Source organism: Sminthopsis crassicaudata, chromosome 3, assembly GCF_048593235.1.
Source record: "Sminthopsis crassicaudata isolate SCR6 chromosome 3, ASM4859323v1, whole genome shotgun sequence".
Lineage (NCBI taxonomy): Eukaryota > Metazoa > Chordata > Mammalia > Dasyuromorphia > Dasyuridae > Sminthopsis > Sminthopsis crassicaudata.
Genome location: NC_133619.1, coordinates 479,283,177 through 479,355,265, shown reverse-complemented (window position 1 = coordinate 479,355,265; position 72,089 = coordinate 479,283,177). Strand labels below are relative to the sequence as shown.

The window sequence follows — 72,089 nt, the reverse complement described above, 5'->3', positions numbered from 1 at the left end:
TTACTATCACCAAGTCTAGCTTTTGCCATCTTTTCAATAAAAATAGCATGGGAAACTAGGGATGAAGAGAAAAGGTTCTGTATTAGCATGAATTTCCCTATCTTAGAATTACCTCCATTTTAGTGCAAACTGAGCACCCATGTCTATTCCTCATTGAGTTTCCTTCACCCCATTAGGTGGTTTTTAAAGCTTGTTATAACATGTTTCTAGCTCAAGTATCCTTGTTATTACAGTCATTACAGTGAACAAGGTTGAAAGATATCACACAGCCATCTATATTTGAGAACTGCTTACTCTGTCCTGTCTTTACTTTTAAATAACATTATTTCTTGTACTTAGGAACGATGTGTGATTCAGAAAACTGTATTTGCTTTTCTTCTAATCTTAGATAATGTTTATTTTGGGGAAATGGCTTGTATTCAGCTCCTACTTGCCTTAAAGTGATTTTTCATATAAACCAAATGAACTAACCTAGTCATAGTTTGTAATATCGATAATTTTTTTTTTTTTACCAAGACAGACAGCAAATGCTTTGCTGAATCTAGGTAAACTATAGCTACATCATCTTCTTGATATATGCTAATGTTATTCTGCCCTCCAAAGTTGGGCTGTAAATTTATTACTGTAAGAAATTTCCAATGTGAAAATTCCTTCCTCTTATGAGAACTAGAGCTCACTTATAAGTTACAGTCTGAGAAAGGTGCCTGTAGTAGAGAAAAATTAAATGACTTGTCCATGGCCATGCAGTTATGACTTGAAAATGTTATTAACTCCCGAAGTCATCCCTTTATTCATAATGCTACATTGATTCTTGACTGTACTTGATGCAAATGTTTACTAACTCAGTGATTATTCCTTCTTTTTCTAGATGGTTATTAAACATCTCTTTAAAAATATGTTCTAGAATGTTTTCCAATAATCAAAGTCAAACGTGGGGGGATAGAGTTTGTAGGCGTTATTCTTTCCCCTTCTTGAAAATTAGGATAATGTTTGCTCTTATTTAATCCTGGAGGACTTTTTTCTCCAAAATTTTCAGAAAACAATGACATTGGTTCAGAAATCATTTGGTTCAGATGCCTTGACAGGTTGCAAATACTTTTTTTAAAAAAAATTTAATCATTCAGAACTGAGCATGAAAAGGGACTATACTATCTCCTTGAATCAATCCAGGTCATTGTATGAAAGTCTAAATGAGGCCCTAGCACTTTGACTAAAAGAGAAAAACTATCTCAGACTTCTGAAGAAGAGACTGTGACCCTTTGAATTACTGAAGTTAGAGCAAGGTTAGAAGGGAAAATCCCTGGTTATGTGGCCATAGAACAGAGGAGGATCTAGAATAAGAGAAGTCCTCCCAAAAGATAATGTAAGATTAGTCAGAGAGCCCAACTTCTGTCAAAGTATTGACAATTATTTCCTAATTGAAATTTAGAGTGATTGTGATTGAACTCAGAATTTTTCAATAAATTCCCTAAGACCAAAGAGAGGGAAACTATGTGGATTGTAAGAGCTATTTATTATATTATCTCCTGGGCTTAAAAGTATTACACAGAAATTAAGTTTTTCTGGATCTGATTACTTGAACTTTTCTTTTTTTTCTTTCTTTTCATAATATTTTATTTTTCCAAATATATGCAAATCTAGTTTTTGTAAAGGGCTAGAACTGAGCAATGCACTTGGATGATGAAGCACGTGAGACTAATTGCCAATTGGACGGTTCCCTATCAACTTGTTTGAAGGGTTGACCCTCCCCAGCTGTTCTGTGCTGACTCGATTGGTGGGACAAAGAGGGGGAAGTGACTTGTGTGGGAGGAGTAGGAGAAACTTGGGTGGTGGAACTCACGCTCACTTGCACTGGTGGCCTGGCGTTGGAGGCGACGGTAAAGATCTAGAATAAAGACGTTTAGTGATCCTGACTCCTGCTGATTTCTGGGAAGATAGAGTTCCAGCAAGTTTTCTGCACTTACCTTTGTAAAACCTTGTTTTTAAAATTTTTTCTCCCTTTCATCCTCTCTCCCTGTGTCCCAAGACTGCAAACAATCCTATATAGGCTAAACATATCCAGTTTTTCTAAACATTATTTCCATATTCATCATGTTGTACAAATAAAATGTGATCAAAAGAGGGGAAAAACATAAGAAAATAGGAAAAAAGAAAACAACAACAACAAAAAGGTTAAAATACCATGCTTTGATACACATTCAGTCTTCATAGTGCTTTCTGGATGTGGATAGTACTTTCCATTACAAGTCTATTAGAATTGCCTTGAATCACCTCATTGTTGAAAAAAGTCAAGTCCATCACAGTTAATCATCACATAATATTTTTGTTACTTCATACAATATTCTCTTGGTTCTGCTCACTTCATTAAGCATCAAATAATGCAATGACTTTAACTTTTCAAGAGTTACAAGTTGCTCTCTTATTATTACCCTATTAATCTTGGCAGAATCCTTGGCAGAAAAGAGAATAAAATCAAAAATAATAATATTAAAGGAATGGTTTGTGAGTATTTAGAAAGGTATATAATTATCTCTAGGAATCAAAATAGTTTCATCAAGAACATGTCATAATAACTTCCTATCCTTTTTTAATATGGTTGCTAAGCTGGTAGAGCAAAATTCCATATTAATAGGATACAGAGATTCCAGTAAAGTATTAAAGTATATTTCAATGTTTTTAGACAAGATAGAGAGATGCATAAGATAATAATATTATTAAGTGGATTAGGAACTGATTAATCATTAGACTCAAAAAGTAATGTTTATAGTACCAAGGTCAAACTGAAGGAAAATCTCTAGTGGAACTCTTCAGGATCTGTCCTTGCTCATGTTTTCTTATATATTTTTATCAATGCTTTGGACAAAGACATAAATAATATACTTTTCATATCTGTAGATGACAAAAAGATGAGAGGAATGAGTAACACATTACATTACTAAATTAGGATCTAAAAATATCTAGCTAGACTGATGAGTCAAATCTAAAAAAGATAAAATTTTAAGTGACAAATATAAAGTTTTTTTTTAGTTACATTCATGGACACAAGATTGTTGGAAATGAGATGAGAAGAATGACTAAACAATCAGGATGGGGGGAATTGGGGTTGATTTAATGCATTATATGTGAGGCAGCAGTATGATGTGACAGCCAATGAAGCTATTGTAATTTTGGGAGACATAAAGGAATACCTAAAATAAGAGTCATGTCTACTCTGAATCAAAATTGCATGCAGAGTATTAGATTCATTTCTAAGCAATACATTTTAAGGGGGGCAGTAACAAGTACAACACAGTCAGAGGAGGACCACCAGAATGATGGCCATGGGAAGTCATGGGAAGTCAAGTCATGGTAAGATCACTTGAAGAAAATAGGGATGTTTAGCTTGGGGAAAAGAATGTTTGGGAAGAGAAGGGATCCTTAAGTATCTGAAATACGTGTTGAAGGTTTGCTTTGCTTTGCTTGGTAAAGCTAGAAGAAATTAGTTAATGTTGTAGAGAGGCAGGTTTCAGTTCACTATGAAGACAAACTTCCTAGTAATTAAAACCATTTAAAAGTAGTTAACTGCCTCAAGAAGTACTAAATTTCCCATCGATGTAAATCTTCAAGTCTAGTCCTTTTTATTGGGATTGAAGGGGGATTTCTGTTCAGATGTGGGTGGAACTTATTGGCATCTGACATCCAGCTCTGACAATGTGATTCTGATGTTATGAATAATTCTCCTCTCAAAAAGATGTCTCATTTCTTTTCTTTCTCATCATCAAATTTCTTTAATTAGAACAATGTCTTCTAAATAAAAATAATCTCAATATTAATATGTAAGTAAAATCAATATTATATAATAATTGACAAAAATAAATTTGATAGGAAGTGGAATTTCCTTTTGTAGAACAATGTCTTGCATTTTTAGATTTAAACATTATTTTATCACATTTATTGTTACTACTATTTGGTATTTATATAGATACACACCCACCTACAGACACACACACACACACACACACACACACACACACACACACACATATTTGTTGTCCAATCATTTCAGTCATGTCCAACTTTTTGTGACCCGATTTTTGGGATGTTCTTGGCAAAAATATTGGAATAATTTGTCATTTCCTTCTATAGCTCATAAGGAATTGAAACAAACAGAATTAAATGACTTGCCCATTGGCACATAGCAAGTAATTGTCTGAAGGTGGATTTGAACTCATGAAGATGAGTCTTCCTAATTCCAAGCCTAGTACTGTATGCAGATTCAAGTCTGCATCCCTGGAAGGCACCATCCCTAAGAGTTATCAGGAATTTCTCCTTATTGAATTAGAACCTTTTCTTTGTCCTACTCACTGTCACAAACTGCTTTGTATTCTAATTCTTTTAGATACATCTTATTTCCATATTGCTAGATTTTTAAAGTTTTATTGATTATATTATTATAATTATATAATAAAATATAACATATAATTATATATTAATTAATAATGTAATATAATTATAGTATATTAATTATAATCCCATTTTAATTATATTCCCTTTAATACCTACCAAAATTGTTGTTCAGTCTTTTTCAGTTGTGTCTGACCATGATCCCATTTGGGGTTTTCTTGGGACACTGGGATGGTTTGCCATTTCCTTCTCCAGATCATTTTATAGATGAAGAAACTAAGGCAATTGGAGTTAAGTGACTTGCCTAGATCTGAGGCGAAATTTGAACTCAGGAAGGGGAATCTTAATCTAATAATTGATTTGTTGAATGAATAGTACAACTTGCATGTAAGCAGCTAAATGTCTTGCCTGCCCCTCCTTTTCCCATTATAATCACTGTTTCTATCACAGAACAAATGTTCCCGATGGCAACATTAGATAGTTCACTATGATCTGGATAAACTGTGTCCCTACAGTTGTCAGTATAAGCAAAAAAACAGATTGCTTTCCTATAAGCTGATAATTACAAACATTTCATTTCATTCGTCACTGTTGACATTTCTCAACAAGTGCAGAAGTTGATGCACACTGCAGGTTTCCTAATGAGAAGTCACATTCTAGTGCTTTGCAGGATGGAAAGAATAAGTTGCTGGGTTCCTCCTCACCCCTGGTTGATAAACTTGAGCCTGAAACAATCACAATTTTCAATTTGAAATGATAACAACTAAGACAAATTAGCAGCCACTCAACTCTAGCTTTCCCAGTTGTGCTAACTTAAACATTTTTTTTATGCTGAACCTCTGGAAAACTGACCAACTAACTGCACATAATGATGGTTCCCTAGCATGACCAGAAAAAAACAAAACAAAACAAAAAAAAACCTTGTGTTGCTCAGGTAATTTATTCTTTCCACAATTTACCAGCAAAATGGCAAAACACAGTAGGTTGGTTTCATCTAACACAATTCTGTGGGAGACACTGACAACCTGCAGAGAAAAGAAAGTAGACAAGCAGGAGAAATAGGGTCAACATTATACACAGAAAAGACATTAGTTATCAACAAGTTCATCACCCCCATTTTACAGAAGAGGCAATTGAGGCCCAGAGAAATGACGTGACCAACCCTAAGAGTACTTAGTTGGTGAGTGACAGGAATGAAATTATACTACATTTTCACAGAAATAAGGCTCTGCATACCATTGACTACAATAATCTGCAGAAGAGCACAATTTTTTTTCCTTTAGATTCCTTTCCTTTATCATTCCCTTTCCCCTCAACTCTTTTTCCCCTTACAGAGAAGAGTCAGACAGGTCAGGTAGAAATGATATTGAGCAACTGTTCAAGCATCTGTCAAAATTCCTATTTTTAGTGAATGAACATATTAGGCAAATTATTTTCTCCTCTCCAAATGAAGCTGAATCCCATTAGAGGATTATGTTGAAGTCCTTTCTATAGCCTAATTTTGGTGTACACCATCGAAAAAATTAGAACAGAAGTCATCCAATATGGATTTCATTCTATCTTTTTCAATAGCCATCCCAGGAATAGCTAACTACTTCTGAGGAATTGTGAGAAGAGAAAAAGACAAAATAGAATCCTTATTCTTTCTTCTTCTGGGGATAAAGATAATTTGTGTCTATGATGTCTAATGCCAAGCCAGCTAACGTCAGAGACAAACACTAGAGGAGAAAGGTATAAAAGTGAGAAGGATCAAATATTTTTGTCATCTCATTTTTGTGATTAAGCATAATAAGATAATAGGAAGATAAAATATCTAGTCTCAACAAATCAGCCTAGAGGCAAAGCACCTGACTAGTACCTTGAGCTCCATGACTTGTATCATTCTAACCATATATTCAATGCACCATTTCCCATGTTTTTTTAATAATTTCTTTAAAAAAAAATACAAGTTTTAATTTTTTTTTATGTGGTTCCTTTTCTGTTGATGGAGAGTGCTCTAGAGGAACATCTGAGCCATGAATACATAAATGATTACCCCCAAGCACCCCACACTGAACCTAATGATAGGAAAGAATCCTGGATCCATAGAGGATTCTATGGTACCTTATAAATATTTCAATGGAAAAATTAAGTGTGGTTTATATGAAATGTTATCTAGATCAATGAACACTGGACTGAAAAAAATATACTGGATAATGATGTCTTTGTAATTTCTGCCACTTAATGGTGGTTTATATAGTTTTTAAAAATTTTAGGGAGAAGTAAAGAATTTATAATTTAAGGTGATGCAATACATTATTTAAAAAATAAGGAAATCTCTAAAAACTGCCACAAACCTCTCCAATAACTCCATGAGGAGAGTTTTATTGTAAGAAATCACCAGGAATATAAAACTTTCCAGTTGTAGACAGAAATGCTATGCACATTTAAATCTCTGACCCTCTGGATAATCAGGCAGCAATTAGCACAAATCAGACACTGCTCACTAGATGGATTCTGGCTCTTCAAGACTAAAATGGACTTAAAGTGGATATGAGGTGATTAAACACAGTCCTGCAGCTTTACCCAGGGGAGGGATGTAACAACAGTAGGTAAAAATGTGATGATTCAATGAAGTGAGGAGGGCTAATTAGAAAAATGAAGTATAAACTGCTTGATGAGCTGACAACCAAGTGGGAAATGTTCTATTTTAAAAGAGTATAGGTCCCTTGTCCTAAGGGAGAGAGTGGGCCATACAAGTCAAATTCTGAATCTAAGGACATAGGTAAGAGAGAGGTTATAGTGCAAATATTATGGAACAAGGTATTTTAATTTTCAAAGATTTAATGATTACAAACCTTCATCTACTCTGTTATAGGTATAAATATATATATGTGTATATATATATATATACATATATATATATATATAAAACTACATACAAATATAGATAAATGTATGTATATATAAACTCTCCTGCACACATAGTCACTGTTAATAATTGTTGGTATAGACTAACCCTTGAGGAAGCAGAGGTACTCAGAAAGCATCTGGCTTCATCCTTTGTTTCAATACAAAGTTTTTAAAAGGGTGGTCAAAAACATTCCACTGGCATTAGTAGCCAGATCAAAAAGTCAGTTCATTAGTAAATAAACATTTATTAAGAACCTACTCTGAGCCAGACACTTTGCAAAGCTGTTGTTGTTTGCCCTTTAATCTTTTTAAAATTTATTTTTTATTTATTTTTATTTTTTATTATGGCTTTTTATTTACAAGATATATGCATGGGTAATTTTACAGCATTGACAATTGCCAAGCCTTTTGTTTCAATTTTTCCCCTCCTTCTCCCCACCCCTCTTCCCCAGATGGCAGGTTGACCAATACATGTTACATATGTTAAAGCATAAATTAAATACAATATATGTATACATGTCCAAACAGTTATTTTGCTGTACAAAAAGAATCAGACTTTGAAATAGTGTACAATTAGCCTGTGAAGGAAATAAAAAATTCAGGTGGACAAAAATAGAGGGATTGGGAATTCTATGTAGTGGTTCAGTCATCTCCCAGAGTTCTTTCGCTGGGTGTGGCTGGTTCAGTTCATTACTGCTCTATTGGAACTGATTTGGTTCATCTCATTGTTGGAGAGGGCCTTATCCATCAGAATTGATCATCATACAGTATTGTTGTTGAAGTATATGATGATCTCCTCCTGGTCCTGCTCATTTCACTCAGCATCAGTTCATGTAAGTCTCTCCAGGCCTTTCTGAAATCATCCTGTTGGTTATTTCTTACAGAACAATAATATTCCATAATATTCATATACCACAATTTATTCAGCCATTCTCCAATTAATGGGCATACACATAGTTTCCAGTTTTTGGCTACCACAAAAAAGAGCTGCCACAAACATTCTTGCACATGTGGGTCCCTTTCCCTTCTTTAAGATCTCTTATAAGCCCACTAGTAACACTGCTGGGTCAAAGGGTATGCACAGTTTGACAACTTTTTGAGCATAGTTCCAAATCATTTTCCAGAATGATTTGCCCTTTACTCTTGAAGAGGACCAAGATACCAGGGAGCTGATGCCATGACTTGCAGGTGAATTGGATTTAAATGGGGGGGGGGGCGGCTTGCAAGGTCACAAGCCTTACTTTTTTCTCTAGAGCCATCTGGGTCTAGTGGCAAGACATAGATCAATATGATGGGAGATGGTTTTGTATGCAGTGGGAGACCCTGGCATTTTTAAGTTAAGGTTTTTCCCAGGTTTCAGTTTCACTGAGGCAAAACCCATTCAATAATTAAGACAATTAAGAATTGAGGCAAAGAATGACCTCTTTTGCCTAGTCAAATTAAACAAAAACCCAATCTGTGAGGGGAAGTTTCTGGCCAAAATAGAAACAATTGCTATATACATTCACTTTGAGCCAGAGGGCCCAAATATAACATTACATAATTGCTAAGCACTAAGGATACAACCCTGCCCTCAAGAAGCTCACAATCTAACTGGGGAGATAACAACTATGTACAAACAAGCAACACAGGAGATAAAATGGAAATAACCCACCAAAGGGAAACTCTAGAAAAAAGAGGAACTGAGAAGGTTTCTTGTAGAAGATGTGACTTGGAGAAATTCAGGGAAGCCAGTAGGCAGAGATGAGGAAAAATACTCTAGGAATGGGGACAGTCAGTGAAAATGACTCCCCTAGAGTTTGGCTATATTATTGAAAAGTAAGCTCCATCAGATCCAAAACACCATGCTGGAAAGACTTTGAACATAGTTGTAGCAGAGTGTCTGCTTAGCCAACCTGGATAATCCTCAGAACACAAAGAAAAGAATATAATCCCAGAGTGGCAAAGCAAATTCTTGTCTCTCCTGAATCAACTCTGAATTCTTTTTGCTGCCATGCTGCCCCTCAAGTGAAACACATGATAAGTACTTATAAGCCATGATTAATTATTAATTATAATATAATATTGTTATTAGGCAGTGATTAAAATAATCACAGAATAGCATTATTTAAATTTGGTGAATAATACAATCGGGGTTTTAAAGAGGGCAGAGAGGTAACATAAGGCCAAAAAGTGGTGACAATGGATAAGCTGGAAGAATCTGGCTTCAAACAATTACTAGATGAATGACTTAATTTTATTTGATTCAGTTTCCTTATCTATAAAACAGTTTATATTATCTATAAAACAGTTCATATTATCTATAAAACACTGCAAACAGAAATGTTAAACACTCCAATATCTTTGCCAAGAAATCCCCAAATAGGGTTACAAAGAATCAAAATGAACAACATAATTAAAAGATAAGTGAACATTATTAATAATTATGGGTATAGTCTGTTGCTGGGTATATACTTGAGGCAATGGTCCTCAAACTTTTTAAATAGGGGCCAGTTCACTGTCTCTCAGACTGTGGGAGGGCCAGACTACAGTAAAAACAAAAACTCTCACTCTGTCTCCGCCCCTCAGCCCATTTGCCATAACCTGGCGGGCCGCATGTGGCCCACAGGCTGTAGTTTTGAGAACCCCTGCTTGAAGTCTTTCCAAACTGATAGAATCTTTTAGAATTTATGCAATAGGAATAAAGCATGTTGAAAAAAAGGACTGAATTTGGATTTAGGAAAGATTTAGATATGAATCGCACCTCTGATTTTAACTGATCTTGGGCTTTATGAGTTCAATGATTTGTTTGTGTACTCTAAAATAAGGAAAATAGCACTTTTTCCAATAAGGGCAATTTAATGAAATAATGTATTTAAAGTTTTTTGTAAAACTCAAAGCACTAAATGTCAACTATTATTGCACTGATGTTGAAAGTCCAAGGTCCCTTCAATGTCACAACAAAGAGTTGTGGTGGAGGTCAGTATTTTTTGTTTAATCACAATTATGAAGAAAGGTTCTACGCTTTGTTGATATTTTTGTATTTTATCTTCAAAACTAAAAGAGTCATTGAAGAACTTTAAATGGGGGGAATAAATCTGGGTCTTTAAAACTATGTACTTGGCAGTTGGATAGAGAGAACCAAAAAAAAATTTGATTAGATGAAATGGAATTTGTCTAAAGAAACCAATGTTGAAGCATAGAGAACTCACCAACCAATTTAGATTTTTTTAAAAATTGTATGTATGAGCATGATAAATATGGAATATTCCATATTGCACATGTTTAACCTGTATCAGATTGCTTGTTGTCTGGGATGAGGGAAGAGGAAGAAAAATTTGGAATAAAAGGTTTTGCAAAAATTAATGTTAAAAACTATCTTTGCATGTATTTGGAAAAATAAAATACTATTTTAAAAAACAGTTGTATGCATGGCCAGATTACAAAAGATGGGTTCATAAAAAGCAGTAAGGTATTATATGAATAATGAATAATGAGGAAAGTTAAAGACAAAACAAACAAAAAAGATGGGGGAGGCTGTTTGTTTAAATTAAAATTGAAAAAAGAGGAGGCCTAAAGAAAGGTACAGTACAACTGCTCAGACTTAATGGAATGATGATAACTGGGAACAGAGAGTAGGAAGTGCAATTCACATTTTACTTTGTTTCTCTACAAAGAAGAACGGCAAACATATTGGCTAATAATAAGTCAATTTCCTTTATAAAATGACCTTGATAGGGACTATAACTTCAATGAACAAACTTCTTTTGCATAAATTGTTAGAAAAAAAATCTGACAAATTATGAAGTCACAAGTGGATATGTTTCAAAAATATGTATAACTTAATATGCAGCAAAACAGACTACAATTAGCCATGTTTAATGCCAAAATTTCTTCCTCTTAGGAAAGGAGTCTCTCAGAATAAGAGTTGCATGTGCCGTTCCTGTATACAATATATAACAATGATAATGATAAAAATAATAATACTAATAGCTTGATCCTACATGTAGTCTCTTACTACTACAGATAAAAATTCAGTTGTCAGGTTTACTTTAAATAAGGAACCAAAGGCAATAGATAATGAATAAAGGCAACTCAGGATAATTATTAATAATTAAGAGCATAGATGATATACTTATTAACTTTGTAAATAGCAAAATGTTCATCTAGGTAACACAGTGGATAGAACACTCTGGAGTCAAGAAGACCGGAGTTCAAATACAGCCTCACAGTTGTGAGGGCTAATGTGGCTATGTGGGCAAATTATGTAACTCTGGTAGCCTCAGTTTCCTCATCTTTAAAATGAGCTGGAGAGGGAAATGGCAAACCACTCCAGTTCCTTTGCCAAGAAAATCTCCAGTGGGTTCACACAGAGTCGGATTTGACTGAAACAACTAAAGAATAATGAGATAATACAAATGTAGGAGAGATAAACAACTTTCTGGTGAGACCCAAGATCCAAAAAGATCATGAAAAGATAGAATATCATATTGAATCTAATAAAAAATTCAGCAGTAATAAATGTGATATCTTATAGGCAGGTAGAAACTTGTCTGCAAAAATTAGTGAGCATTGATTGGCACACTGAATGCTCAATATAAATCATCATTGTGACAAAGTCGACAAAACAATCTGTGGTTTTAGAAATGTATAGATGATAGTTCCACAGTGCTCTGGTTTTAGGAATGTATAGATGATAGTTCCACAGTGCTCTAGCTTGATCAAACCATACCTGGAGCAGTATGTTCAGTTTTAAGAACCAGAATGTGGAAAGGCCATGAGTTAGAGTGCCAGGCCTGGATCTTACTAGATATGTGGCCCTTGGCAAGTCACTTAATCTTGTTTGCCTCAGTTTTCTTATCTGTTAAAAAACAATGACATTGCAGTATCTTTGCCAAGAAAACTCCAAATGGAGTTAGAGTCAGACGAGAATAAAAGAACTGAGCAATAAATTGATAGATTGAGCTTTCAGAAGAGAACCACTAGAAAATGAAGGATTTTGAATCTATACATTATAAATATTGGCAGAAGGAATTAGGGAGTCATAATAGTTTCCTCTTTGAGTTTTTGAAGGACTAATACAAGAAAAAGGAATTATATTTGTCTTCCTTGACCCCAGAAGCCAGAATCAGGAGTCATAATAAGAAGTTGTAAAGAGGCAGACTTAAGCTTGATGCCAACAAAAACTTCCTTATAGTCAGAATTATCCTAAAAAGAAATGGGCTACCTGGGCCTCCTCAGTGTGTTTGTCCTAATTGAAGGTCTTCAAGGAGAAGCTGAAAGGATTCCTGTTGGACAAATAATTAGTATGACAAGACTGTGCTAGGGGATGGTATTTCTGCCTCAACTTATAGACCTTGGCCCCCTGACTTTACCAAAGCTTGGAACCCACGACAGTTATTCCCTAACAAAATACTGCTTATGAGATAAGGAAGGGCTGTTCTGAAAAGGCGCTCTTGAAGGAGATCAGCTTTCAACAAGCCTCCTGAGCCTTGGCTAGAGATGACTTTAAGTCACATTAATGAATCACTAACACTGGGACTCTGGTTCTCCTTTAGAAAAAAAAAAAAGAGTTAGACAAGATGGGGATTTTTTTTATGTCTTTTCTAGCTCTGATAGTTTGAGTTTATGAGATTCAGAGTCCATTGACTCCATTTCCTCTCAGTCTAAATTTCATTAAGAGTTGGATGAGCTTTTCTTTGTGGCCTTAGACAAGTCACTTTTTCAGATTAATTTGAAATCAATGATTCGTCCTTGTATGGAGGAAACCTAATCAGTGATCCGGAATCAACAACCTTTCATTTGTTACATTAGCTTTTTCCCCAGATTTTCCCCTTCTCTATCCTGCCCTCTCTTTTTCCTTTCCCTTTTCTTCTTCCTCCTCCTTCCCCCCTTTCCACTCAAGGGCAGAATCCAAGGCTAATAGGTACAGAAACTTTCATTTGCTCTGGCTTTCCAACTTGGGCTGGTTCCGCCTCCGCGGGCCACCAGATGGCCTTTCATCCTCGGGGGTTCACCATATTGGTCCAGACTTAGCCCTGTTATCTCTCAGACTCCTGAATTCCCTTAGTAATGAGGATTACCAGTGTGCCCAACAGGACACATTTATTTATCTATTTATTTATTTATCTATTTATTTATTTATTTATTTATTTTTAAAATTTTTATTTTATTTTATAATTATAACATTTTTTTGACAGTACATATGCATGGGTAATTTTTTACAACATTATCCCTTGCACTTACTTCTATTCAGATTTTTTCCCTTCCTCCCCCAACCCCCTCCCCCAGATGGCAAGCAGTCTTATATATGTTAAATATATTACAGTATATAGATACAATATATGTGTGTATATTCTAGATACAATATATGTGTGTAGAACCTGAATTTTTTGTTGCACAGGAAGAATTGGATTCAGAAGGTAAAAATAACAGTTTACATTCATTTCCCAGTGTTCCTTTTCTGGATGTAGCTGGTTCTGTCCATCATTAATCAATTGGAATTGGATTAGCTCTTCTCTATGTTGAAGAAATCCACTTCCATCAGCATACATCCTCGTACAGTATCATTGTTGAAGTGTATAATGATCTTCTGGTTCTGCTCGTTTCACTCAGCATCAGTTGATGTAAGTCTCTCCAAGCCTCTCTGTATTTCTCCTGTTGGTCATTTCTTATAGAACAATAATATTCCATAACATTCATATACCATAGTTTACCCAACCATTCTCCAATTGATGGACATCCATTCATCTTCCAGCTTCTAGCCACTATGAAAAGGGCTGCCACAAACATTTTGGCACATACAGGACCCTTTCCCTTCTCTAGTAGTTCCTTGGGGTATAAGCCCAGTAGTAGTATGGCTGGGTCAAAGGGTATGCACATTTTGATAACTTTTTGGGCATAATTCCAGATTGCTCTCCAGAATGGTTGGATTCTTTCACAACTCCACCAACAATGCATCAGTGTCCCAGTTTTCCCACAGCCCCTCCAACATTCATCATTATTTGTTCCTGTCATCTTAGCCAATCTGACAGGTGTGTAATGATACCTCAGAGTTGTCTTAATTTGCATTTCTCTGATCAATAGTGATTTGGAACACTCTTTCATATGAGTGGAAATAGTTTTAATTTCATCATCTGAAAATTGTCTGTTCATATCCTTTGACCATTTATCAATTGGAGAATGGCTTGATTTCTTATAAATTAAAGTCAATTCTCTGTATATTTTGGAGATGAGGCCTTTATCAGAACCTTTAACTGTAAAATTTTTTTCCCAATTTGTTACTTCCCTTCTAATCTTGTTTGCATTAGTTTTGTTTGTGCAGAAACTTTTTAATTTGGTGTAATCAAAATGTTCTATTTTGTGATCAATAATGGTCTCTAGTTCTCCCTTGGACACAAACTCCTTCCTCCTCCACAAGTCTGAGAGGTAAATCATCCCATGTTCCTCCAATTTATTTATGATTTCGTTCTTTATGCTTAAATCTTGGACCCATTTTGATCTAATCTTAGTATGTGGTGTTAAATGTGGGTCCATGCCTAGTTTCTGCCATACTAATTTCCAGTTTTCCCAGCAGTTTTTGTCAAATAATGAATTCTTATCCCAAAATTTGGGATCTTTGGGTTTGTCAAAGATTAGATTGCTATTTTTATTCACTATCTTGCCCTGTGAACCTAACCTATGCCACTGATCAACTAGTCTATTTCTTAGCCAATACCAAATGGTTTTGGTGACTGTTGCTTTATAATATAGCTTTAAATCAGGTACACTTAGACCACCTTCCTCTGACTTTTTTTTCATTAGTTCCCTTGCAATTCTCAACCTTTTATTCTTCCATATGAATTTTGTTGTTATTTTTTCTAGGTCATTAAAATAGTTTCTTGGGAGTCTGATTGGTATAGCACTAAATAAATAGATTAGTTTGGGGAGTATTGTCATCTTTATTATATTCGCTCGGCCTATCCAAGAACACTGAATGTCTTTCCAATTATTTAAATCTGACTTTATTTTTGTGGCAAGTGTTTTGTAATTTTGCTCATATAATTCCTGACTCTCCTTTGGTAGATATATTCCCAAATATTTTATACTATCGACTGTTATTTTGAATGGAATTTCTCTTTGTCTCTCTTGCTGTTGGATTGTGTTGGTAATGTATAAAAATCCTGAGGATTTATGTGGATTTATTTTGTATCCTGCGACTTTGCTAAAATTCTGAATTATTTCTAATAGCTTTTTAGCAGAGTCTTTGGGGTTCTCTAAGTATACCATCATGTCATCTGCAAAAAGTGACAATTTGATTTCTTCATTTCCTACTCTAATTCCTTGGATCTCTTTCTCGGCTCTTATTGCCAAGGCTAGAGTTTCTAGTACTATATTGAATAGTAATGGTGATAGTGGGCAACCTTGTTTCACTCCTGATCTTACAGGGAAAGGTTCTAGTTTATCACCATTACATATGATGTTTACTGAAGGTTTTAAATATATGCTCCTTATTATTTTAAGGAATAGTCCATTTATTCCTATACTCTCAAGCGTTTTTAGTAGGAATGGATGTTGGATTTTATCAAATGCCTTTTCTGCATCTATTGAGATGATCATATGGTTTTTATTAATTTGATTATTAATATGGTCAATTATACTAATAGTTTTCCTAATATTAAACCAGCCCTGCATTCCTGGTATAAATCCCACTTGGTCATTGTGTATTATCCTGGGATGATTTTCTGAAGTCTATTTGCTAATATCTTATTTAAGATTTTAGCATCAACAGGAACAAATAATGATAAATGTTGGAGGGGATGTGGGGAAATTGGGACACTAATACATTGCTGGTGGAGTTGCGAAAGAATCCAGCCATTCTGGAGAGCAATCTGGAATTATGCCCAAAAAGTTATCAAATTGTGCATACCCTTTGACCCAGCAGCGCTACTACTGGGATTATATCCCAAAGAAATACTAAAGAGCGGAAAGAGTCATATATGTGCCAAAATGTTTGTGGCAGCTCTTTTTGTTGTAGCTAGAAACTGGAAGATGAATGGATGTCCATCAGTTGGAGAATGGTTGGGTAAATTATGGTATATGAAGGTTATGGAATATTATTGCTCTGTAAGAAATGACCAGCAGGAGGAATACAGAGGCCTGGAGAGACTTAAATCAACTGATGCTGAGTGAAATGAGCAGAACCAGAAGATCACTGTACACTTCAACAACAATACTGTATGAGGATGTATTCTGATGGAAGTGGAAATCTTCAACATAAAGAAGATCCAACTCACTTCCAGTTGATCAATGATGGACAGAGGTAGCTACACCCAGAGAAGAAACACTGGGAAGTGAATGTAAATTGTTAGCACTAATATCTGTCTGCCCAGGTTGCATGTACCTTCGGATTCTAATGTTTATTGTGCAACAAGAAAATGATATTCACACACATGTATTGTACCTAGACTATATTGTAACACATGTAAAATGTATGGGATTGCCTGTCATCGGGGGGAGGGAATAGAGGGAGGGGGGGTAATTTGGAAAAATGAATACAAAAAAAAAAAAAAAAAAAAAAAAAAGAATACTTGCAAATCTAAAAAAAAAAAAAAAAAAAAAAAAAGATTTTAGCATCAATATTCATTAAGGAAATTGGTCTATAGTTTTCTTTCTCAGTTTTCGATCTACCTGGTTTAGGTATCAGTACCATGTCTGTGTCATAGAAGAAATTTGGTAGGACTCCTTCAATCCCTATTTTTTCAAATAGTTTACATAGCATTGGAGTTAGTTGTTCTTTAAATGTTTGGTAGAATTCAACTGTAAATCCATCTGGTCCTGGGGACTTTTTCTTAGGAAGTTGGTTAATAGCTTGGTCTATTTCTTTTTCTGAGATGGGACTATTTAGACTACTTACTTCTTCCTCTGTTAATCTGGGCAAGCTATATTTTTGAAGGTATTCTTCCATTTCATTTAAGTTATCGAATTTATCGGCATAAAGTTGAGCAAAGTAGCTCCTAACTATTGTTCTAATTTCCTCTTCATTAGTGGTGAGTTCACCCTTTTCATTTTCAAGACTATCAATTTGCTTTTTCTCTTTCCTTTTTTTAATCAGGTTTACTAAGGGTTTGTCTATTTTGTTGGTTTTTTCATAAAACCAACTCTTAGTTTTATTAATCAATTCAATAGTTTTTTTACTTTCAATTTTATTAATCTCACCTTTTATTTTTTGAATTTCAAGTTTTGTGTTTGTCTGGGGGTTTTTAATTTGTTCCTTTTCTAGCAATTTTAGTTGTAAGCCCAATTCGTTGGCCCTCTCTTTCTCTATTTTATGCAAATAGGCCTGTAGAGATATAAAACTTCCCCTTATTACTGCTTTGGCTGTATCCCACACATTTTGGTCTGATGTCTCATTATTGTCATTTTCTTGGGTGAAGTTATTAATTATGTCTATGATTTGCTGTTTTACCCAATCATTCTTTAGTATAAGATTATTTAGTTTCCAATTATTTTTTGGTCTATTTTCCCCTGGCTTTTTATTAAATGTTATTTTGATTGCATTATGGTCTGAAAAGGATGCATTTACTATTTCTGCCTTACTGCATTTGATTTTGAGGTTTTTATGCCCTAGTATGTGATCAATTTTTGTATAGGTTCCATGAACTGCTGAGAAGAAAGTATATTCCTTTCTGTCTCCATTTAGCTTTCGCCAAAGATCTATCATATCAAACTTTTCTAGTATTCTATTTACCTCTTTGACTTCTTTCTTATTTATTTTGTGGTTTGATTTATCTAATTCTGAGAGTGCAAGGTTGAAATCTCCCGCTATTATAGTTTTGCTATCTATTTCCTCTTGCAGCTCTCTTAATTTCTCTTTTAAGAATTTAGATGCTGCACCACTTGGTGCATACATGTTTAATATTGATACTGCTTCACTATTGATGCTTCCCTTTAGCAGGATATAATGCCCTTCCTTATCTCTTTTAATTAGATCAATTTTTGTTTTTGCTTGATCTGAGATGAGGATGGCTACTCCAGCTTTTTTGGTTTTGCCTGAAGCATAATAGATTCTGCTCCACCCTTTTACTTTTAGTTTGAATGTCTCACCCTGTTTCAGGTGTGTTTCCTGTAAACAACATATAGTAGGATTCTGACTTTTAATCCAGTCTGCTAACTGCTTCCTCTTTATGAGGCAGTTTGCCCCATTCACATTTATGGTTAGAAGGACTAATTCTATATTTCTTGCCATCCTATTAACCCCTGCTTATGCTTTTCCCCTTTCCTTCCCTTTTACCCTCCTATCCAGTATTCAACTGATAAACACCACTTGCTTTTCACAGCCCTCCCTTTTTAGGATCCCTCCCCCACCTTAAAGATCCTCCCCTTATTTTACCCCTTTTCCTCGAAATTACTGTATTCCCTTCCCCTTAGCTTACTCCTTCCCTTTCACTTTTCAATGAAGTGGAAGAAGTTTCACCATAAATCGAATATGTCTATTGATACACGCTATGTTCATCTCCCTCCTTTCTTTCTCTCAGATATAATAGGTTACCTTTGCCTCTTCATGAGATGTAGTACCACCACTTTATACTTTTTTATGATATAATCTCCTTTCCACCTCTAGTTTCTAAGACAAATTGTACATATGTTCTTTACATATTTTTTTGACAGAAGTATAGTTCTCAAGATTTCTTTTTACCTTTTTAGAAATCTCTTGAGTTCTGTATTTGAAGATCAAACCTTTTATGTAGGTCTGGTTTTTTCATCAAAAATAGATGGAATTCATTTATTTCATTAAATGTCCATCTTCTTCCCTGGAAAACGATGCTCATTCTTGCTGGGTAAGTTATTCTTGGCTGCATACCAAGTTCCTTAGCCTTTCGGAATATCATGTTCCAGGCCCTGCGTTCTTTTAATGTGGACGCTGCTAGATCCTGGGTTATCCTTATTGTGGATCCTCCATATCTGAATTGTTTTTTTCTAGCAGCTTCCAATATCTTTTCCTTTGTCTGATGGTTCTTGAACTTGGCCACTATATTTCTTGGCGTTTTGATTTTAGGGTCCCTTTCAGTAGGTGATCCATGAATTTTTTCAATGTTTATTTTACCCTCTGTTTCCAGAACGTCTGGGCAGTTCTCTTTGATAATTTCCTGGAAAATAGTGTCCACGCTCTTTTTTTCCTCCCATTTTTCAGGGAGTCCGATTATTCTCAAATTGTCTCTCCTGGATCTGTTTTCCAGGTCTGTTGTCTTTCTGGTAAGGTACTTGACAGTCTTTTCAATTGTTTCATTTCTCTGGTTTTGCTTGACTCCCTCTTGGTTTCTCCTTGAGTCATTCATTTCTACTTGTTCCAGTCTAATTTTCAATGATGTATTTTCTTCACTCACTTTTTTTATATCTCTTTGTAATTGTCCAATTGAGTTTTTATCTTCTATGGAATTTTTTTCCATTTTATCCATTTTATTTTTTAGAGAGCTGATTTCTTTTTCCAGCTCACTAATCCTGTTTTCCTTGGAGTTGTTTACCTTTTCCAGCTCACTAATCTTGTTTCTCAATGATTTGATTTCTTTATCCATTCTGTCTTTGAATGCATGGGATGACTTCTCCAGGCTCTCTTGTCAAGCTTCCCTTTCCTTTTCCCATTTCTCTTCCAGCTCTCTTGTGAGAGCCTTTTTGATTTCCTCTATGAGGTTCTTTTGTATTGAGGAGCAGCTTATATCCCTCCCAGGGGATACATCTGGGGACAGTCTGTTCCTAGTCTCCTCAGCATTTGAAGTCTGCTCCCTCTCCACACAGAAGTTGTCAATGGTTAGAGCCCTTTTGAATTTTTTGTTCATTTTGTCAGAGCAGGAATCAAAGAAAACAAACTGACAAGAGAAACAATTGGTCTGTTTGGGGGGGATGAGGGGGATGGGGCTGGATGGTATTAATGGGCTTCCTCTACAGACTGGGGGTAGGGCAGCAGAGAGCCACTAACAGAACAGCAATGACTGTACTGAGTCTGCGCTCTGAGGCTCTGAGAACACACCGAGTCAGTCCAGGTGGGGGTTGGGGGTGGCCGGGCTCTGAGAGACGCTGGCTTTCTGGGGTTTTAATCTTCACCTCCGGTGTTTACACCCTCTCTACTGCTCCTGGCTTGCTGCCAAGACGGAGCATCCACACTGGGCAAAAGCCTTTTCACAGAAACGGCAGAGATCACACCCCTCCCCCTCCGGTCTGAGCTGTGTGAGCTGCCTGTCTTGCTCTGGCTGCCTGCCCTCAGTCTGCGCCCAGTCTGATTGACCCTCCCCCGAGCAAACACAGACCTTTTCTGGCGACTTTCAAGGATGTCTTCTCTTGGTGATAATTTGTGGATTTCTTTCTGGTCAAGCATTAAGTCAGAGGCTTGTCATGAAGTAAGTTCTGAGAGAAAACGAGGAGCTCAAGCAGCTGTCTGCCTCCACGCCTGCCATCTTGGCCGGAAGTCCAACAGGACACATTTAAATAATATTTTTGCACAGTGACAGCAATCAGTACAACTAATGAAGTTTATACACCTGGCCTAATCTATGGCCAATAGGGAAATAGATCTTTTATAGAAGCTTTCATTTTATTGTTGACAGCACTGCAGAGTATGATAAAGTCGTCCTTTTCTTCATAGCTTTTGACGCCACTCTTATTAGCTCCACACTAAATATTTATTTTTTTTGAGAAAAATACAGAATGACTACTATGGGTTTCCGTATCTTTGAATCTTATTCCAAACAGTGTATTCACTAAAAAAATAGGGCTACAGAGTTTCTTCGTGGGTTTTCTTTACAACCGTCTTTACTCAGGAAGCTCACTCCATCCCTGGAGAAACCTAGGAGAAACCTTCCACCTCTTCCGTCTTATCCTTTGACTGGTTCTTCCCAGAACCTAGGACACTCAGGCCATGTCTAAATGCTTCTCCAGGCCGACCTCCTTACTTTCCTGTATTTCTCGATCCCTTACCCCTTCCTCTCTTCCCTACACTGCCACCCTCCATCAGAACACAAGCTCTTTGGGGGCAGGGGCTGCCTTTCTTTTTGCTTCTTTGTTTCCAGCTCTTAATTTGGTGCCTAGCACATAATAAAGCTTAACAAATGTTTTATTGTCGTCTGTGCTGAGCTTTGGAGGAGGATTCTGAAAGAGAGTAGGAGGAAGTTCGTTCTAGTAAGTTCTAGATATGGGAAGTACCCTGGGTCATTGCACAGAAAGCCGGGAGACATTCTGAGAAGTAGCTGATGTTTCAGATTGGTTGGAATGGGGGTTACAAGAGAGAGGTAGTGGGAAATAAGGCTGGAGAAAGGTTGGAGCCAAATTGTAGGCATCTCTAACGTTCAGCTAATGAATTTGTAGCCTTTCCTAATAGAGAAAAGAACCCACGGAGAGGTTTTAGGAGAGAAAAACAAGGTCGGAACTATACATTCGGGAGAAGATTTTGGCGGCCACGTGAAAGACTGCTTGGAAGTGAATCGCAGGCCCTACACATCAGTCTCCGGAGCTCGCAGTACGGGGAGATTGGAGCCTCGCGGGTGTTCAGGACTAATCCGCATTGGCCCGCGGTATTCCTGGCTTTAGGCGGGGAAGGAGACAGTCAATAATGAGACTAGTGTAAGGGTTGGGGTATCGCTGCACGAGGGTACCCTGTCAGCGCGGGAAGAGCGCTGATGGACGGGACTTCAGAGACGGAAGGAGGGGGACAGGTGGGGAAGGGCATCTCGGAGAACGGAAGATTTGTGACGTCTGTGACAGAAAGGGGAATGTCAGGAAGAACAGTTAGTTTGGAGACGGCAGGATGAGCATCCAAATGGAAGTGTTGACTGCTCAGCGGCACAAAGCCGGCATTCCTCTCAGGTGCAGGTGTGACTGTGCAAGGGGCGGTGCGCAGCCAGCGGAGTTAGACGGCCGGACCTCGCCCGCAGGCCGAAGGGACGTGATGTACTCATCTGCCCTGGGAGGCTGACACAGGGAGGGGGGGCTCACTGAAAGGGAAAGTATACTAGTAGGCCACTAGAAAGCTAAGACTGGGACTTGAGGGACCCCAAATGCTGGCAGGAGGCAGAGAGGAGAAAACCTGGGATGAGAAAGCACCACAAAAAGCGAGGGAGCTTAGTAGAAGCATGTGATTTGCCAAGAAAATAAAGATCTTTCTCTATAGGGTGAAATTAAGTAACGATTTTGCTTGGTATTAATAGAGTCCCAGCACTTAGTATTTACAGCTATTACCTCACGTTTCTCATAACCACCTCAGGAGGAGGCGCTATTGTTTCCCATGTTTCAGAGAACAGGAAACTGGAGCACAGCTAGTGTCTTAGACTTGATTTGAACTCGTTTCCTTTATTCTAGAAGGAAATGTACCCTTGTGCTCTCCTCACTGTTACCCCACCAAAGTGAGGAGACTTATCCCCCGGATTATGTTTGCAGACGCATAAATGAAATTCACACAATTACAAACGAACCGAAGAGTAGAGAAAATAAAGATGCAATTTACTTCCCACCCAGGTTCCCGAATCCCCTCAAATCTTCCTATAAATTCCTTGGGGTTTCGCGGGCTCGAGACCAGCAAAAGACAGGAGGCCAGAGCTTTCTCTGCGCCTGCGCATTTGAAAGGCGCTACACGGAGGAATTAAAAACTCGCTTTCCCAGCATGCTTGGGCCACTTAACGTCAGGTTACAAGTCAAACGGCAGTTCCCGGAACTTTCTGGGGCTGGCTCCGCAAGTCCGGACTTGTGCCTAGGCGTGGAGCGCTTAGGTTCCGCTGGGAAGCATGGCTGGGGACGAGGAAGGCGATGGGTCTCCGGCCGCTCCAGCTGCAGCCTCGTCGCCCTCTCCTCCCACCGTCCGTAAGAAGTATTTCTGCTCGTTTCCCGACTGTAGCGCCACCTACAACAAGGCCTGGAAGCTGGACGCGCACCTCTGCAAACACACGGGGGAGGTAAAAACACCGAGGGACCGCTACCTGGGCAGCCCAACAGGACTTGCCCCGCCCCCACGCTCGCGCGGGAGGCCGGGCGAGCTGAGTGGGTGTGGCGAATCTCGCCCGCGCGCGGGGATTGGAGCCTTCTGGCTAGCCTCCTTACGAGAGCGCCTTAGGGACTCGTCCACCCTCCACTTTGGTTACTTTGCGGGAAAAGGCCTTCTAGTTTGGATGTGGGGGTGGGAAAGTTAAAGACCGCTTTTCCTCTCGGAGGGTTGTCTTTCATTTAGCGCGATGTTGCGCATGTTAACGCTTAAGTAAAAGTTTAATTGTCTGTCACTGTCTTCCAAGTAGAAAACAAATACCGGCTGACTAAAGTCAGTTTAGCAAGCATTTATGAAGTGCCTGCTGCGTTTCAGAGGCAATAGACAGTGTATCTAGGAGCCAGACCAGATGGTCAGACCGAGACCGGGGAAATGCGTTAGCTTGAAAAGGCCAAGGTCTCTCATCGGATCCGGGACCATCTCCAGTCAATCAGGCTTCGGTTAGTGGTTGGTTGATTGTCAGGACTAAGGAAAGTGATAGAGAAAATATTAACAACGCAGATTAAATAGTGTGCGTCTATTTATTTTTGGAGAGCCATTTGTTAAACATTTACTCTGCCCCGTGTTTGATCTCTGGTTTCTTTTGCCCTGGTTCTGAGACTCAACAGTCAGTTGGGAAGCCATCATGTGCTAGGCTCTATGCTCACTCTTGAGGATACAGAAAAAAAAAAAAGGCAAAAGCCAGCCCCTTCCCTCAAGAAGCTCACAATTAATGGGGAGGGCTACATGCAAACAGCTGTGTCAAACGAGTCATAGAAGAGGAAATAAGCTGCAGAAGGACGGCCCTCAAACAAAGGGAGCTTAGAAATGGCTTCTTGGGGCTTGAGATGGGTCTTGAAGGAAGCTAGGAGCCAGAGAAGGAGTTTTCCGGGTGTGGGGAATAGTCAGAGAAAATTCATGGAACTAGGAGATACTGTCTTCTTCTAGAGCACATGCTTTTAATAAGAATGATAGTGTAGCATCTGTGTAGCGCTCGTTAACTTTTCACTAGGTTTTACATGCAGTGGACGGAGGGCTGAGCTGGAGTCAGAAAGACTGCTCCTCCTGAATCCGGCCCAGCCTCAGACATTTAGCTGAGTGGCTCTGGGCAAGTCATTTAATCCTATTTGCCTGCTCTTCATCTGTAAATGAGCTGGAAAGGAAAGGCAAAGCCACTCCAACGTCTCTGCCAAGAAAACCCCAAATGGGACAACGAAAGAGTTGGATGCCAACGAAAGAGTTGGATGCCAACGAAAGAGTTGGATGCCACCGAAACAACTGAACAACAAAAATTAGCTTTACATCTGTTGCATCATTTACTTCTTATAACCACCTCATTTTACAGATGAGAAAGCTGAGACCAAGTAGATGAATTACATGTCAAGGGTCATACAAACATTCAGTTCTCCATCTTCCAGGCTCCAAGTCCAGAGCTTTTATTTCTTATGCCAAGTTGCCCGCCCTAGTTATGATCTCCAATTCTATGCCTGACTATTCACTAAAGATTCATTTAATTTGCAACCCTAAATCCTGTCAAGGGGAGTTGCCCTGCTCTTCTGTGATAGGATTTAGAGCTGGAAGGGGCATTAGAGATAACTGGTCCAACCCCCTTATTTAACTGCTGAGGAAACTTGGAGAGATTGCATAACCTGTCCACCGTCAGGAATAGACTTGAAATTCTTCATTCCCTGAAGATGCTCTGATCTCCTTTGTTGCTTGGCTGAATTTAACATTAACACTCCTGGTACTTTCTAGGTATAGTAGGTAGAAATTTTGTTCCTCAGTAGGTAGAGTAATATCAAAATGCTCTGTGGGGTGAGTGGTGCAAAACAATATCGCTACTTATCAACTTAAGAAAGGATTGTGTTGCATAAGTTCATTTGTAAGTAAATTGGGCTTAGAAAAAGATTTCTTGTATCCTAAGAATCTATAGTATGATATAATATAGTGGAAATAAAGTCAGAAAAACCCATGTTCAGATCACATCTGAGACTTTTAACTAGCCTTGTGCCTTTGGGCATATTTCTTTTTTTTTTTTTTTTTTTTTTTATTTTTTTTAATTTTTGGATCCTCAGTTTTCTCTTCTGTATAATGGGAGTAACATTAGCATCTGCCTCACGAGAGTTGTTTTCAGGAACAAATGAGATAGTATACATAAAATATTTTGTTCATATATAAGCTTTAAGGTATGCTATTTTCAAAACAAGGTTCGATACCAAGATGCCCCATAAAAATCCTGTGCTTTAGTCATAATATTTAATTAATTTTTAGTGTTATAGGGTCTGTTGCATTTTCTTATACTTAATGGGTGTTTAACAAATGTTTGATGAATGAATAATAGTAATAATAGTAATGAAACAGTCTTAGTTCTTATTCTTGAAACTAGGAAACCTTGCAGTGTCTGAGAAAGGAGCAAAAGGAAGAACTTCCCTCATCATTTGGGTGCAGACATTATAGGCAAAATTTTGAAATAAGGGAAGTTTTTTTTGGTATATCTTTGTGCATCATTTGAACTGGAACCCATTTGAGAGCTTTAAAGCACTATTCTCCCCAGGTCCTTAGTGCCTTCTTATGAAGGTAATGGAGCTTTGACTCCATTCTACTCATCGGCATAAGCATTACCTAGACTTAGATCACTATCTCTCCATTCCTTCTCATTATCTGCATTTCCTTTTTCTTGTTTTTCTGCTAATCTTCCAAGTAAGGATTTATGTTTAGAGGCCTTCTTCTCATCTCTTTTCATATCTGGAAAGTTCCAACATGTCATTTGGACTGTTTCTCATTTTTGATAGAGCACACACTCTATTCTGTCCACATTCTGGGTCACTTCATTAGTGCAAGACATCATTGGTAATGTGCTTAAGAATCCACCATGTGTCTTTCCATTAACCTTTGAATTATTTATAATTTTGGTTCTCATCTCACAGCATTCTGATTTACAACATTTGAAAGACATTGACATTGATAAAACAAGCATCAAAATTTAAGTTGATGGGTTTTTTATTGCTTTTTTTTTTTTTCCCTTAATGAAAGAACTATTAAAATCTTCTTGCATTCCTGTGGCATTTTCCCCTCATTGAAATCATATAATTTCCAACTTTCAAGGGTCTTGGAAATCTTATAGTTATTTTTATGAACAAGAATACCTCCAAAACCATCACCAAAAACTTCTCACAATGACTGATCCAGACTTTCCCTTTGTCTTTTCATTCCCCCAACTATTGAAAAGCTGTACTCTATTGTTAGAGGGAGAGTGGAAAGAATTCTCAAATTGGATTTGGGAGAAATGCAGATACCTAAATCATCTGTATGATGGTGGAAAACTCATGCTGATCTTTAGTTTTTCTCAGTAGCATAAGGGAAATGGTGATAGCTTGCATGTCTGTCTTAAAAAATTCTTCTCAGTTCATAGAATTTGGAGCTAGAAGATATTATCCTTAAAGCTCATCTGTTTACCCTTAGTTTTATAGATGAAGGCAGAAATCATATTTTCTTGTTGCCATTAGGTAAGTGATAAACTAGTTTTTTCTCTCCAAGAAAAAATCTGTAAGTCCTTCATTCTAGCTGTAATTTATTCTTGTTTCTTGGTTTCATTGATCATGAGATATAGTTTGTTGCTTCCCACCAGCATATGTTAACATATGTTAAACATCCTCATCTCTATTGCTCTTTGAACAAAGATGAAAAGTTAACAACTATCGACAAATGTCATTTTAGCTGTCTATATATTATATGACTTTAGCACTATCTTCTTTCTCTATCCTCAGTCTCCCACTAACACTAGAAGGAGTCTGCTGAAAATTTCTGAAGACTGAAGACTATTTTAGATAATTTTGGTATTTGTTCATAGGTTGCCATAGCTAAAACATGTGATCACTTTATAGTCAACTGTCTGGTATCTGATTTCCAAAATGAATTTATTTATTTGTTTTTTTAATTTGTTAATTTAAAAAAAATAATAGTTTTTTATTTTCAAAATATATGCAAAGGTAGTTTTCAACATTCACTCTTGAAAAACCTTGTATTCCAAATTTTTCTTCCTAATCCTTCCGTCCACCTCTTCCCCTAGACAGCAAGTAATCCAATATATGTTAAACATATATAATTATTCTATATATATTTCTACATTTGTCATGCTATACAAGAAAAATCAGATCAAAAAGTGATGGGGGTTGAGGTCCCTTTAAGATTCCTTCCTGATTCCCCAACCCTCATGGCTGATCTTTGATTTACAAATCCTGGTCATCCAGCCTGTCCCAGCCCACACCAGATCTGAGCCAACTTGGGATACTACCCACAAGTCCCTTTAGGTATAAAAGAGCTAAACTGGAGCTCTCTCTTTGCAGGAGTCCTTCCCCCCAAACATGGTATCCTTCCAGCCATGTAAGGGTTCTTGTCCGCCCAGCAACCTCCTCTGGCCGTGGCGTCTTTCTACCTTTGCCCTTACTTCTAAACCCCTACAATAAACCTTTTTTATCAATCTAGGTTTTGGGGCCTGTAAATTCCTTTTACAGGGGACTCTGCCATCACAAGACTATCCTTGTGCCAACCCAAAAGGACTTTCCCCTTTCCTAACTCTCATCAAAAAGAGAAAAAACATGAGAGGGAAAATAAAAAAGCAAACAAACAACAACAACATCAAAAAAAGGTGAAAATACTATGTTGTGATCCACACTCAGTTCCCACAGTCCTACCTCTGGCTGCAGAAGTTCTCTTCATCACAAGACCATTGGAACTGAATTACCTCATTGTTAAAAAGAGCCATGTCCATCAGAATTCCAAAATGAATTCAAGGTGGCTTTCAAGTAGCATACAGGCATGTTGTCTTGTACCCTGAGACTGTACCCATTAGTACCATATTCTGTTCATCAGTGTGCCAAGCCTCAAAACTTATTTTTCTGTCCTCTTCCAATCCAAGCTCCTATTCCTTTTCTGCTAGTGGTCCCAGTGGAAGCTTTAGCTGGTTAAGTACAAACTATCTAATGAAAACAGTAAGATTCTAGGGTTCCAAATGCCCATGTTTTCTTGCCCTCCAATGGGTAAGTCCAAATGTTTGTAAATTAAAAACTGACTTACATTTAAGAGAACTAGCAGAAGCATTCATTCAACACATAGTGGGAGTGAATTGGAAAATAAATTGTTTTTTGGTACCGAAATTCCCTGTTTATATCTGTATTGTACGTTGTATGTATATGTATATGACCAAAAGGAATAGTTGATATCAAATATTTTTTTTAAGCCAGCAGGCAAGGAATAATTTATATTGGGATGATGGTTGATATGGATTTAAATGTGCATTTTTACCTATAGGTGAATCTCTACTAAATTCCTAACCATTGTTGATTTCTTAACATCTGGATTGTTAAATTTTCCATGAATGCTCACTCTGGGTAATAACTTATTTTATCTTGATCTGATGCCAAAGTCTAATGGGTATCTTTAGGGACCTGGTTGTAAATTACCACCCATACTATGTTGCCATTTTCCAAATGGTGTTTTCCATGCTTTAATACTACTTCTGTGTGCTTTCTCAGGTGTGGTGTGTATGAAGTTTCATTTTAATGTAGTCATTGGGCTTGTCTGGGATGAAATACAACTTGCATGTTTACCACAGGTTTTGTCATTGCAGATTAAATCATGCCGTGAGGTGGAGATCTGGCACACCAAGAGCAGACAGGGAGACTCTCCATCAAGGGGGTTGCTATATTTGGTTACAGTATAATCTTATGTTGAAAAAAAAAACAAAACTCAGCATGTAATGGAACTTAACTTTGCATTATTAATCTCCTCACCTTTTAAATGTGAAGAATTGTGTTTTTACAAGTCAGCTTTCCTATAAATTAGTACCAACACCCTGAAAATCTCTGGCCAAAAGATGGCCTTGCTTCCCCCTTGATATTCCACTTATTTTAAGCAATATTTCATAGGACCACATTTCATTTCAGTAGGGTGATCTGAGTAATGCCTTGGAGTCTGTGTTAAGATTTGACTGGCATAAAATGAAGAGAACTGTGGCATTTATGTGATCACTGATAGTCAATAATTAAAAATTGCACAGAAAAGTACTATTCTAGGCTTGTACAGATTGTGTTCAATAAATGTTTGTTGATTGAATGAGAACAATATATCTCTGAATATAAGAAAGCATTTATCAGCTTTCTTTCCTTATCTTATATTAAGGCTCTTAAATGAACAGAATTTATTTCATTAATATCTTGATTACAATAGCCAACTAGAACAAGATTAAAATGATGAATTTTTTTTCTTTTATTAGAGACCATTTGTTTGTCATTATGAAGGCTGTGGCAAAGCATTTATCCGAGACTACCATCTGAGTCGCCATGTGTTGACACATACTGGAGAGAAGCCATTTGTGTAAGTCTTTTGAAAACTGTTATCTTTCAAAAGCTTTGGAAGGAGGTTAGTGATTTGTGAGTGGCTAAGTAGAAGGAAACCTTACCATTACTTCATATGAGAATACACAATTTCCCAATATTTTCATCTTCTGATATAAATTGACAATGACAGTGATGCATACTTTTTTATGTATGTGTATTTAATAGAAGGGGGGGAGGGTTTTGTTGGTCAGAATTCTTTTTAGATCATTTTTCCAGGCAGGGACTTTAAAGCCTTTCTTGCTTGATGGGACCTGCTAGAGTTTGTGCTTCATTGGTTCAGTCTTCAGGCACGCAGCCTTACCTCCATGCCATGATGAGGCATATCAGCATCACTTAACAGCCAAGAAGTGGGATAGGCTAAGAATGCTTAAATGGATATGTGATCTCATCAGTTGAGATATTTCCTCCAAAGATCACAGCTAGTCCCTGCCTGCATATCCCATGTGATTCTTGTCCATGTCCTTCTGTAGATTAACTCCAAGAAGTTCACATGCTAAGTAGGACGACTTTTTTACTTTTTCTGATGTCAGTAGTATTGGATACCTGTATAGTAATTGATGTGACCACTTGCCATCCTTCTTTATCTGATCAGCCCTTCTGCCACCTTCTCTTCCTATAATACATTGCCTAAATGGCATCATTAACTTCTCTTCTTCAAAGTTCCCCGTTGGCTACAATCCCAGTGCCCTCTCCACTTCTTTGTTGCCTTCTATAATGCTCATTTGTGTTTCTTTGGAGTCCCTTGCATTCTGTGTCTCATAGCCATACAATGACAATAAAATATTAGTATTAAAAAAGATGAGCCTTTATTTCTTGGCATAATTAAAGAAGCATAAAGAAGGTGTAATAGCTTCAATGCTTTTTTAAAATTCTGGGCCCATTATGCTATGCATATGTACTCTCTGTTTGTTCTACATGTTACAATCAGAGTAATAGACATTCTTTATATTCTTAGTCTTTCCTATGTGAATGGGTAGACCAGACTCTTGGGAGTAGTTTAGATCTCTTGTAAAGGATTCTGTAGTACTTGGAAACTCAGTGTCATCTACAAACAAAAGCATCTTCAACTTCACATCTGTTCTAGAAATCTTATTTCACAGTATCTGATGTTTACAATCAGAAGGACATTGAACAGGTTTATTTCTGTTTTGTTACCATATCTTTCATTTGAATGATTGGTATAGAATGACTTTAATATATGAGTGGGAAACATCTTTAAGGTGGTATTTTGCTTTACTGAATCAAATGCTTTGCCACAATCATCAGATAGTAAGCATTCATGTTTTTTCATGTTCTTTACATTTTTTAGTTAAATATGAGATGGTTAAGAGGTTATTGAATAAATAAATGCATAAAAAGCATTTATTAAACCCTTACTATCTGCTAAGCATTATAGAATATTACTTATCTGCTCCCTACCTGCACTTTTTTAGTATATTCTCAATTTCTATATAGTTTTAAATCAAAGACTTTATGTAGCTGGGAAAGTAAGTTTATAGGTTAACAGCTGCTGCTTTTTTTTTTTTCTCCAAATCTTTTTGTGACATTAGGGTCCAAGGTATTTTTCTACATTTTTGGTATCTTCACCTTAATAGATACTCAACAAATCCTTCTGCTAACTCACAATACACTGAACATCCTTTATCTCTCTTATCACTTTGTAACAATCCACATTTCTTTATCTGATTTTTTAAAATGTGCTACTAGAAACCTGCATTGATAGACAGTTTTAGTTCATCATTTGACAGCTTCTTGATTTCAGGGATTCTTTTGTTTTTATATTTGTATATATTATCACACCTATTACAGTGCCTGGGACATAATTCCATATTGATGAAGTAGGTAATTTCTTAGGGAAAACACAGAAGTAGACAGACAAAAAGTAAAATTTCTTTTTTTTCTTTTTGATTTTCTTAAACAATTCCTTATAGTTGTACAGCTATTGGCTGTGATCAGAAATTCAACACCAAATCAAACTTGAAGAAACATATTGATCGCAAACATGAAAATCTACATAAACAATATGTAGTAAGTATTTGTTATGGATGACTTTGTAGAAATTTTTAAAAATTCTTTAATGGTCTCTGACCTCCTTGAAACCTAGAAGTGAAAGAATTTGCTATGATTTTTTTTATAACAGATTTTTCCCTTTAAAATTTTTACAAATGTTTCTTAACAGTGTGACTTTGAAGGGTGTAGCAAGTCTTTTAAGAAACACCAGCAGCTGAAAGTCCATCAGTGCCAACACACTAATGAACCACTATTCAAGTAGGTATTAAAAGTACTTGTAATCCATTAAAGATTGTTTTATTCTCTCTCATCAATTATATTTCTAAGGGTTTTGAATTAGTTAAGTTTGTTCAAATGAAAAATTAATTAAGGGATTAAATACCTTATGGGAACATTAGTGGAACTGTGATTTAGCCTGAAGAAGAAAAGAAGACTTAATTGTTCAAATTGGACCTTCAGTATATAAAGGAGAATGTGAAGAAGATGCTGATAAGTGTGCTCTCTCTCCAAAAGGAAGTGATATTAAGGTGTCATCCAAGAAGAGTTGGTAGACCTGGAGAATGATGATTTCACATTGGAATAGACTAGCAAGGAAAATTCCATTCTTGGAGATGATGACACATAACATATTTAAGACTTGTTGATGGTGATTCCTATCCATGAGCAGGTGTGGCTGGAAAAACTGACACTCATCCAGCCCTCCTTTGCACATTGCACATGCAGAGAGGGTCCTTTGGCTTGTGTCTGCAGCTTGTCCCTGCTTGCCATGTTGCTTCTTTGACTCATTTTTTCTTGATGTCTTTACTTAAGCATCTCCACCCTGGTTTTTTTTTTTTTTTTTTTTTTCCTTTTTTTATGATTGCACTTCAAACTGAAATGTCTAGGGCCCTCGTTTCCCATAGACATTCACAATTCTGTGGCATCATTTGGAAGTAAACTAGGGCTGTGTTCAAGTGACATATACATCTCCACATCTGGGAGAAGGAATTACCTTTGGAGGGTTTTACCAGGTGCCATGATTCCATGAGTACACCCAGGAGACACCTCCTTTTTAACCATGTATATTTTTCACCCATATACAGGAAACAGAAATACAATAATATTTCAGGCTTATATCTAATTATGTCAGCCAAGAATAGAACATGGGATAAATTAGTCCTCCCAATAATAGTCTTGCATTAGTCTTGTCACAAGGTTGTTCAACATTTACTTGTGATTTGGACTTCATGAAGTTTTGCAAATTCATTTTTTCGAAAAATGTAGGAAAGAGAGATGTACTGCTGGGGAGTCAAGTACAACAAGCATTTTTTTAATGCTTTCTATGCCAGACATAATGGTAAGTGGTAACAGCCTCTGGAAACAATATCTATATAAATCAGTTATGACAAATACATAGTAGAAGATAATCTTGGAGGAATCAGGGAAGGCCTCTTGCAGAAAGTGAAATTGAGCTGAATCTTGAAGGAATCAGGGAAACTAAAGATGGAAAAAGGAAGACAAAGAGCATTCCAAGCTATGGAAAAATCAATGCTAAGGAATGGGGAGAGGAGATGGAGTATCATATAAGGAACAGCAAGTAGCCATTGTAGCTAGATCATAGAGTGTATAGGGAAGAAAAATGTAAGAAGACTGGAAAGGTAGAAACTGACCAGGATGTGAAGAGCCAAATGGAAGGCTAGGTATCTAGATGGCAAAGTAGATGGAGTGTTGGACTCGAAGTCCTAAAGACTTCGGTGCCTCAGACACCTATTAGCTGTACGATCCTAGGCAATCCAACCTTTCTCATCATGGATTTTCTTGTCTGTGTAATGGGGAAAATAAATAGCAACTCCTTTAGGGGGTTATTGTGACCAATAAAGGAGATTAGATGTAAAGCCAATCTTAAAGCACTCTTGTTAGTTATTGATATTATAATGAACCTCTGGAGCTTGAGGAAGTAACAGGAACCAGGGCAGATGTGTGTTTTAGGGAAATTACTATGGTTGCTGAATGGAAGTGAAGAGAGTGGAGACAATTTTAGAAGGCTATTAAAGGAGAGAAGAGAATATAAAAGAAAGATGCAAATGTAGAAGTGACAAGATTTCACAACAGTTTGAATATATGAAGTCAGTAAAAATGAGGAGTTGAGAATGAAAGAAGTTTTTAAGCTTGGGTAAGAAGATATCTGTGACAGTAACAAGGAAGTTCAAAAGAGGGTAAGTTTTGGGAGGAGAGGTGCTAAACTCTGATTTGGGTGTGTTAAGTCTGAAGAGGATCAAGACAAATTAATCTGTGCCCCATCTTTAAATTTGGAACTATGGATTAAGTGTGGCTGTAGATTTGGACTGGCTAATACCTAATACATTGATTATATAGATGTAACAACGAAGGCTGTGGAAAACACTTTTCTTCCCCTGGACATCTGAAACGACATGAGAAGATACATGAAGGTAACTTTAGTTTTTCCCTTGTGGCAGTCACCTTATATAACAAAATAATGTGCATTATAGAGAACATGCATTTGCATTCTAGAATGTTAAATGTTTTTCTTTATTATTCTGCATTTTTACTCTGGAAGACTATCAGATACATAAGTTTAAAAAAATAAGATTTGATACTTAATTCTGATGTGAGATAATTGGCAGCATTTTCAGGTCCCATACATACTATCAAATAGATCTTCAAGTTCGCAAATCTTCCTGAACCATTATCTGAGTGTTTTATTCTAAATTATAAGTATGTCCTTTTTGTCTATCATTTCAGTAATATTATATGTTGTTTACCAGTGTCTGTGGAATTTTGTATTCATAATAAGCAGGTTGTTGAAGGAAATACCATCTGCCTTTTTATGTCAGTTTGCAATGCAAACTTGACTCTCTTTTGTTTTTAAGCTTTAAATAAATCTTTGTACTACTTATTCCTTGAAATGTATAATATTCAAATTTACATGAATACAATTTGAGTTTGGGAAGAAAAGATACTATATATATATGTAATATTAATGTCCTCACAGATATATTTTTTAATATACTAAGTAACTTAGCATGGAGGGATAGAAAATGGAATGAGCCTTGGAATCATGACAAGCTGGGGTCAGATATTGGTTTTGATATATTCTGTTATGTGAACCTGAACAATTCACTTAACCTGATGGGAATTATTCAAAATAGGTTACAAAATAATTGCTAATCTGCATTGACAGAGGAAATTTCCTTACCAAAAGCTCTGTACATCAATATTACAGGCTTGAACTTCCTGTTTAATCCTCCCCTCCAAATGAGTTTTAAGTGTTCATGCAAGTCTTCACAGGTTTCTCTGGAATCATCCATTTGCTCATTTTTTATGAAACAATAACATTCTATTACAATAATATACCATAATTTGTTCAGCCACTTTCCAGATGTTGGATACCCTCTTTGTTTTCAGTTCTTTGCTGAGCCAAAGAGAACTGCTACAACCTTTTTATTATTATTATTATTATAGCTATTTTTAAAATCTGATCTCTGTGGTGAATAAAATCCTAGACCTTTTAAAGACACTTTTTTAAATGATTAGGTTACAGAAACTTAGAGGAGACCATAATCTTTTCTATTTGTTTCTAAATAGCAAGAGTGTAGCTTCAGAATAATCCAGTCCTGGTGCTTCATGAATTTCTAAGTCCATTTGTTGAAATTGGGTGCCACTGGGAAGTCTACTATTACCCAAGTAGTATCTCCTTTTGCTTATGCTGATGCATAGACCTGAAATGCTATTCAAAGCATAAAGACTTTTGTTTATGTAGGGCCAATGTAATGACTACTAGATGAGAGTAAGAATGAAGGTAGACAATCTACCAAAACATACCTGACATGTATATGTTTCATGATACTCTTAAAAAGAAATAATGATTTCATTAATTGGAAGGAAATTCATTGCTCATGATTTGGCCATGACAGTATAATTATGGTTTTTGAGTTAAGAAAGAATCATAAAGATCTCTCAATCCAGCCTCCTCATTTTAGAGATAAAGAAATTGAAGCACAGAGGTTAGAGGGGCCAAGAGTCACATAGCTAATTAGTATCTGAGGCGGGATCTGAACTTGGGTCTTGTGCTTGGCTTCAAGCCTCTTAATTCTATGCCAGTCAAACTAATGAAATACTTTATAGAGCTAAGCAAAATAATAATGTATTTGGACGGAAGTAAGGAAGGGACAATAGTACTTGTAGTTCTCTAATTCTATTAAGCAATAATCAGAATTATTTGGTTAAATTTTTTTAAAGTATATCACTGAAACATACTAGATAAATAAGAATCAGAAATAATCTAATTTCATCCAACAGGACAACATTAAAGTATTTAGGAGAAAAACTATTTTACAAGAATTTCTGAAAAACTAGTAAGCAGTATGGAAGAAAAAAGATTAACATGTTGTATTATATTTTTAGTTTGTTAAACATTTCTAAGTTACATTTTAATCTTGCATCATACCACAAAAAGTTCTAAATGAATTCAACTTAAATGACTATAATAATCTAGTGTTTGATAAACCCAAAGACTCTAGTTTCTGGGATAAGAATTCATTATTTGTCAAAAAGTGCTGGAAAATAGAATGGCAGAAACTAAACACTGAACAACATATAATACCCTATACCAAGATATGGTCAAAAAGAGTTCATTATTTAGACATAAAAGGTGATACTATAAGCAAATTAGGAGAACAAGGGATAGTCTATCTCTCTGATCTGTGGAGAAGGAAGGAATTTATAGCCAAAGAAGAACTAGAGAATATTATAAAATGCAAAATGAATAATTTTGATTATATTAAATTAAAAGTTTTTGTACAAATAAAATCAATGCAGCCAAAATTAGAAGAGAAGCAGAAAACTGGGGAAAAAAACTTTATATCCAAGGGTTCTGATAAAGGCCTCATTTCCAAACTATATAAAGAATTGACTCAAATTCACAAGAATATAAGCCATTCTCCAATTGATAAATGATCAAAGGATATGAACGATTTTGAGAAGAAAAAAATTTTTGTTTTGTTTTTGAGAAGTAATTGTGGTTAAATGACTTGCCCAAGGTCACACAGCTAGAAAGTGTTAAATGTCTGATGTCTGATTTGAACTCAGGTCCTCCTGACTCCAGGGCCAGTGCTCTATCCACTGTCATTTAGCTGCTCCAGATGAAGAAATTAAATTTTAGTCATATAAAAAAATTATCTAAATCACTATTAATTATGGAGATAAAAATTAAAACAACTCTGAGGTGTCACTTCATACCTCTCATATTGGCTAAGATGACAGGAAAAAATAATGAGAAATGTTGGAGGGGATATGGGAAAACTGAGACATAAAATACATTGTTGGTAGAGTTGTGAACTGATCTAACCATTCTGGAGAGCAATTTGGAACTATGCCAAAGGGCTATAAAACTGTGCATATCCTTTGATCCAGCAGTGTCTCTACTGGGTCTGTATCCCAAAGAAATCATAAAAAAAGATGTGCAAAAATGTTTGTAGCAGCCCTTTTTGTAGTGAGAAGGAATGTGAAATTAAATGGATGCCCATCAATTGGGGAATGACTGAATAAATTATGGTATATGAATGTTATGGAATATTATTGTTCTATAAGAAATGATCAGCAGGCTGATTTCAGAAAGGCTTGGAGAGACTTGCAAGAATTGATGCTAAGTGAATAGAACCAAGAGAACATTGTACACAGCAACAAGATTATTTGATGATTAACTGTGATGGACTTGGCAATGAGATGATTCAGGCCAATTCCAATGGAATTATGATGGAAAAATCTACATCCAAAAAAGAGGACTATTGGGACTGAATGTGGATGACAACATAGAATTTTCACCTTTGTTGTTGTTTGCTTGTTTTTTTTCTTTTTCATTTCTCCCCCCTACCTTTTAGTCTGATTTTTCTTGCACAGAATGGTAAATGTGGAAATACGTTTAGAAGAATTGCACACGTTTAACCTATATTGGATTACTTCTTTTCTAGGGGAGAGAGGAGGTGGGGAGTAAGAAAGAAAAAATTGGAAAATAAGATTTTACAAAAGTGAATGTTGAAAATTATCTTTGCATATATTTTGAAAACTAAAAAACTATTATTATAAAAAAATTAAATGAACTTGACTTAAAAGATCATATTATTAAATAAAATTAAAGCAAATTGGGTGGAGGAACTATGATAATTATAATCAAGGGGAGAACTCTTAATCCTATAGGGTTGAAACCACAAAAGTTAAGATAGTTATTTTTGATTTGACTTTGAAAGGCTTTGCATGAACAAAATCAATGCAAGTAGTTTAAGAAAGGAAAGTACTGCTTTGGAAAAAGTTTTGCATTAAGTACTTGATAAAGTTCTGATATCCAGGGTATCTAAGAAATTAATAAAATATACAAGGTCCATATATATTATCTCTAATGAATAAGAAGTTAAAGGATATAAATAAATAGTTCCTTATTCACAATCATATAAAAGATTGCTCCTAAACATTAGTGAGAGAAGTGCAAAACAAGCGACATGAGATTTTACTTCACACAAAAAATTGATAAAGGTGAAAATAGACTATGTTGAGGGATTTTAGAAAAACTGACATAGTAATATGCTAAAAATAAGTGGAACTAAAAATGTACGTAATCATTCTGGAAAGCAATTTGTATAATACCTTTTAAAGAACTAAAATATTCATACTTTTTATTGCAAAGATTCTACTATTAGGCCAAAGAGAGAATTAAAATATTTATAGCTATGTTTTTTATACAAGGAAAAAAAATGGTGTCCACCTATCAGGAAATAACTAAATATATGTGATTTGTGATTGTAATGAAACATTAAGTGTTCCAAAAATACAATAAATATAAAGAATTCAGAGAAGCATAAGAAGGCTTACAGAAACAGATACAGATCAAAAAGAGCAAAACAAGGAAAACAGTGTACATAACTACAACCATGTAAATGGAAATAATAAAATGAAAGTGAGAATGTATAATTTTAATGACCAAACATTTCCCTGGAGAAGAGTTGAGAAAATACATCTCATACCCTTTATTGCAAAGTGAGTGATTACAGGTATATCACATAAACTGTCAGACATAAATTGGTATGTTAGTTGTTTTTGCTAAGTGGCTTCTTTCTTGCCCTTCCACTTTTTTGGTTTAAAGATATGGTTCCCCCTGAAGAGACTTCAGATGAAGATTGCAATTTCTTTGGAATTTAAGTCTTAGAGAGCAGCCTGGGGAATTGAGAGGTTAAGTGATTTATATATGTGTCAGAGATGTGACTCCAAAGCTGCTCTCTATGCTGTAAATACTTCTGTCTCTCTCAGTTTCTTAAGAGTATGTGTATTTGTATGTATAAGATATCTGTGTATGTGTACATACGTAGTTAAGAACATATACGTTTTATGTTCAAATGAATCTTTGATTTTATTTATTTGAATGTCTTCTAATGATACAGATTAAATCTCATCTTACCAATTCTTCCATAAGCTTGCTTATCCATAAGTTCACTCAAAAGTGGCTTTTTTTTTTTTTTTTTAAATTATAGAATTGGTATGTTCCCCTGCAGTTTATTGAGGTCATTGATACTATACTAACAATATGCCCTTTAAAAAAAAAAACAGGATATGTGTGTCGAAAGGATTGTTCCTTTTTGGCAAAAACGTGGACAGAGCTACTGAAACACATGAAAGAAACTCATAAAGGTAAAAATGATATATTACGTTGTGTTAATGTCATGTTACTATTGACTGTTGTGACCAGCAAGATGATAGACTAGATTTTTTTTTCTCAAGGTCCATTAAATTCTTTTTCTTCCAAAAAAAGTCATTCAAAAGGTAATTATGTGGCATAAGTAGAACAAATATAAATAAATCCACAACACAAGAAACAGGAACCTCAGCAAGTAGCAGCTTAATAAAGTAACACTGGAGATCATTAATGTTGAAATGCTCACTCAGCATTCCTCCCCCATCAGCTTCTATTCTCTAGAAGAGTGTACAAACTGACTCATAGGTTTGTGCCTAAGACTCACAAAAAAACCTAGCTTATTACAGAAATTGCCAGCATCTCCCCCTCTCCCAACCCCACCACTCTATCCCTCACACGGCTGCAAAGAGCAGCAAGAAAACTGCTTATGTAGTAGATTAGAGGCAAAAGGAAATTGAACTTGCTGTTATATGGGATGGCCTTTTTGTTAGGGGGCCTTGAAGTATGAAAAATCTGTCCAGAAGATTCACCCTGTCCTTCCTAACACTCTGCAAAAAAAAGTGGTAGAAACTGATTCACCTTAGCCACAGAAGGAAAGAATAAGAACTAGGAATGGAACTAGGACAGAGGGTCAGTTTGAGTGGTTGCACCGAACCTGAAAAAGAAGTAAATCTAAGTGGGCCTTTTCTGCCTTCCCAGAAGCTACTGTGCTACTTATAGCACTAAGATCAATGAAAAGCAAATTCCCATTATTATAGTAGGCTGAGGCAGTTCTACACTCCATTCCTAGGTATACATGTACCCTATTCAGGAGTAGGAAGAAGATAGAAAGTGATTAATGAGAATATTATGAGAAAAGACTAAAACCAATAAGTTTCAAAAAGAAGAAAATACTGTAAATAGAGATTCTTAAACAAAGGAAATTGAAACAACAGCTGATAAATACAGAATCTTGTGGAATCTTAAGAGAGGATAGGTAAATAACAAATTATTCCAGAATAGTTCACAAGAAATCAAAATTACATTAAAAGGAGTATGGACAAGAACATAAGTTATGACTTAGAGCCTGTCCAGCATAATTAGTGGTGTAGAAAAACTTGAATCCAAAATATCAAGTCTCTTCAGAGAAAGAATAGATCAATGAATTGGGAATGCCAAATTTTAAAATCTAATTAAAGAAATTTAATTAAAGAAAATCTAATTAAAGAAATAATTTAAGAATTATTGGACTATCTGAAAGCCATGATTAAAAAAAAAAGGCTTGGACATCATATTTTAGGAAGTTATTAAGGAAAATAGTTCTGATATTCTAGAACCAGAGGGTAAAAGAGAAATTAAAAGAATTCACCAGTCATTATCTTAAAAGAGATCCCTTCCCATTATAGCCAAATTTCAGAGCTCCCAGCTCAAGAAGAAAGTATTGTAAGCAGCTTATTTGTAACTCATAAAACCTTTTTCATTTTTAGGGTAGTTGGAAGTGTATATAGACAGAGAGCATAGATGTGAATTGAATATAAATATCTTAAAAAATTAATGAGAGGAATATATTGGGAGAAAGGAAAAGAGAGATGGAATAGGGTAAATTATCTCACATAAGAGGTAAGAAAAAGCTCTTACAATGGAGGGAGAGGATAGGAGATATTGGGGAGGATGAGTGAACTTTATGTCATCAGAACTGGCTCTATATCTCAAATGGATATAGAAATCTATTTCACCCTACAGCAAAGTAGAAAGGAAAGTGTATAAGAGAAGGGGGAAGGCATTGAAAGAATAGAAGGCATATTGCAGGAAATGATAGAAGCAAAGCACTTTTTAGGAGGAACAGGGTGAAAGAAGAGAAAGAATTGAATAAAAGGGGGGAGGGTAAATAGCATATAGGGAAATATAGTTAGCAATAGTAACTGGAAAAAAATTGAAACAAATTTCTCTGATAAAAGTCTCACTTCTCAAATGTATAGAGAACTGAATCAAATTTATAAAAATAAGAGCCATTTCCCAGTTGATAAATGATCAAAAGATACTATTTTTAAATGAAGTAATCAAAGCTATTTGGATCCATATTGAAAAAAAAATGCTCTCACTACTGATTGGAGAAATGCAAATTAAAACAATTCTGAGGTACTATCTCATACCTAATAGATTGACTAATAGAATAACAGAAAAGTGACAAATTTTGGAGAGGATATGGAAAAAATGAGATAATTTGGAATTATGCCCAAAGATTATAAAACTCTCCATACCTGTTGATTCAACAATACCTCTACTAGGTTTGTATCCCAAAAGAGATAAAAAAAAATACAAAATATATTCAAAAGTATTTATAATAATACTTTTTTGGTGGCAAATTGGAAATTGAGGGAATGCCTATCAATTGGGGAATGGTTGAACAAATCATGGTATAAGATTATTACTGTTGTGGTGCTATAAGAAAGGATGACCACAAAAACCTAGATTTATATGAACTGATTCAAAGTGAAGTGAGACCCAGAGAAGGAACACTGGGAATTGAATGTAAACTGTTAGCACTACTGTCTTTCTACCCAGGTTACTTACACCTTCGGAACCCAATTCTTAAGGTACAAAAAGAAAATTGGATTTACACACATATATTGTATCTAGGTTATACTGTAACATATGTAAAAAGTATGGGATTACCTGTCATCTAGGGGAGGGAGTAGAGAGAGGGAGGGGAAAATTTGGAAAAATGAATACAAGGGATAATGTTATTTAAAAAAAAAAAAAAAAGAACCAAAGTGAAGTGAGCAGAACCAGAAAAGTACTAAACACAGTAACAGCAATATTATATGATGAGCAACTGTAAATGACTTAGCTACTCTCAGCAATACAAAAATCTGGACAAATTCAACAATAAAAAGTGCTAGCCCCCTTTAAAAACAAAACAAACAGACAAAAAAAAAAAAAAAAACATGGAATTTGAATGCAGATCAAAGTATGTTATTTTTTCCTTTGGGATTTTTTGGCATTTTCTTTTATAACTTGAGTATGATGGAAATATATTTTACATGATTGGACCTTTATCAAATCACTCGCCTTCTCAAAACAAAGGGGCAAGGGTTGGAGGGCAGGAGAAAATTTGAAACTCAAATTGTAGACAACAGAAATTAAAATTGATTTTACTTGTAATTATAAAATAATAAAAGAGATGACATCTTTCTAGTCACAATGTTGAGGATCTTCATAGCAGGATAATGGGATAACACTCTGAATTATATAGTAGAAACCTTAACAAGATTTAAAATAAGGCTTTTGATTGATATGGAAAACTGGATTTGAATTCCCTCAAATGAGATAACATTTGTAAAATCACATAGTTGGCTCTAACATGTTTATTCCCTTGTCTCTTCTGAATTCCTTTAATTACAAAAGATGTTGATCTTAACACTCAGGATCAGTTACAACATAACTCAGGACTGACTTTTTCTGTATCATAGGGAAAAAAATAATTTGTAACTTAACCTAAATGCTTTTGTTCTTTGCCTTTCCTCTCCCTACTCACTCCTAACCAGAGGAAATAACATGTGATATATGTGGAAAAACCTTCAAACGCAAAGACTATCTTAAGCAGCATAAGAAAATTCATGCTCCAGAACGGGAGGTATGCCGATGCCCAAGAGAAGGCTGTGGCAGATCATACACAACTGTGTTCAATCTTCAAAGCCATATTCTTTCTTTTCATGAGGAGCAGCGTCCATTTATTTGTGAGCATGCTGGCTGTGGAAAGTCATTTGCCATGAAAGTAAGTTGTTTTTCTCTAAGACCAACTACTAAACATTTGGACCTGCCTAAGCAATCCTTTTACCCTTAATAGGAAAACTTGTATGAACTTGATGATACAAAGTGAAGTGAGTAGAACTGGAAGAACAACTTATGACCACATGATTAAATTACTTTTACTTTGAAACACCCACTGTTATTTACATGTTCATTTGAACTTTGGATTATTTTTTCTGGACATTTCTTAATCTATGGGGGGGAAAAAAAAAACCTGGCCATTTCAGAACACATAGAGTAAGGTGAAGTTTAGATGGGATATATAGATATGTGTAGTTATTCAATTATTTTTTGCTTAAGACTGGCCTACCTAAAACATTTTTACAGTCAAAGGTTCTGATAAAGGCCTCATTTCCAAAATATATAGAGAATTGACTCTATAAGAAACCAAACCATTCTCTAATTGATAAATGGTCAAAGGATATGAACAATTTTCAGATAAAGAAATTGAAACTATTTCTAGTCATATGAAAAGGTGTTCCAAATAACTATTGATCAGAGAAATACAAATTAAAACAACTCTTGAGATACTACTATACATTTCTCAGATTGGCTAAGATGACAGGAAAAGATGACAAATGTTGCAGGGGATGTGGGAAAACTGGGACACTGATACATTATTGATGGAATTGTGAACTGACCCAACTTTGAACAATTTGGAACTATGCTCAAAAAGTTATCAAACTGCATACCTTTTGACCCAGCAATGTTACTACCGGGCTTATATCCCAAAGAGATCTTAAAGAAGGAAAAGGGACCTATATGTGCAAAAATGTTTATGGCAGCCCTTTTTGTAGTGGCTAGAAACTGGAAATTGAATGGATGTCCATCAGCTGGAGAATGGCTGAATAAGTTGTGGTATATGAATGTTATGGAATATTGTTCTGTTAAAAACAAGCAGCAGGATGATTTCAGAAAAGCCTGGAGAGACTTATATGAACTGATGTTGAGTGAAATAAGCAGGATTAGATCATTATACACTTCAACAACAATACTATATGATGATCATTTCTGATGGATGTGGCTCTCTTCAATAATGAGAGGATACAAATCAGTTCCAATTGTTCAGTAATGAAGAGAACCAGCTACACCCAGTGAAAGAACACTGGGAAATGAGTGTGGACCATAACATAGAATTTATATTCATTCTGTTATGGTCTGCTTGCATTCTTGTTTTCCTTCTCAGGTAATTTTTACCTTCTTTCTAAATCTGATTTTTAAACGTGTGTGTGTGTGTGTGTGTGTGTGTGTGTGTGTGTGTGTGTGTGTGTGTGTGTGTGTGTGTTTCTTCCTTGGTTTCCAGTGTGGGGAGTTTTTGGTATGTGGGAGTGGAGACGGACCTTTAATGATAGTATAACTGGCAGCTTTTTTTGAAGTTTTTAACTCATATTTTTAGTAAGTTCAAAGTTTGTACATAAAGAATAACTGATTTGACTATTTTCCCTCCCTTCATTGCAGCAAAGCCTTACAAGACATGCCGTTATACATGATCCTGACAAAAGAAAATTAAAGATCAAAGTAAGTTGGAACTTATGAAAATTATGATTTCATGTTAACATAAAACTTAAAAACAAATTAATTCCTCTGCTGGGTATCCAAAGTACCTTACTTTCAATTTGATCATGCTGACTTTACTTCTTAAGAGGAGACAGTATTGTGAGATAGTAATATGGTTAAGTGTTATGGTGTCAGGAACATTGGTTCAAATCCATATGGTTTATGGGCCCATGTCTCAAGAGCCCTTTGTAACCTTCTAAGACACTTAAAGTTGTGGATGAATTGTACTGGTTTAGCTGTACTAGCAAGAAAACTTTACACCAATGACATCACAGATCCAGAACAAAAAGAAAAGTTTAGATATTGCTTAGAAATATTAAAAAAAAATTATTCAAAGAAATAACTGTGATTTGATTTTAAATTTCCAAAGGTAAAACGACCTACTGGAAAACGGAGCCTGGCCTCTCGCCTCAGTGGATACATTCCTCCCAAAATTAAAGAAACATTACCCAAAAATGGCAAGTCATCAGATTGCTTTGAAGAAAACATGCTCTCAACTGTTGCAACACTGACTCTTGGCTAAACATCACATATATAGATTTCTAGGTAGCTTTTTTTTTTTTTTTTTAATTAAAAATGTTATTTTCCTTTTGCCTTTGATAGTTTTTATTAAAATATCACTGCTGCAGAATATTTGATTCCATATTATTATTATTTTCCTTATTCAAAGTGTCCGTGGTTTTTTGAGTTTCGTCTTTACTTTTCTTATATCCAGCTATTTCTTTATTGCTCAAGTGGCGAAAAACACAGGTTGCAGCTTTTCCACCTCTCGTGATTTGGGGCTTGGATGCAAAGGTAGCAAGTTCAGGCATACTCTCAAGAATTTTATTAAAGAGGTTCTCCTAAAAAATAATCAAAATCAAGTTTATATGTAAGTGTCTTATATACTGTTTTGTGTTAAAACACAGACATTTGTAAAAATTAAGATATGATTCCTTTTCTCACAGAGCTTTGGAGCCTAGTAGATATTATATAGGAAAGTAGAGGTTGAAAAACCTAGGTGATTTTTGAACAGATAAAATACCAGCCATATGCTGCATGAAATTAAATTGACCAGCACTGGCAATGATGTGCCCAGAAATCTTTATATATCACTGCTAATCATGAAATAGCGGAAACCCATAGGGAACATCATAGTAGCGGAAACCCATAAGGGAACATCACTGTGAGTCATTTCATTGTGATAGCTAAGAGATGATAGTGGTGTATGGCAGAAATTTAGGAAGATGTGACAAAGTTTCAACAGATCTGTTGTAGTGCCAAATGATTATTTCTCCCACACAAAAGATAAAGGAGATACTTGTGGGGGATGGCTCCCTGTTAGCCCACTCCTAACTAGTAAGATACTCCTGTCAAGGAGAAAGGTGTGTGAAGATCTGACAAGAAAGAAACATGGTGGTATTACCATTACAAAATCACATATCAAGATTCTAGAAATAATTTATTTTAAACTAATGGAAAGCAGATATGTCTTCAGTGACCATGTTTCTGAACTAAAAAAATTAGATATATGGCCTCATAAAAGTTATAAATAACCTTCTTAAAAAGAGACTTATTTTCTCAAAAGTAGAAACATCATGAAAATCTTAGACTAGTCTGACAAATCTATCTGACAGATCTCCTCTCCTTTAATGCTTAGCAAAAGCTTGCACATAGTAGCTGTTCATTAATCTGTTCAATATATGTGTGTGTGTGTGTATATGTATATGTGTGTATATATATATGTATTACATTTTGACACTTTTATCTTCACAATTTGTCACTCAAGGCAGTTTTTCAATTTCTAATTTATATATGGAGAAACTAAAGGATCAAGAAGGTAAGGACAAAACTAAACCCAGATTTTGCCTATTAAGCCATTTATTTTTCTTAAGACAGGGATCTCAAAGCCAGAATGTTTGTTGTTGCTCTTGAAGTCCTTCTGTTCAAATAAATACGCAGTTAGAGTAACAAATCTTTGTGGAAAGTGTTAAGCTATTAGTAGTAACACAACTATAATACAGAATTAAAATATGTCATTTGAATTCAAGGACTACTCTAACATACTTTCCTCCTAACTTAATTAATTGTATATTAATCTATTATTGTCCTCTTTTAAGTGTTTGCTTAAGCTTTTTTGGAAATGAGCACAGTGTTAATTTTGTGTAAATGCAGTGAATCAGCTGTGCATGTCCAAATTAATATAATAATCTACATCAACTTGTAATCATTGAAAAACTATAGAATTGCAAAAAAAATTTTTAAATGAAGGCCAGGTAACTGAAAGCTAAACAGCAGAGTTTGAAATGACAAAGAGTGGCAACCTCTATCTCCAAAAGCAACATTCTCTCTATATTCAGCACAATCAAATCCTGAGATTACAGATTAGTTTTAAATTTCTTTTCAAAGGTGGCACTGCAGGTAATAAGGTAACTGCCAGGAACTGGAAGTAACTATGTTTGGTGGGTGACATGCTTTATCTCCTACCTCCAAATCTGCTTTATTAACATAAATATGGTATCTAGAATGTAAGACTTGAAATAAGTAGGAACTAAGTTCAAATCTTTACAGGGCAATTCTAATGCTTAAATGTGTCTTCTTCCCATTCTCTATTGCCTCATCACTTCTAAGATCAAATATAAAATCCTGTTAAACATTCAAAACCCTTCACAATCTGGTCCCCTCTCTTTTCTGATCTTTTTATACCTTACTCTACTCTAATTCTGCAATCCAATGACAACCTCATTTTCAGATTCTAAGCAATTTCTCTGTCTGTCCAAAGGCCTGGGACTCTGCCTCATCTCCACCTACCTTCACTGAATCCCCTCAAGTTCCATATAAAAATCCCATTTTAGTTAATTATTTGGGAAGCTTTTCCTGATCTCTTAATGTCTGTGCCTTCCTTCTCTTGATTATCCCAAGTTATCCTGTCTATATCTTGTTTGAACATGGTTAATGCTCCATTAGACCAAGAACTCCTTGACAGCAGGCACTGGTTTGCTTTTCTTTGTATAGATTAATTCCTGGCATATGGAACTGTCCTTACTGACTACCCCTAGGCAAATCATTTAACTTTTTGGTGTCCCTTTTCCCCTCATTTACTTGAAATAGACAATCCTATGATAACATTTAGATAATGACCTAGCAGCTAACTTTTACAATTAAATGTTTGGACACTTGGTTGCACATAATTTTGTCTTAAGTCTTAAAAACTATGTAGAGTAACAAGTGTTTTATACCTGATTTTACTTACCATATTATCTTCTGGGTCTATTGTCTTCCCTTTTTTAACTGTAATTTGGACCTTATATTTTTTCTCAATCCACTGTTGCATCTGTTTAGTTTTGGTATCCAAATCATGTTGTGCAATATTTGAAGAAAAGATCAATTCCTTTAACTGTGGACGTCCTAATTAAAGACAATGATATTTGCAAGTTTACTATTAGTGAGAGAGGCTGAATCTCTATCTAGTTATTATCATAAAGATACTTTAAAAGACCTATAAGTTTAGCATTCTTAGTATTCCTTCCACTGATGGCAACCTCTCTATAATTTAACAATTTTATGAGTTGTTGTGCCAAATAATAATAAGGATAATTTTGTGATGAGTCCTCTATTTCAAAACTTAGTTAGGCTACTCCTGCAACCAGTCAGAGGCCAGGACTATACTCCCAAAAGCCTGTTCTTCTTTTAGCATAGAGTTTGAGAATCTTCTAGAATTTCTGCCTATTAACTCAATTCATTTTTGTTAGTTGCTACCCTCTTAGCTCTTTGGTTCAATGAATATGTAACTGGAGAAACAAAAAAGGAATTAGAGTACTACTTTAGCAGAAGAAAATTACGATAATTTGTTTTTGTTGAGATTTCTAGTTTTCAAAGTACTCTGACATAATTTCACCAGACAGCATAAGATAACAAAGACAAGTTACTATTTTACAAATGAGGATATTAGCTCAGAAAGATTAAGCAGTTTATTCCAAAGTCATGTCTAGGAAGAGGCAGAGTAAAAAGTAAAACCCAGATCGCCTAACTCTAATTTCAATAAACTTTGTTCTCCAAAATACTTTGTTACTAATAACTAGTTAATAAATTAGCAAACATTTTAATGTTAACAGCACAGACATTAAGTATCTGGTTGTGCATAATCATAAATTAAGATTTATCATTAATTTTACAAAAAAAGAATGTCTTTAACTCCTAAGAATTTGTGAGAAAAGAAAATTCTAAAAATTCAGATCCCAAAAAGGTCTTAATAAGAACCTCATTCTTTCCTCAGTGGCAAGTATTTGTTTCGATATTTTTGCTCAGTATTTTTGTTTTTTAAAAGCGAGCTCTTAAAGAGATAGTAAGAAAGAAATGATGATGAAAGAAGTCTCATTAAAATGAGAAAAATAGTAAAGTGAGAAATGATCAAAGAAATGAAAATCCCCCAGATGACTTAAGACAATACTTATAATCTTTCCAATTTCCAAGAGCAGTTTGAAATGATTACTAAAATACCTACCTGTTTTTGATTGAGCCTTTTCTATCTCTCTAAGTCTAAGCTGTTCTTCATGTATCTGTTTTCCTGTCATTAACTGGTATACGGGAGGATCTACATTGGATTTCCGCAAAACAAGTCTCATGTCTTGTTGCTCCATTAGACGAATCACATCTGCCCGGTGCATCGATCCTAAACTGTTCCCATTACTATCAAGGAGGTGAATAATTCGGTGATGAATTTTTCTCCCAACATTGCCAAAAGTTGGTTTTGACTTTTTTTTCTTGTCCATTTCATCTTCTGTGTAATCAACAGTACTAAATGCCTTAGCATATGCAGGTAGCAGTAATCTTTTGGCAATAGTGATAGCCCCAAACTGTGCTAGTGCTGCCTTTGGCACAGTCTGTGTAAAATATCTATCACTGCAGTTAATTCCAGTTTTCACAGTCTGATGTATGAACTTCCTTATAAGAGCTGTCATTCTAAGAAAGGAGACAAAGTTATTAAAATTCAGTATCTTGTTTTCCTTTATCCTGGCACTATGACACTTTAGAAGGTACAGTAGTATCCCCAGTAAATATAATTTAGGAGAATGCTGGTTTCTGGAAAAGAAGATCTCATACATGGGAAATTTACCAAAGACAAGGGTGTCAGTGGCTATTAACTTAATTGCACTCATAAGCCACTTGCCTATTTTGGGGGTTTCTTTCAATTTTAGATATACAAAATATAACATGTACCAAGACACTATGGTATCTAATATTAGATATTGGAACAGGATCTTACACATTTCATATCACTGATTAACAAAAGGTCAATGAATTTGGTTTTATACAGAACCCAAGAGTATCCTAGATAAGATGGACCATAAAGTTGGCTCACTGAGAAAAGTAAATGAAAACTAATAATTGAGGGGAAAGGACAACCCAAAATCTGAGATTCACTATCTGATTCCTAATAGCTACAGCTAGATGTCTTTTTGATATCAATCCTCTCCTATCTATTACATACTGAGTAAAATAGGGAATGCTGAGGAGAATGCTTATTATTTTTCCTCTAGCAGAGTTCCTTAGTGTTCCTGTCTTTGTAGATAACTTCACAAAGAAAGCATTTAAAGAGTGAACTGATTTCTTCCTTTTAATAACATAAGAGAAACCCAGAAGTGTACTAAGCCAAAGGATGGGAATGTGTATCCTGAACACATCCCTGCGTAAAAAATATGTGATATAACTTGCCATAGCTGTTAGCCAGTGAGGTTACTTCTTGTCTGTCAAAGAGAGGTAGTAAAATAAGACCAGAATGAGAAAAAACTAAAAGAAACGATAACCCACATACTGGGGACGTTCATTAGTACTTTGGAATAGACTAATTCAATGACTCTCACCTTTATACTATGCTGAGGCCTTTTATTCCTCAAGTAGTCAGGGAGCAGACCTGGGAAAATGAGTGGCAACAGAAATCCAATGGGCCTTAGTCCCTTTCTAATGACACAAGCTGGCAAATGGCTAGAAGCTATTAATACTAGAGAGTAATGTGGCAGGAGTGGTGGATAAAGTGCTAGATCTGGAAGAACAGAAGCTGGAGTTTGAATTTTATCCTTGATATTTGTTTTGTGACCATGTGCAAGTCAACCTTTCAGAAACTCATTTGTTAATGAAGTAGGCTCTGACTCAGGGTTATTGGGAATATCAAATGAAACAATGTATGAAAACATTTGGCCCTACTAACTGGTAGTTTCTGATAATAACTGAGAGGCTTGTTGGAGATGTGATGGGAGATAAGGAGAACATTTTGAAAAAGCATAAAGGTAAGTTCCAGAGAAGAGAATAAAGAGCAAAGTATCCCTGTTTGTATAAGTTACTGAATTGCTAAGAAATTCCATCCACATCAAAATGGAGTTTTGGAACTGACAAAAGAAGTCTAATAATTTTGAGATAGCAAGTAACATTTCTTAAGTCACTACAGGATTAAGAAACATTTAGTTATATTTCTGGCTGGTGAGATTAAAGGGTGAAAAAATGATTAAAGGATAGCTGAGCTATACCTGTTACATTTGGAGCTTGAAGTTATGAAAGAAAACTTTTCTTTTCTCCACAATGTTCTCTGAATGGAGGCCTAAGCTGTGTATTATGTATTATGTATCCGCTGTAATTCAACATAGTAATTGTCAAGTTTTTGTGAAAGTGTGAGAGCCAACACTTGGGACTTATTATCTCTTAGGCTCCAACTTTACAGAATCTGATTGTAGAGCAATATGAGTCCCAAAAATATAGTTTATTCTCATATGTGAAGCAAGAAGTAAAAAAATAGCTGAAAGAACTGATGCAGGTCTTCTTATCTTCACATATAAGTCCATTATATCTAATGGATATTATATGGATCAGCCAAGTTGATAAACTTATACAAAATGCCTCATTTGCTCTCCATCAACAGAATTTTGGCAGGAGATGCTAATACACTGTAATTGAACTACTGAATCCTGCTTTCATTTGCAAGCCTCTGGGTTTTGCCCACACCCAAAGAAAATAAATGCATTCCTAGTAATAATATATGCAGAGCAGAGAAACAGTAAGAAAGGAAAACCCATGTGACCTAATGTTTATAAACTCTGGTCAATTTGCCTAATCTCATTCACTTTCTTACCTGCAAAAGAAGAGAATTCTTATTTCCATATAACTTAAAAGTTTATCAAGTGTTTTCCTCAAAACTAGATGAATAGAAATATTAACTTCATTTGACAGGTAAGAAGACTATCATCAGAGAGCTAAAGTAGGTTGTTTGATTTCATACAGTGAAATCTGTTCTGGAAAAGAAAAAAAAAGGCTTTGATAGATCCAAACTATTCAGTTGATTATTTTATTCATTCAATAAATACTTATGGAGCTTCTGCTTTAAGAAACTGGTCTAGTGAAATACAGACAAAAAAGTCCTAGCCTCAGTAAGTTTTTACAGTAGTACAATCTGATGTTGAGTAGATACCATTGTCCTCTAACAAAATAAATCAGGCTTTGTAAATAGTAGCTATAACTTTAAGCCAAAGACCAGTCTGCTGCAGTGTGGAAAGGAATGTTGATCCTGCATCAGTCCTTTCAGCTATTACAGGATCTGAACATAAACCTGACTCCAGGTCCAGGACTTCTTCCATTACACCATAGATTCACTCAGATAAAATGTGAAAAACTTTTCAGAATTTGGGATTAAGCCCTAAAATAAAGCCACAGGATGCCTGATTTCTAAGCATCTTCTAGTTCCAAACTTTGTGACACTACACTTCTGCTTTTTCTGCAGCTTGGTTTCTCACCTTATTAGCACAAGCTGAAAAATTTAGGGCCATATAAATTGAGTGGCAACTGTGCAGCAGTTCTATTTCCTTCAAAAACTCGATGTGACAAAGGTATCCAAGAAAAATAGAACTTCACTTGTTTCTCTTCTGGAAGGCTTTCCTTCCAGGATGTATAGGAGTAAGCAAATGGATAAAATCAGGGAAATGTGCCTGTTTCTTTTGGATTTTTTAATATTAAGTTTACCACTGCCCCATCTCCTCTCAAGATTTCCAATTAACTGTCAAAACTTTGAAGACTGCTCACTCTCAAAGCCTTTCTCCCTCCTTTCTCCATCTGGTTGAGTGAAACCAAAGACTAGAAATGTCTCTTCCGTGGGCTTCCCTCTCCATTCTTATCGTTACCATTATTTCAAGTACTTTGTTTTCCCACCTAACTTTTGCTAACTACCTAACTAGTCTTCCTATTGTCAGCCGATTTCCTCAGAAAATCACTTTCATGTGGAAATCTTCAACATAAAGAAGATCCAACTCACTTCCAGTTGATCAATGATGGACAGAAACAACTACACCCAGAGAAGGAACACTGGGAAGTGAATGTAAATTGTTAGCACTACTGTCTATCTACCCAGGTTATTTACACCTTCAGAATCTAATACTTAATGTGCAGCAAGAAAATGGTATTTACACACATATATTGTATCTAGGTTATATTGTAACACATGTAAAATGTATGGGATTACCTGTCATGGGGGGAGGGAGGGAGTGGAGGGAGGAAGGGGATAATTTGGAAAAATGAATAAAAAAAAAATTAAGCACTTAAAAAAAAAGAAAATCACTTTCATTGCATTCACCTCAAAAACCTGCAGCGGGTCCCCCTTGCTTAGGAATGAGATTTGCCCTCGAGATCATGCGTCATTAGCTCCAACCCACCTTTCCACCTGTTTTCTCAACATGATTCCCCTTTGTCTAGATCTAAGGCTGTCCCCATTCTGGTTTATCCTCTTCGTGCCACATCCTTGCCTGGAAACCACAAGGTTAAGAGCTGGGTTCGAATCCAAGAGCTACTACTACTACTAGCTGGCCATGGTCACTTCAGCTAGAAGAGAGAGGCCTTGGGAACTGAGGCGGCATGTTTAAGGGGCTTGCATCAAGGTCCGCCCGTGTCCTGGATCTCCGAGGCCGGCAGCCGGCCTACGTGTTAAGTCGTATTCCGAGTGTCACCCCGGGACCCATTTCTCTAGAGGCTGCCCCTGATTCCACTCGCACCGGAGCTCTCCTTTTCCAGCGCTTTGCCGGCCTGCCCCCGGCCCCAGGCTCCCGTTTAACCCCAAGGTTCCTGCCAGGAAGGACTACCCCGGGCTGTGCCTATCACCTCCACACCCCGCTCCTGTAAGTGAGGTGCTGTGCTCTCATAAATGCGGGGGAACGTCCTCCCGCAGCCGGCCGTTTCCAGGCACAGGGTCCGAGACTCCCTGGCCTGGCCCCAAGGATTCCAGGAAGGAGGCGGGGCCCCTCGGGACACCGTCCCAGGAGTCCTCGCAGCCTCTGCCCGAGCCCGGCGGGGAGGAGGGGGCCTCGAAAGGGTTTTTCCCCAATCATCCACCCTAAGGCTGCAGTCTCGGGTCAAATTTACCTGTAGAGTGACGGAAAGGAACGGGAGGAACAAGCCAAAGTAGAACCGGAAGCCGGCGGCTTCCCGTAGTGGGCGGAACTCCCGCGAGGGGAGCTTAAAGGAAAGGCGGCGCTGCGGGCCGGGGAATGGGCTGTGTAGCAGGAATTAATATCCTCCTATCGAAAATGCTACCCTTAAAGTCACGTCTCACGCAGACTGAACAAGTGGAGCCGGGTGGCTGCCTGTTCTATCCGCCCCCGTCCGCAGCATACATCTTCTCTGGAAGGCTCATATAATTCCCATCCTCGTGACCTATTAGTATCCCTTCGTAACCTTTGCCTGCTATATGCAAGTCTCCGGGAAAGGCTTGGGGACCGCTCCAAACTGTCACTGTCCAGGGGCTTTAATTCTCAGGTGGAACCAACTCAGTGAAAGTCAGTGATGACAGTGCGAGCCTTTGTAGTTACGTCAGGTCCCACGGTACAGCAAAAGAGCTAGCGTGCGAGGTCTGCTTTAGAGCCCAAGCGCTGTTCGTCTGACAGCCGCGTGGGTCTCCAGTGATTCCCCATAAAACACGCTCTGTCACATCAACGGAAGTTAAGGTTCTTCCCGTCGGAAAAGCTGAAGGAAAGTCCCCCTTTCCTCTTCTAACCCGGTAACGGCGGTCGGCTACTTCCTTCCGCCGGAAACTTGTGACTGCAAAAGCATGCTCAGTTTTTCGGTCCGAAAGTCTAGGGAGATTAATTCTGTCTTCTACTCTCTTTTAACTGAGATTTCAGCGACTCCCCCCCCCCATTCCAGGTTCCACCAAGAATCCCTTCCGTTCCCGACCCCTCCCCCACCCCGCCCCCGGAAGTTCTACCTCCTTTCCACCTGCTTCTTCAGTGTCTAGTTATTTCTGGCATGGACCATGACCTCCCTGACTAGGGGAAATGTTAGCGCCCACCGCTGCTCACTCGCTCCAGCTCATAAGGGCCTCTCTGGGACGCCCGGGATCCGCAGTGCAAGCACAGGCCCCAGTCCCCTCCGCACCGTCAGGATCTGTTGGAGGAGTTTTTGGTGGGGTTACTTTCTAGGGCCGCAGACAGCGAGTGCCGCGGGACCCTTCCATCCGATGCCGGCTCCTTAGAGCGTTTTCTAGTGACCTAAATGGGATTTTGCAGAAGCGTGTGGTGCCTGACACATGATAAACACCCAATGAAGAGTTTGGGGTTGCTTGATTGATTGACACGCTCCCAAAGAAGAGCCCAGACTCGGCAGTTCTCGCAGACACATAAGGTCTCGGGCAGAAGTGATCGTGGGGTGCCGTTCAAACACTGATCAAACACTGATTACGCCCGCGCTGTTCAGAACGCTGCCAGGGGTGGCGAGGTCCAAAGGCCCTGCGACTGCAGGCGTCTAAGGTCTCCCCTTCTGCAAACCTGGACCGTCCAAGAGCATAGGGAAAGCGTAGGGAGCAGCCGGGAAGGTTTGGGCCTGTCAGGAGCTCTAGGCTCAGCAGTGGGGGACCTCTGCACTCGGAATTCCCGCATCTTTTAGCAGAAATACCCGTAACCATCTTCTCCCTCTCAGGGGTGCCTAAGAGGACAGGGCGCTGTGGAGTCTGGGAAATCCAAGACTTGTAGTGGAAAATGGGGCAATACACCGCTGTCTCTACTCCTAAGGATTCCCCCTTAGGCTGTCTTAAAAAAACAGGGACAAATTTGGCCAAAAAGATCTCAAAACAACAACAAAAAAACTTAAAAGAGCACTGCAGGATGCTGCTAAACTGACTGGAGGAGAATCAACATTAGAAATTAACCTTTTAAAAAAAGCCCCTCCTTTCCACTCCTCTAGGGGCGCAGGACCCCTCGGTCCTCCCACGTGGTCCTTATCAGGAGGCCTGGGAACGCCTCCAGAACCACCTCCTTATCAGAAACAGGACCGGGACGTCAGACAATATTTCCTCATTCTGTCCCTCTCGCCTCCTGAACCAGATCCTGAGACTTCCCCACCCCCACTCCTCATTCCCTCTGACACAAGGAGTGGGACCCCTTTTTCTCCTCCTCAGAATCCCGTGCAGCCTCCCCTTCTAACCTCTGCCCCCCTGAGAGAAGCAGCAGACTCTCACGGAGGGACACGCAGGGTACAGGTGCCTTTTTCAATGTCAAATTTCTCCCAGATTAAGGATAAACTTGGCCATTACTCTGAGGACCCCACCAAGTTTATTGAGGGGTTTAAGGCCAATGCCTTTCTTTGATCTTTCCTGGGGAGATGTTAATATTAAACACTCTGCCCTATGGAGAAAGCTGCAGAAGCCAGCTTTGGGCCCTCAAACTTCTCCCACAAAGCTGTTAGAAACTGCTTTTGGGTCTTTAATAATAGGCACCGAACTGCAGCAGAGGAGGAAGACCACAGAGTTAAAGTGAGTAATGGAGAACAGTCCCAAATTTTAGCTGCTGCCAAATCAGGAAACCATAGGAGCTCATGCTTCAGGTATCATGGACAGGACCGTCGGGCCCAAAACTGTCCTTGGAAATTCCTAGCCCTTGACCCAAGTGCAACCAGGACGGGCACTGGAAGAGAGACTGCCCAGAGAGGGGTAAGGTCACTGCCTCAGGCCTCACCCTCCAGCCTCCTCAGGACCAGGAGTGACAGGCATGGGGTTCCACCAGGCCCCACTTACTCCATCACAACAGCCGAACGCCAGGTATCTTTGGATGTGGCAAGTAAGGCCACTGAATTTCTTTCTGATATGGGAGCTTCTCTTTCTTCTTGCTCTGGCACTCTGGTCCCACCCGCCCCTTCCCCCATAGGATAATGGGGATTGAAGGAAAACTTAAGAATTGTTTCTTTCTGCCTTGCCAATTTGGTGACCTGTTGTTTAAACTCTCCTTTCTTATTATTCCCTCCTATCCTGTTCCCTTATTGGGGAGTGATTTAATGGTGAAATTGGGGATCCAATTTTCTCTTCTCAGACCTCCAGGTGACCTTTTTGTGCTTCTTTCAAAACCCTCCCATATTTCCTCTGAAATCTGGGAGAAAATAGATTCTTCTATCTGGGATCAGGGGATTCCTGGGAGGGCCATGCACACCACCCCAGCCTTAATTAAGCTGGGGACCTCAGTGTATTTCCCCATAAACATCAATACCTAATAAAGCCGGAGGCTAGGAAGGAATTGCAACCCCTGATGGAGAAATTTCTTAAGCACAAACTTTTAGCATTGTCTAAAGATTTAAGGGATTTGGAGCTTCTTAACAGCAGTCTCATCCAGTACATGGATGATATTTTGATCTGCAGCCCCAACAGAGAGACTATAAAACTCTTAATTTTCTGGCCTCTAGAGGCTATCTATCAGGTTTCCTTATCCAAAGCCCACATTGGCAGTCTGTCAAATATTTGGGCCATAATCTAACCCCCATTCAAGGCCCTGACAACTTTCCCCTTGACTGGGACCCCCATCAGGCCAAGGCTTTTAAGATGCTGAAAGTCAACTCAGGTTCTTGGACCTGATCCCAGCCTAGTTGCCTATTTCTCAAAGAAACTGGACTCAGTGTGCTTAGGATGGCCCTCCTACTTTAGAGCAGTGGCTGCTCTAGTCTACTCCAGTTAACCTAGCTCGAGGAACATTCCTCTTGACAAACCAGATGGGTCAAGTTTTCTTGAAAATGAAGAAAGAAAGGCAGGTTATTTTGTAGTGACCCTCAATAGCACCTTGGAAGAAGCCACTGCCTCCTGGAACTTCTGCCCAGAAAGCTGAACTCATTGCCCTAACCAGAGCTTTGGAACTGGGGAAAGTAATGAGAGGGAACATTTATACAGACTCCAAATATGCTTTTCATATTTTGCATATTCATGGAGCTATGTGGAAAGAAAGGGGACTTTTGACAGAAAAGAATTCTCCTATTAAATATGCAGGAGAAATTCTATAGCTACACAAACCCAGAGAAGTTTGTCATATTTTGTAAAGGACACCAGAAGGGAGATTCACTTCAGGCCAAGGGGAATGGGTTTGCAGATTTGGCTGCTAAAGCTGTTCCCCATTCACCCCTGACTATGGCATCTTTAATCCACCAGCTCCCTGATTCTTCTACCCCTTCATATGGCTTACAGGATGAAGCTCTTGCAGTAGAAAGGGGGTACACCCTTTCTCCTTCTGGATGGTTTCAAACACTCTCAGGTCAACTTTTAATCCCAGAGGCAAGTTGATGGAAACTTATTTTTGGTCTTCACTAAGCTACCCACTTGGGAAGAAATGCTCTTTGATCCCTTGTGAAATGCATTTTTTACTGGTCACAAGCTGGGAGAAATGACTGCCAGGCCTGCCCAGTTTGTGCCCAAGTAAATCCTGAAGGAGCTGTTAAACCTCCTCTTCCTCTCCTGAAGCCTGTTCAGAGAAGGGGCCAGGGGAAAATTGGCAAATAGACTTTATATTTTTATAGATCCAGAACACCATTCGGTCACTCAGTTTGCCACACAGCTTAGTGCAGTCCAGAAAGCCCTTTATGAATACACAAATGAGCATTTCCCTAAACCTACAGATGCTCATACTCAGACTGCCTCCCCTGTAAATCCAGGGGACATAGTATACTTGAAATCTTGGAAACCTCAAAGTGCTGACCCTCTGGATATAAAGTGGAAAGGATCATATAAGGTCATTCTGGCTACACCGATGTCAAACTGGAAGGTTTCCCTAGCTGTTCTCATATTTCTATAATCAAAAATGCTACTTTGATTACTTCTCCTTCAGATATTTCAGAATATTCCTGTGAAACCATAAAGGACCTGAAACTACTCTCCCACAGGACCCCTGAAAACACTCTGGAGAAAGAAAGATGAAATTGTCTGTGTCCTTTCTCACTCCAGTCTTCTTCCTTACTATATTCCACTCCAAGGGATGAGAATTCTGCTCTTAGCATTTTCTCTCAGGCTTTTCTTGATACCATTCTATGGCCTCTGCCAGTAGGGTGTTAACTCCTTCTTAGCCTTTCAGGCTAGAGAGTTCTGTGGGCAGGGAGGCATCCAGGATTGGGTGGAACATCAGCATCCTCCAGGGAGCCCACAGATGCCACCTGATGTTTTATTTGCAAAGGCCCCATCCCCAAATGTCACCATCTCCACCCTGGACACTATCCCATTTTTAACCTGCTTGTGAGATTTGTTTTCTCCAGGCTCCAAGCTAAGGACTTTCAACTACTTGCCCAGTCTGAAGATCATGGGATAACTGACTTGGACACTCAACATCCCCTAGATGCCACTGCTGCCACCTTCAGATCTCACACTTCCTCTCCTGGCCTGAACCCCCATTGAGCATAGGGACAGCTCTATGGTCCTTGTCAGCTTGAAGCAGCTCCAGAAGATGAGACCTCTATCCCTTTGTCCCAAATGAATTTGGGGTCGCTGCTTGAGAGGGGAATGATGTAATGGAACTGTGTGTCTCCCTGATCTTGTGGAGGGTAGGCTACCTGATGTGGGGAAATTTCTAAAAATGATCCCCAGTCTCCTACCTATTCCCACGGGAATCTCTCATTTTCCAGTTGATCTGAGAATCACTTTGGTCTGAGAAACAATAATTATCCCTTATTGATTTGGAAATTAACTTCTAATTGTTCCCTATCCTCAAACTATAGAAGGCTAATAAAAAACAAAGTTCTGTACCCAAACTTTTGCTATCTTCCTAATCAGTAAGCAGCCCACTGAGGGAAAGAGTTTCTCAGTGAATAAACCCATTTTGCCAAAAACCTCACTTGTAGATCTGGACTGCGAATTCTTTCACAAAAACTTGTGACACCGGCCTGGGTATCCCCTTCGCTATTAGGGTATCTCTCACCCCTTAACAACAGTTTGGTGAATTTTGGGTCTCAGATTGTTAAAAAGTCCAAGATACAGGATTTCCCAGTAATACACAATACAAGAGAACACAAAAAACGCACAGGGAAGAGCACTCTAATAGTGGAGCCCACCAGAGCTGTATATCTCTATCAAGTTGAGTATTTATCAGATTTTCTTGTTCTTATTCCCATCCAAAAATTAAGCTTTATTGCTGAAGCATAAGGACCAATTTAAGAATACTAGCCCAGAAGCCTGAGTTCTCTTTGCTACTAACATACTAGCTGTGAGCAGCCTCACAGTGAGAAAGACTTACCAAAAAGAAGACTGCATTCCTTTTCATAGACGTGCTTTTTCCAGCTTCTCTAGCTTAACTGTTTACCTTCCTAATATGGTAAAAATATCTCCCCTTTTAAGACACCCCCTTTCAAATTCTCCCTCCTTTATGTGATGGATCTGTTTACATAAGGGAAATTGACTCACATTTACAAAGATCATAGGACTTTTTTGTCCACTGGCATTAATGTTATTAATCAGGCCAGTCAGATGTTCAGCATATCTCAGCACACTTGTATAAGGCATCTCAATGCTGTGGTATCCAGCATTTTCTGAACTTTTGTCCTGCAGATTTCTTTTAGTTATTCTATGTAAAAGCTGGATTATGCTAATTGCCAATTATTCTTTCTCTGGTTCAAAGATACCTTCTATATATCTCTAATTCTTATGGGCCTCTTAATTCCTGGTTAATTGTTGTCTGCTCCAATGGATCAAGTGACTTAGAGTCCCAACACTGGAAATATTGGTTCTGCTGGTATGTTTATAACTCTGGAAGGCTCAGTTCTCTAGAAAGCTTCTGCTTGCCCAAACTTGCCTTCCTAAATCTTCTATTCTTTTCTAAATCCCAAATCTATAACTACCATGGAACTAGGTGAGAGGGGTTACACACAAGAAACATAGGCCAGGATAAATTCAATATTATTATCTCAGCAATGCATTTTGCATTTTGTGTACTAAGTACATAATAAGTGCTAAATACATATTTGTGGAAGATTTATTGACTATAATTTCTGACCATCCCCTGCTTTCATGAACTCAGGGTTCCCCTATACCTCTCCCTGTAGCTCTGTAAAAAAAAAATTACCAGCACCATTCCCACTTGCTTCTACTGTTTTGTATTGTTTTGTTTTGTTATTAATGGCCATTCAAGTTACTTCTCATCAGGAAAGGTAACCTTTGTTTCCAGGCATAGAATACTTTCTCAAGCAATTTAATTTTTCATTTATTTCCTTTCTACATTTGAAATTAGTACCACTTCCTCCTAGCCCCAAAGAACTCTGTTAATGGAAAAAAAATGAAATATAGATAGATAAATAGATAGATAGATAGATAGATAGATCATGAGCACATTTTACCTTTCTTTGATTAGTCAGATAAAAGTGAGATTTAAGTGATGCTTCCTGCCTCCCCCACCCTTTCTCATTTGAATAACAATCTGGTTATGTGACAAAATTTTTCCCATCCTTCCATCCCCTTCATTATTGTGTCTTCCCCCTTACTTTTTTTTCTTTAAGATCACCAAAATAAAATAAACTATTCTTAGGGCCTTTGTTTTATTTAATTTCCTCTATGATTCATAATGGCATTCTGAAGAGATATGTATGTCCTACATTAGAATGTTCATGTTCATATAATTCTTTTTTATTGCACATTTACATTTATAACACTTTACTTTTCTCTTGGTTTTGGTGTTTAGTTTCAAAGTTTCTTTTCAGCTCTATTCTTTTCATCAGGAATACTTAGAAGACCCCTTATTTCATTAAAAATTATTTTTTCCCCCTTGTATGATTATATTCAGTTTAGCTGGGTAAATTATTACTGGTAGTAAGCCTCTTTTATGTTTTGGAATCTATAGAGTGCTTCTTTAGAGTGGTAGCTGCTAAATTTTGTGCAATTCTGACTGTGACTCCTCAGTATTTGAATCCTTTCCTTTTGGCTATTTGCAGTGTTTTTGTTTTTGTTTTGCTTTGCTTTGTTTCTTCAACCTAGAAACTCTGGATTCCTCCTCTGGATTCCTGAGAATTTTCATCTCCACATTTATTTCCATTCATTTCCATATTTATTAGAGGTAATTAGTGGTTTCTATTATAGTTTCACTTTCCTTTTCTAATAGGTTTAGGGAAGTTTTATTTAATGATTTCTTGAAATATGGTATGTAGGCTTCTTTTTTAAAGTCTTGGTTTTTGATTTGTCCACTGATTCTTAAATGATCTTTCCTTGATCTTATTTTCAAGGTTATTTGTTTTTGATAGGAGATACCCTACATTTTCTTCTTCATTTTTTCCAATCTTTTGACTTGGGTTTAATATTTCTTGTTTTTTTTTCATAATTTTTTTTGGTCTACTCTAATTTTCAGGGAGTCTGTTGCTTGGTTAGGGTTTTGTACCTCTTGTAATAAATTATAATTATTCTAAGTCCTCTGTATCTCTCACTTTTTAAATTACTTTCTTTTAGTGTTTTCATATCATTTTTTTAAAAATTTAAACTTTTTTTTAAAAAGCCTCTTGCTTCATTATCAAAGAATTCTAATTGATCTTGTAGCTAACCTACACTTTCCTTTGAGACTTCAAAAATATGTGTTTTGGAGTAATTATTTTGTTCTGTGTTTGTGTCTTGGGAGTTCCTAGCCATTATATTATAGGGGGAAAATGTTTTTTAGGGAAAATTTTTTTTGGTTTACTCATATTTGTGCTTTAATTCCTGGATTTGGATTTTGCATTAGATCCAGATTCTGATTTGTATTTGAGGGGACCCTACTGCTTCTTTCTCCAGGTATTGAGTGCTGTGTAATTTAAGGGTATTTAAAGGGTATCCCTGGCTTGGACCAGGGGAACTGCAAACCTCCAGCAGGCCCAAATGGTCTGATCTAGTACACAGTCTAATCATTGCTCCCTGAACTTTCCAAATTCCAACCCCTGTTTGGATCTAAACAACACAATTACAGACTTATTAAGTGGATATTCAGTAGATAGTTTCTGGACATAGCCCCTTTCAGCTAACCCAAAATCCCTATAGATTTAGAGTTGCAAAGTTGTAAAAGTCTAGCCTTGGTTTGAACCAAGATTTGAGTACCCAGTCCTTCTCTGAGGTTTGAGTAAAAGTACTGAAGACTTACCTTATTTCCACAAATCTTGCCTGGGTTACTTGTATGTGGACTAAATTAGTGATCTTGGCCTGGGGAAAAAATGAACCATTTAGATTTCTCCTTATATTTCCTTATTCCTCACTTATCAGTTTGGCACTCTTCTTTGATTATTTTTAGAAGATTTGGAGGAGTGTTAAACTAGATTGCTTCTTCTTACTCTTTCATCTTTGTTGATTTTCCAAAGACAATCTTCCTTAAAGAAGTTCCATCATGGAACTCAAGTCACACATGTAAAAAAAACTATTTTAAAAGTGTCAGAAACCCTTCTTTAAACTGCTGAGAGTTTTGTAGCAGAGTGCTCCAATCCTCACTTTTTAAAAAATCTTGGTTGCACTAATTTTGTTTGTACAAAAACTTTTTAAATTAATTTAATCAAAATTATCTATTTTATTTTTAAAATTGCCTCTATCCAGGGTGTGCTGAAGCCAATTCAATACTCACTCTCTAGAACCTCTTGTCAAGTATTTAAAATTATGAATATGTATATTTTTCAAATCAAAAAATATTACAACTTAGGGTTTGATTTTGTTGTTATTGCTGATTATCTAAACTTAAGCAAGTGATGGAGAAATGTTAATAATACAGAATAAACTTTAAAGCATGTGATTAAATACTTGCGGGTAAAGGGACAGTTGTTAAAATTTACTATTACACTACTATCTCTATCTCTTATTTGCTTAATAATTCATCCTCCTAGCCATAGCTACAAAAGGTGCCTAATCTGGTTGTTTTCTAATTTTAAAAAATTAATATAACCATTACCATACCAGGTAATATTTCTATTTTAAATAGAATTTATATGTATTGTGACATATAGGTACCATAACATTTGGGACAATTTTTTATTCTAATTTCTTACTGTTTTGATAAGTAATTCTTGTCAAGTAATAATAATTAGCATTTAGGTTCACAAAAAGTGCTTCACAAATATTATATCATTTTATTTTCACAACAACCTTGGAGATGGGTGTTATTATTCTTATTTTACAGATGAGGAAACTAAAGACTTGCTCAAGGTCACATAGACAGTAAGTATCAGAGATCAGATTCGAACTTAGGTCTCCAGACTGCAGGTCCAGTATTTCATCTACTTCACTGCCTGTGGAAAGAAAAAAAAAAAAACAACTGCCAAATACAGAGTTCTTTCTTAGGTAATTTATGTTTGGGGATTTACCTACCAAATAAGTGAATTCAGTTATATCTGATTCTTCTTTCTTGAGCTTTTCCCATTAGTTTACTTTTCTATTTATTAACTAGTATTACTTGACACAATACTTGGCAAATAATGTTTAATAAGTTTGTTGATATGACTTGATTAAGATTCAGATCCCATTTCTGATAGTTACTAGTTTGTAATCCTAGGCTAATTACTTAATCTTTTTCCAGTCACTCTTTTCCCATCTGTAAATAACACCTATCTTATGAATATGTTGTCAGACTCAAATAAGATGATATATGTGATATACTACACAAACCTTAAAGTATTTTTTAAATAGCTTTGTTTTCAAAGTCTTGTGTTCCAAATTTTTCTTCTTCCCCTTCCTCCAACCCCCTCCCCTAGACAACAAGTAATCCAGTATAAACATGTGCAATTCTTCTAAACACATTGATTGTGCTGTACAAGAAAAGTCAGATCAAAAAGAGAAAAAAGTGAGAGAGAAAAACAAGCAAGCAAACAAAAACAACAAAAAAGGTAAGAATATTATGTTGTGATCCATATTCGATCTCCAAAGTCCTCTGCCTGGATGCAGGTACTTTTCTCCATCACAGATCTATTGGAATTGGCCTGAATCACCTCACTGGAGAAAATTGGTTTCTTAGATCCCTTTCCATTCTTAAATGATCATAGGTAAAGATGACCTATAAACTGTTCTTGATGTGAGTCTGAAACTCAAATAAAATTGGAACTAATGATGAAAATGTTAAATAAAAGTTCATACTTATATTGTACTTTAAGATCTGATAATCTTTTTACAGAGATGATAGTTAAAGCCATGACAACATGTGAGATTGCCAACTGAAAAAAACATAGATAGTGAAAAGAGGCTTGGTAAACATCCACTTCATGAGATTTAAAAGAGAATGAGTAAACCATTCCAATAAAGAGAAGAACAGTAAGGAGGGTATAGGCAGAAAATCAGAAGAGTGTGGCCTGAAGTATGCAGAAGGAGGGAGAGGTCAATAATGTTAAGGACTCAGAATGATCAAAGCAGACGGGGACTGAAAAAAGGCCATTGGAGTTGAAGTTAAGAGATCATTGAGACCTTTTAGTGAAAAGTGTCAGCAGAGTGTGAGGGACTGAAACTAGACTGCAAAGTTCTAAGGATAATGAATAATAAGGATTGGGAGTGTCAAATACTTTTTCAAAGAATATTTTTAAAACCAAGACCAAACCAACCAGGCTAGGTAACAATTTTTATTCAATTAAAAGAATAAAAAAAATCACATTTCCCAAAACAGTCTTTTCCAATATTTCATAGGAAATATTTGTTTTTAAAAACTAGGCTAAATCCATTTCCTCAGCAGAGTTGAGGAACATCTTATGCCTACATCTGTGACAGAACTCTTATATCCTCCAAAAGTATTAAACTTAGAGCACATTTCTTTATCATATTTAAGATCTACCATAATTTAAGGTCCCTAATTCATCATTTCTAATGTCAGAAAATGACAGCAATAATAGTTAAAACATGCTGAGTCAGGATGTAAGCAAACTAAATTTGTCTAAAATGAGGAATATATATTACAATGAATAAGAGAGACTTTCAAGTCTGCCAAATAAAAGAGCACTTACAAATGGACATCCTATTTATCTTCTTTGAAAAGTCTCTCATGAAGAAGAGTAAAAACATAATATGATTGAGAAGTCTATTTACTCTGGGAAGACACAGAACATATTTAAATCTTTTTAACATCCAACAAATGGATTATAAAAATAATTCATTTTCCTGTAAATTATTTTGAAGTAGTATTTTAAGATAAATAATTTTCCTCACATCATGATGAAAAAAATAAAACAAAACAAAATGGAAGACCTGGCACATAAACCATACTAAATGTTCAGTTACATAAAATCAGCATGAAAACTGAAGCATAACAACCAAATTTACTATTGTTATTAAATATACAATATTAAATTCAAATATAAAAATATAATATTTGCTATTGTATTACATTTTGAATAATTCAATTTAAAATAATATAAAATGCAAATTAAAGAAATCAATCTGACTGTTTAATGAAACTACAATAACCAAAGGCTATTTGCCTTGGTAAAAAGTTAAGACTGATTGGACATATAAAAATGTTAATACTAAATTAAATTTGTATCCCCTCCCCCTTCATCAACTCTACCATTATGTAAAATTCAATTAAAGGCAAACATCCCAGTGGAAGAAGCCTCTCAAATGTGAACTTTTTACATGTTAACTGTATGGCAAAGACTTTCCACTGTACATTTGAGACACTGTTTTTCAGTCTTTTTTTTTTTTTTTTTTTTTTTTTTTTTTTTTTGCAAGTTGCTGGTTTCAGCTGCAAAGATTTTAAAGGCTGCTTTGTTGGCAGCCTAGGACACATCCCTGACCTTATTAAAGTGGAAGTGAAAGCCCCCCCTTTTTTTGCAACAGTAAATCTACTAATTTTACAGTCAGTTGAACAGCAATAGATTAATTTGTTTAAAGTCTGCATTCACAAAGAAAACCTGAACTTCACTAGCTTGAATGCCTAAAACTGCAGTACGATATTTGAAGGGTAGAAACTATTACAACTTGCCCTAGAACGATCCAGCCAGTTCACTGTCACCTGCTCTCCGCACAGGTGCTGACCCCTCAGTCTATTCTGTGCCTCCTGACAGAGTAGCAGTGAGGCTGGGCCTTTGTGTGCGATAGAGAACGCTTTTCCAATGACTGGGCTGGGCTTCTCTAGCAACCACAGGAAGCAGAATAAAGAAAAGGTTAAGGGCCACCACAAGGGTCAGGATGGGTTAAATTTAGTTAACATCAGAGGTTATAGCTTTTAACAAGAGCTTGAAGAAAACTTATTCGAAGATGCAATTTGTTTCTTCTTTGTCAACCGTTATTTTTTTTGTACTCTATTGATAGTGACAGCTTAACAAAGTTTTTATATGCTGGGGGTTTTCATCCTTTGGAGAATAAAGAACTGTGTTCCTAAAAAGAAATGCAGGTGGAGGACTTTATAAAGCTTCCATGATCTTCAAATTGAGGGTTTAAAATAGGCTCCCTGCCTGACCAAGTCAAAAATAATCTGTAAGGGATGTTTAAAAAAAAATACACATTAGAGATGTGTAGGAGCTCTTTATAAATAAGTTACCAGTGGCTCAGACTTTAGAAATAGTATAACAGAAGGTTCTTTGTGTGTTTTATTACATATCACCATACTCCAGTTTTTCCAGTCACTATTAAAAAGTGCCAGGGGGAATTCTCTTGAGTTTTTAAAGGTATGTGCCCTTTAAACGTAAAGGGTAATAACACCCAAAGCTAGTTTTCCATCTCATCTCCATGGAAACGAAGGATGTTCACAAATGATTGACTATCATCTCTAAATGCCCACATCGTTTTACAGCTTCTACATTTGATGTTCAAGGACTGAACTGTTTTGGAAAATACTCTTCAACACAGAGGCAGGTAAAGCCCCAAAATCTGAAGGTAGGCATGTAATATGCATATCTAATATATACCAAGAAATCAGTTTTGTGGTATACCATATTTATTTCCAAAGAATATTCCATGAGAGTTATGTCGTATTTCAGATACATATTTACATACTTAATTAGTCTATGATCTCATCTATCCCCTTCAATGACGCCTCTTAATTCTTCAGTGATGGTGATTGCTTTCTTTCTATCCTATGTCTAGTTTGTATAGACTTACTTGAATTTAGTCTCCCTCAATAGATTGTGAAGTTCCTGAAAGCTGGCACTTTCGCCTTTCTTTGTATCTCCAGCACTTAGTACAAAGCCTGGCATTTAAATGTGTATTATATGACTGACATTAAGTGACTGATAAAGATTGCAACTCATTTTAGCCATATGGCATAGTAAATGAAAGACTCCAATCACTCTGCCTTTGGTTGTTGTTTTGGAATACAGAACTAAAGTTCCTAACAACTAGTAGTAGTTTACACATCACAGTTGTTCAGTCATTTTGGTCACATGTGACTGTCTGACCTCATTTGGGATTTTGAGTGATTTTCTACTTCCTTCTCCAGTTCTTTTGGAAAAGGAGGTAAACAGGGTTAGCTTAACTTTCCTAGAGTCACATGCTAGTAAATATCTGAGGCCAAATTTGAATCTTCCTGACTTCAGGTCTAGCACTCTGTCTACTGTGTCACCTAAATGCCACCTAAATCACAATAATGGTAAATAAGCTTTGGAAATGAGTTGGTTCGGATACAATACAGACAGAACGTTGATTTTCACAGAGTAAATTTTCAAATAACTAAAATTAGCCTCCTTTATATGCTTAATCTATTTAAAATGTTTTATTCCAATAGATTATCAAAAAAGTCCTTTGTCTCTTTGATGAAGTCATGACCATCATTAGGAGGAAATACTTATTGTATGGGCACAGTGGCACAATGGATAGAGTGCCAGGTCTGGAGTCAGGAAGAATCATTTTCTTAAATTCAAATGCAGCCTCAGATACTTACTAGCTGTGTGAGACCCTTGGCAAGTCATCTACCTCAGTTTGCCTTATTTCCTCATCTGTAGAATGAGTTCGAAAAGAAAATGCCCAATCACTCCAATATTTCTGCAAAGAAAACCCTAAATGGGGTCACACAAAAACCAGACACAACTGAACAACAGCTTATCCTATGCTGTAGAATAGTGATGCCTTCTTGTGTGTTTTTAAGGTAAAAGATACTGTAAGCCTAGACACTGAATGATTTCAGTCAAGCTTTCTGAGCTTGTCTACTTTTTAATTTGTCATCTTCTCTCAATTCCCCTATAATATATGTTTGTTTTCTGGAGTAAGGGAAGAGCCAGACCTGTGATTTCATTCATTTAAGGAGCACCTATTCTGAGACTGCAGTTTGAATGATTGAGAAATTAAGCAATTTTGCTCAGGGACACACAGCTAGTATATGTCAGAATTAGGACTTGAGACCAGGTCTTTTTAAATTCAAGTCCTTAATTTGTTCTACCATGCCATACCCTCTGAAATATAGCTCTTGATGTGCATCTGAGAAATCAAATTAAACTAATTTAGTGTTATCTGATAGGAGTGCCTTCAAGGGTTTTCTTTTAAGTAAAATGTGAGACTTTGTGAGAAAGAATTTGGAGCTCAAAAGCCTTTTTTTCTTAATATTTTCTAGTTGTCTGTAACTCAGATCCTCTGATTTGGGGACCAGTACTCATTCAACTATATCACATTGTTGTCATCATTGTATCCATTAAAGAATATCTATTAAGTTGTAATAATAATAATGATAATAATGAAACAGTGCTACATAATGCATAGGCAACTGAGAGCCAGTTTGGATTTAATGCCCATCTCTGACATGTTAGCTGTGTGACCATTGACAATTCAATTAACTCTCATGCCCCAGGAAATTTTCTAAGACTTTGGAGTCTCAGAATAAAAACAGAATAGATAGAAGTCTCTTTACAAGGAATTTCCTAAACTAAGGAAATCACAGATATAGGTAACAACAAATCACATTTATTTTATACTTTTAAGTTTGCAAAGCACTTCTATAACACAGTCCATTAAGGCAGAAAACACAGATGTTATCCTTTCCAATTTATAAATTAAAAACTTGAGATTTAGTGAAGTTAAGGGACTTGTCCAAGGTCATGCAGTTAGTACATTTTGATGTTTGTATTTGGATGCGGGCCCTTTGATTCAAAGTCCTACTTTGAATCATAACTATGCTTCCTTTCTAGGAAAATATGAATAAAGACTGAGAAAGAAAAAGATAGGTATACTTTCAATTAAAGGCTTTTCAAATATTCTAGTCACCACAATGAATTATTAGACATTATAGTGACCTGGTACTTCAAATTTGTCTGGATTTGGTATATTTTAACCTCAATAATGGCTTTGGTTCAGGCAAGATGGCACATATCAAATAATTTTATTTAATGCAAGGCAAAATCCAGTTTAGCCAAATGTTTTAGTACTGTGTGAATAACTGATTTTATGTTGACTTGGTCAAAAATTTTGCAAAAGTGCTAATAATCTAAGAAATATAACATAAAGAAACAATATAAACAAAGAAAAAGAAAGATGTACCAATAAAAAGAACTTTGCAAACACTGAAATGTGTAACAGAAACAGGCTCTTTAAAGAGATATATTTTTGTATACATTTATATCACATCATTATAATTATATATTTATATAAATGCTACATATTTACATATAAATATAGTTACATATTTTATATTCACACTACATGGAGAATGCAGTATCTACTATTCTTTGTTATGTTCTAGTATAGCCTTATAGCACTTTCAATAATTATCCATTGATTTGATTTATGTATTGAATGGGAGGGAAAAATCACCTCTTTTCTTCCATTGATTCATAGGAGATTTTTTTTAAACCTAAAGTATGAGATATTTCAAGAGAATATTAGGGAGAAGAAAGTCTTTTAGGCCACATGAACATAATACATGAATTTCATCCAATAAATTATCTATTAAATGCCTACTATGTGCCAGGCTTTGTAACAAACCCTGAAGTTACAAAATACATATAATGATGCATGCACAATGCTTGCTCAGCTGATGTAACCTCTCCACAGAGAGGAGACTAAGAAGCTTGCTTCTGCAAGAATCATGTAGATGTATAAAAGAAATGCCTTGGAGAGAATATGGAGCACGTGTACATATATGTTCTGTAATTGGTTCCAGTTAGCCGAAAAAGTCCATTTCCTTTTTTGGTCTCATTTGGTCTTAGGGGATAGTGGAGGCTCTTTCACTCCTGGAATCTGATGAGAGACTGCGCCATAACTAATAAGCCTTTTTGAATATTCCTGCAACTAATCAAAGAACCTTTTCTCTATCTATGATTAGCTGGCTGGAAGCAGTTACAAAATGTCTACATGTGTTCCAGTCTTTCCAAGGCACATCATTACAGTTCTTTAGGAAGCAATCTATAGCAATTATGCCAGCTACACAAACTAGTGGGATCAGCACGTAGACAAGACACCCATTACAAGAATGAAACAGTTACTTTCCATCAGGAGCTTATATTCTATAAGAAGGCTACAACATGTCTGCAGAAAATTGATAAAGACATATATGGAATAGATACAAATTAATATCTGGGGGGAGGGCACTAAAATAGAGTAAAACAAGGTAGGGATCAGGATAGGGTTCCAGTATTTCAGGCATGGGAATAGACTGCTAAAAAGCAAAAAAGGCATTTGCCTTATAATTTATAACAATCCCTTTCATTCATTCTACGTCCCAGACAAACTAAACTACTGTTCATGTTTTTTAACCTGCCAATCCCACCTCTGCAGCCTAGGAAGAAGGGGAAGGGAAAGGGATAACCATTTATTAAATAACTATTTTGTTCCACCAAGTTTAGCACTTTAGAAATATTTTTACATTTACTCCTCACGACAACCCTATAAAGCATGTATGTTTATTGGGATTTACTTTGACTAGGAACTATACTTGTTTTTCGAGAATAATATTTGTTGTAACAAAAACAAAAAAAAGCCCCAACAATTTGTTCTTATCTAATCTTGTATGACCTAAAAAAGGGATAGGTTTTCCCTTAGTTTCCCAATTGGAAGATACTATGGAATGGAATGTCTTCAGAATCAATATGCTTTTTTGATATTCATTTGCCTATAGCAGGGAAGAAAATACAAGGAAAAATTGTGTAACTAAATTTTTCACAGACTCTGAAAAGGCTATAACGTTTTAAGGTGTTAATCTTGGTTACTGTTAATGAGAGTGCTTTGAATAAAGTAAAAACTCACACTCTACTGAATTCTGGAGTGGATAGATAGTGTATTACTCCAGCAGCACTGAAAAGGTCTGCCTACATGGAAAATAAAGACTACTGTTTAATA

The 72,089-nt window shown here is 36.6% G+C and overlaps 2 protein-coding genes across 5 annotated transcripts; one reads left to right on the top strand and one right to left on the bottom strand.

Moving 5' to 3' along the window:
- Positions 1-22,902: 22,902 nt before the first annotated feature.
- Positions 22,903-45,305, top strand: GTF3A (general transcription factor IIIA). Its single transcript, XM_074303593.1, has 9 exons — positions 22,903-23,171; positions 29,511-29,611; positions 31,566-31,662; positions 31,814-31,902; positions 34,000-34,073; positions 39,241-39,321; positions 42,853-43,082; positions 44,576-44,635; positions 45,045-45,305. The coding sequence occupies exons 1-9, from the start codon at positions 23,004-23,006 to the stop codon at positions 45,195-45,197; spliced, it is 1,053 nt and encodes a 350-aa protein (XP_074159694.1). The 5' UTR covers positions 22,903-23,003; the 3' UTR covers positions 45,198-45,305.
- MTIF3 (mitochondrial translational initiation factor 3) lies at positions 45,263-54,713 on the bottom strand. 4 transcript variants are annotated; one of them, XM_074303592.1, is made up of 4 exons: positions 54,050-54,713; positions 49,158-49,615; positions 47,907-48,061; positions 45,263-45,516 (listed from the first exon to the last, which is right to left on the bottom strand). In XM_074303592.1, exons 2-4 carry the CDS (start codon positions 49,612-49,614, stop codon positions 45,292-45,294), a joined length of 837 nt encoding a protein of 278 aa, XP_074159693.1. In that variant the 5' UTR covers position 49,615; positions 54,050-54,713; the 3' UTR covers positions 45,263-45,291. The 4 variants fall into 4 exon arrangements, with proteins under 4 accessions (XP_074159693.1, XP_074159690.1, XP_074159692.1 ...); XM_074303589.1 differs by having other exon boundaries at positions 53,789-54,062; XM_074303591.1 differs by lacking the exon at positions 54,050-54,713 and adding an exon at positions 53,347-53,697.
- Between the last annotated feature and the right edge of the window lie 17,376 nt (positions 54,714-72,089).

Bases quoted from the DNA above. Each gene is read 5' to 3' on its own strand.
- GTF3A (XM_074303593.1), top strand. From the start codon at position 23,004: ATGGCTGGGGACGAGGAAGGCGATGGGTCTCCGGCCGCTCCAGCTGCA. The intron at 43,083-44,575 runs GTAAGTTGTTTT...CCTTCATTGCAG, and splicing joins GAAAGTCATTTGCCATGAAA to CAAAGCCTTACAAGACATGC. The intron at 44,636-45,044 runs GTAAGTTGGAAC...AAATTTCCAAAG, and splicing joins AAAGAAAATTAAAGATCAAA to GTAAAACGACCTACTGGAAA.
- MTIF3 (XM_074303589.1), bottom strand. From the start codon at position 54,015: ATGATTGGGGAAAAACCCTTTCGAGGCCCCCTCCTCCCCGCCGGGCTC. The intron at 49,616-53,788 runs GTGATAGGCACA...CTCCTTTCTTAG, and splicing joins TACAGGAGCGGGGTGTGGAG to AATGACAGCTCTTATAAGGA. The intron at 45,517-47,906 runs GTAAGTAAAATC...ATTATTTTTTAG, and splicing joins TAGACCCAGAAGATAATATG to GAGAACCTCTTTAATAAAAT.